The sequence below is a fragment of the Lucilia sericata genome, unplaced genomic scaffold, assembly GCF_015586225.1.
Source record: "Lucilia sericata isolate MDLA Ls3-8-SP2 unplaced genomic scaffold, ASM1558622v1 Contig000515F_arrow, whole genome shotgun sequence".
Lineage (NCBI taxonomy): Eukaryota > Metazoa > Arthropoda > Insecta > Diptera > Calliphoridae > Lucilia > Lucilia sericata.
This window is the reverse complement of record NW_023994528.1, coordinates 124,623-185,570: the sequence shown is the minus strand read 5'-3', so window position 1 is coordinate 185,570 and position 60,948 is coordinate 124,623. Positions and strand designations below refer to the sequence as shown.

At 29.3% G+C, this 60,948-nt stretch overlaps 1 protein-coding gene across 2 annotated transcripts; it reads right to left on the bottom strand.

The window, feature by feature from the left end:
* Positions 1–1,085: 1,085 nt before the first annotated feature.
* LOC119605739 (axin) lies at positions 1,086–56,394 on the bottom strand. 2 transcript variants are annotated; one of them, XM_037959018.1, is made up of 14 exons: positions 54,985–55,450; positions 54,054–54,100; positions 47,429–47,735; positions 9,997–10,575; positions 9,699–9,931; positions 8,913–9,638; positions 6,777–6,911; positions 6,281–6,377; positions 6,080–6,214; positions 5,764–6,019; positions 5,554–5,698; positions 5,149–5,481; positions 4,952–5,085; positions 1,086–1,696 (listed from the first exon to the last, which is right to left on the bottom strand). In XM_037959018.1, exons 4-13 carry the CDS (start codon positions 10,087–10,089, stop codon positions 4,959–4,961), a joined length of 2,280 nt encoding a protein of 759 aa, XP_037814946.1. In that variant the 5' UTR covers positions 10,090–10,575; positions 47,429–47,735; positions 54,054–54,100; positions 54,985–55,450; the 3' UTR covers positions 1,086–1,696; positions 4,952–4,958. The 2 variants fall into 2 exon arrangements, with proteins under 2 accessions (XP_037814946.1, XP_037814947.1); XM_037959019.1 differs by lacking the exon at positions 54,054–54,100 and having other exon boundaries at positions 54,985–56,394.
* Between the last annotated feature and the right edge of the window lie 4,554 nt (positions 56,395–60,948).

The following is a 60,948-nucleotide window of genomic DNA, read 5'->3' as shown; positions in this document are numbered from 1 at the left end:
ACGTAAAAAATATTTTGTGTTGTTGTTGTTGTTGCATGTGTAAATACAATATAAATTATAAATAATAATTTTAATAATAATAATCATAATATTAATTTGTTTATACGTCTATATAGATTGTTTGTCATAAATTAAATAAGTTTTGTAATGTTAAATAATCTGAATAAGTAGTACATAATTATAATAATAATAATTTAAGAATAATAATAATAGTAATTGTAAGCTTCACACCTATAGTATGTTTATTAATTATGACATTATTATTTTTTTATTATTTTTATCATTATCGTCATCATCATATAAATTTTTTTATTTATTTATTAATTTCTTTTGCTTGTTGCTTTTTCTGAATTTATTTTTAAATGTATTTGTTTTGTACAGACTTAAATGTAATTTAAATATTTTGTTTTTTCTTTCTTCTTGCTGCTACTATTGTTTAAACTAACATAGTATGTTTTATGTAATTAATTATGTTTTAATGTTGGTTTTTCTTTAATTTTTAATTCGCCTATAAACCAGGTCTACGAATAAATAGTGGATAAAAGAATGTAATTTGCATTGGAAATTATATTTTGTATTTTGTTAAACTGTGATGATTTAATTATAAAAACTTCGATATAATACAGAAATTAATTAAGTCTGGATACTCACAGATACAGGTTTGTGATTAAGGTTGGGGTTTTTATAAGAAGTTTAAGTGATGGATACTGTGTAAGAGATTTAGATGAATGTCTGCCAGTTTGTTTATAATAATTTCGATAATGTTTATGAGTTGGTTGGTATAATGTATTAAATATAATTTATTGTATATGTTGTTTTTGTTGTAATTAGAGTTTATTATTTTATTTTATGTTTTTTATTGTATATATTTTGCTTAAAAAAATATTGTAGTCGGATTTTGTCCTATAGTAAGTAGAAAATATATATATTTTACAATTACTACCAATTAAAAAGAAACAACTAAAAATAAGCAAACTTTTTTAAAATAATTAAGATTAAATTTTGATTTTAAGAGAATTATGCAAATTATAAACAAACTGATATTTATTTATAAAAAAAATATAGAAAAAATTAAGAGTAAAAAATTAAAAATCACACTTTCTTGTATTTATTGCAGGCAGTCCTTAAGTTAACATTTTAAATTATTATTATTTTTACTGTTATATTAATAATAAAGAATAGAATACTCAACTGCTTCGAAAAAATCATTTAATTATACAATTATAACAATAAAGAAAGGAAAATACTAAAAATAAATAGATTCTTAATTCTTTTGATTGCAAAAAAAAAAAAAACGATGTAGAATAAAAAAATATATATTTGTATGTAGTTATTTTTTAAATAAACATTGATCAATTAGATTTCGTTTTATTCGTTGATAAAAATGTTTCGTTTTACTTTTTTTCTTGTTTATTTGCATAATATAAAAAATTATATTAAATATTTTACATTTTGTTTTACTATCCATTAACTAAATACATTTCTTTATACATTATATAAAACATACAAAAAACTTTAAATTATTTTGTGTTTAAAGTAAATTCAATAAATTCTCAAAGTATTATTGTTTTTATAAGCGCAAAATATCTTAGCTACGAGAAAGCTATTCTGTTAAAATATTGTCCAAATTAAAAAATAAGAATAATAATACAGAATTTGTCAATCTAATTAAAGTATAAATTTTTCCGGTTTGGGTCTAAAAAATAAAAAAAGATAAATAACTTTAGAAATAAAGCAAATCAGTAGAAGAGTATAACAGACAAAAAAAGCACAATTTTTGTTCATAAAAAGTAAAAAAAATAGCTGGATGTGTATACGATACACCCATTGAATTTCTGAATACATACAGAACAAAATAATGATAACAAAAGATTTTAAACAAATAAAAACCTTAGGAAAAATGGTATTAGTTCCACAAATAGTTCTAGAAAGCATTATTTTATATTGTACTCGTTCTAGGTTGGAGTTGAGACCAATGGTTTTTATTCGAAACTGTTGACTTCGGAACTGGTTCTGAGGTAGCGTTATGGTGTCGACATTCGGTACAATTGAATTAGGAATCTGATTAATTCCTTAGAGTTCTGTTGCATACATGGATAAGTATATGAATACGTTTACTACATACATATAGTGAGGAAATAAATTATTGGCACAGCACTTTTAACTTATGATTGTTTTATTAATAAAGAAATATTTTTACTGGATAGAGAGCCCAGTTTTCCATTCACAGTTTAGAATTTCCATTATATTACTATTTATATATTTTTTAAACGTTTTTATATTTTTATTAATTTTGTGAACATTTATTTGAAAATAGAAAAGGCGATGGAAGAAACGGAAGCACAGTCCAAGGAACGCTTAATTTCAAAAGATGCCAGAGAGTCCATGAATCAGAATGATAAGGCAAACGACTCGAAATATAGAAATGGAGTGGAAACTTTATTTTCTCTATCATTGAAAGTTGTATGTGATTGTATGCCTCAGTTATTTGGTAATAATGTAAAATGTTGTTGCCTACGATGCCAAAGTCAGGTAGTTTGTTAACCAAACAATCAAAAGTTGGAAACAACATAAAAACCGTTAGTGTATCAACCGATTCAGATCCCAGCCTAAACATGTTTAGATGAAACAGGAAATTTGAAAAAATTTTTGAAATTTAAAAACTATTTGATAATGGCGAAATCTTTTGTATTTAATTGCGATTCCATATTGTTTTATAACTTTTTCATTTTGGTATTAAAATCACCAATTTTTGATTATTCCTGTTCCAATATTTTGCTTTTTTTCTACATGTGTTTACTTCGTTTAATTTTACTTTTTTTTTAATTTTTGGCCGCTTTTTGCTTGGCTGTCATACTATTTCCACAAATGTTCAGTGTCGTACGTATTACAACATGAGAAACATTTTATGAAAGCCTTATACACACAATATGAGACGCATGATTTCAGTTATTATCGCCACTATAAAGGAGAACGAGACTGGTAAATGAAACTATTCGAGATTTTGTGTGAATTTCTTAATAATTACATTCCAGATTTTTTGCATAATAATATCTTCATTCCTAAAGCGGAAATAATCCGCTGATACGGATATAATCTACAATGTTTTACATATTTTAAAAAGAGTTTGTTTTTTTCTAACTCAGTATTGGTATTGTTTGGCGGCATTCTTAAACTTTCATCCGAGAACAGCACTTGTTCTCAAAATTTATTTGGTATCTTTTACGCACTTCTTATGGTTTATAAGATTATATGAAATATAAAAATATTATTTAAATACCAATAACAACATGACAATTGTACTAACACGATTGCAGTGCTCTCTAAACCGTAATTACAGAAACATCGTTTCCAAGCTCTTCTTTAATCTCTGCAGCAATCTGTATTATAAACATTTGCGGAATCAGCCTCCTTTTTTTATAATTTGGTTATTTAAATACCTTCGACCAATTAAATGTTTTGAATTTTCAAATATTAATGGTTCCCTGACACTCCGAATAAAATCTATTTATCATATCAAGTTAATTCTGACATTTCTTTAATATACATATATGTACGTCTGGGTTATCCAAGTAAAGAATAATTTTACCTGGGATTCTGCTGATTCTCTCGGTTTTTAGACATTAATTAATTCTGTGAATCCAGTGATAACTGTTCAATTTAGAAAGTATTATAAAATTTTATGTTGGTAAGTGCGCCAATAATTTTGTTCAGGAAAATTGGGTACTTTTTTGAATCTCCCTTTATCAAATATGATAAACATTTTGTAATGCAACAGTGAATTTTGTGAAGAACTTATAACTCTATGTAGTAAAAATGTCTCATTAAAAATCTATGCAATAATGTCATTCAAGCAATCATGAAGTTTAATGTACATACTGTGCCAATAATTTACTACAGTAGTGTATGTTTTTTTTATTTTTTTTTAAATTAATTTCAAGAGGTTGTTTCGGAACTAGTTTGCGTTCCATTAAATTGGTGTAGTATGAATGTGTAACTAGTGTCAATGAACTAGTTCCTTGAAAACTCTTTAGAAGTATTTTAGAATCACAACAATGTACCGAGGACAAGATTTCAGAAGTAATAGCGACATCGCTAGTTCAACTTTTCTTGTTTAAGAATTTGAAGTGGTTCTGTTTGCATTCGTTCTAGAACAAATTTTTGTACAACAAGTTCTGAAATTTATTCTGGGAAGTAACATAATTGTGGATAAAATTATACTAATTAATATCATAATGAGCGATATCTCGAAAAAACATTAGGTCGATTTTAAAAATTTTATTAAAGAAATTTTTGGAAAATATAGAGTTTTACATTCAGAAGTTTTTCTTCTTTTGTGATGAAATTCTATAAAATTGCAAAATTTTTTATTGTTGCCTGAATATTTTGCCATCAAAAACTCACTTTCATGGAAATGAGAGATAGCTAGAAGAAAAAAATCAATTAAGAATAATGTAATTAACTATAATTATTCTTTTATATACATTATGCCAAACGAATCACTTATTGGAAATAAGTTGTAATATCATTAGGTGATATGAGGATTCGACGAAAAGCCTAAATGTGCAAAAAATGGAAATACTAACAGATTTTAACCGTTTTGAACCTTTAAATTTTATAAACAATTTATGAGATAAAAGTAAACAAACTTATAAGCAATATTTTGTTTATAAATTTTTCCCAAGTAATAAAATTTATACGAAATAAATAAAAACCAAAATAAATCCCATTAATTAATTAAAGAAATATTCTCGGTCATAAGTATTAAAATGATAAACAAATGTATTTAGTTTTATTACACAATTTGCATTTTTTTGTTATATGTTTTTCTGAATTTTGTAAGCTTATTTATCGCATTAATAAGTTTTTTTTTTATAGTTTTGTATTGTTGCTTCTATTGCATCGTTTTTGTCTATTACATAGAGATGATGTATAAAAACTTAAAACTTACACTATTATTAATCGGATGGTTTAACGAGACCCATCACTTTGCCCTCAAACAAGGGAAGGATATCGTTGTCATTGACAATTTCTTCTTGAATCACTGGACTGTCAGGATCTTCACAGTGTGTTTTAAAGAAAAACCTAGAAAATTGAATTAAAGTAATTAGTTTTAATTTTATCCGTTGCATCACTATTGTAATTTACCTAAAATGACCCTTTTTGGGTAAATAGTCCTTAAATTGCTTTAGTGTGGGTTGGGTGCCGGGTATTTTAGTTCTATAGGGATATTCTTCATCACAAAATGAAAATACAACTGTAGTCGTCTCTTGGGGTTTAGCGGGTAGTGGAGGCGGGAGTGATTGATGGTGTAGACTACTACTGCCACTGCTGCTGTTACTAAATGAGGCTGATGGTTGTTGTTGTTGCATTGGTGGCAGCATATGTTGTTGGGTATATCGACGAGACCGTCTAGTCTCATCTTCCAGTCTTCTTTTTGTCTCTTCTAATTTTGAGGCTGTACTCGTGCCAGAACGTGAACTGCAATTCATTTCAAAATAAGGTTTTGTTATTATTCTTATAATAATATATATGATGTTATTTCCCACTTACCTATTGTCTTTGTACTTCATTAGAGTATCAGCTGAGAATAGGCTTATACCACTATCTGTATTCATGGAAGGCCATTTATTTGTAAGCTTCCTGGCTGAGGAACTATGATCTGGCATTGATTTTGAGTGTTTCATCGAATGACCACCTGAAACAGTAAATTATCAAAATTATTATCGTTGATATCACAAATATTGTTTAATGAAAACTTACTCATACTCATGGCACCATCACTCAACATGCCTGAGTCATGCGTTATGGTACGCCTTCTGGATGGTAAAGGTGGGCAGGGTGACATTGTACCAGGAGAACGATGTGGAGTCTGATCATTCCAAACGCGGGAAACATGCTGATCAAGTATATCCTGATCATTGTCTTCGTCGATAGCAAATTTTTCACGTATGGCTTGTGCAAACGCACGATCACTGGCAATTCTTTCATTGGTCGGCAAAGATTCCTCAGGGAAATGCTGAAACATAAAATATGAATTTAATTTTGCAATTCTTTGAGTGTGAATATACATAAATACCTCTATTCGGGCTCTTTCTTCGAGGTCTTGTTTACGTTTAACCTCCTCTAGTTTGGGTATTAGTAACGCTATTAATTCATTTTCTTTTAAGGGACGATGTTCGTTCGAATGAAGACGCTGAGTGCGAGGTATTACCTTAATAAGAAATGATAGATTTCAATAACATGTGGATTACGAAAATAATGTTTTTATGCAACAAACCTGAAAGGAATTTGTTTCCTTATTAGCCAAGGCACTCTGTCGTATAGCTTTAGTTTCAGTAGAGCTATGTCTTCGTTGAATGTATGGGCGTCCATCCCTAAAATATAGAATAATAAGAACAAATATGGTTGTTTATTATTTTACAAAAATGTTTAGTAGGAGTAGACATTTAAAACCACTACCGTTTGAATGTGGATTCTGTTTTAGATTAAGCCTTTAACACATAAAATCATTTGCTGTAAATGTGATTTAAAAACGAAGTAGTTTTTTCTGTACATTTCATTTCATAACACTAACTACAACTAATCGTTTTGATTCCTATTTCTTTCAGAGTCTTATTTCCACATTCTTTTGAGTCTTACTTCCACAGGCAAACTGTAGTCATACTTAATCAGAAGAACAACGGAATATTTTTTGACATACTACAAATGACACTCACAGCAATTGAATTTTTATGTTAAAGACCTTATGGTAGGGTAGTTAGTTATTTACTTACATAGAACAGCTTGAAAGAGACATTGTATCAGAATCAGTTCTACCGCCCGAACTGACACTGGCCCTTTCAGAATCTACACGGGAATTCGGTACATAGGAGGTATTCGTTTTCCCTGTATACACATAACCATGAGCACTACACTCACATGCATTGATTTGTGTGCATTTTTTAGGGATTTTTTGATTTCGATATTTGTTTTAATATTTTGTACATTTAATAACATTTTGAGTCGGGTGTTTCATTCATTCCATGCATCAAAATTAATACAAAAATTTAGAGAAATTCAAATAAATTTATAAAATAAAAAAAATAAATAAATTAAATTAAAAATAAAATAACACAATACAAATAAAATTATAGATTAAGATAAAACAAGCACACATTTAATTTGTTGTAAACGTTTGGCGTTACGGATAATTAAGGCGTGGAATAATTTAATTATTTGTTTAATTTTATTTATTTGTTTATTAAATTTAGTGTATGGATGTGCATTGTTTGCAGGTTGCATTGTTGTAGGTTGTGGTGGATGGCAATGGATTTTGTGGTTGGACGTGTGCAGATGCGGATTAAAATGAAAATAAAAGAAAAATAAAAATTTATACAAATTAATACAAAATAAAAATACAAATAATATAAAAGTTAAATACAGTACATATAAAAAAACATTTACAAATGTATCTTAAGAAAATACCTATTGAATGTAAAAAACATAAATAAATTAAAAATAATACATATATATTAAAACAAATATTTATTTAATAATGTGAATAAAAAGCCTATTCCGCAAAAGGATTTGCTAAGGAATTCACTTGAATAAATATAAAACATTTTTACTTCTGGTTACTGAAATTAAACTATTGCCAAGCAAAAATAATGGTACTGCTCCTAAAAATAAGATAAGAACTTGTTCAAAGTTGTCAAAAATTGACAACATCCCTCCAATGACAAGCTAATGCAAAATACTTAAGTATTTTACTTTTTTCTCACTCTTTTACTGGGTGTAGATTTAATTAAATTAAAATTGAATATAATTTGAACTTTCTAGTCTGGTACTAGGCTCTTCAGACGCAGATATTTGAACGATCGACTAATAACAATCAAATAAAATACTCCATATTTAATGAAGAACTCTGTCATTTCATACTAGACCAAAAATTGCCAACAAAGCGGCAGCTGTATTAATCGAAAGTTCTTTCCCAGTAAAGAACTATAGGCCACAGTCGAACTGCTACAACTAAACTATCCCTCCTTCTTTCTATCTTTACTTTCATTATCTTTGCAGGTATCACAAAAGGGACCAACAGGACCCAATTGTAAGTCTTTGCAACCTGAACACCTTAACCTAGAACTTTCGTAGAAGATACATACAGAACGTTTGCAAACTATTAAATTTTTTATCAAAATTCTCGTTGCATTAATGTCTGTTGACGAGACCGTCAAAAAAGACGGACAGACGTTACATTCCCATGACAATTTGATATTCGCTTCGCAACGACTGAAGTCTTTCTAGAATAAAGATTGTCAAATCAGCGATAAGTGTTTCAGCTAAATGAACTATTGGCCATAGTCGAACTGATACAACGGAATGATAGGTTACATTAAATCGCAGTTCCATAGGTAGGTTCGTTGTAACTGTTTCTGTTTGGTAAAGGAGTCCACATAAGTCCTTATGGAAGCCATATTTGTTCATAGAAGAATCGTAGTAGATAAATCCAAAATTGCTTCTATAAACCCTATCCTTTCCTACAAAACTTCACTTTTCATTAGCCGACAGATTTATGGATTAGTTTTATTGAAGTTACACAATTTTCGAATCTTGGCTTCATATTAGAGGTATGAGGGTCTGTAATATTAATTAAATTCTTCAAATATGATTCACGGTATTAATTTAATGTCCCAGTGTTAGATATACATATTTTGTGGCAAGTCATCTAAATATATTCACTTTACAAACAAAATAAACTTAGGGATACAATAAATAACAATAAAAAATAAAAATAAATAATACTTTAAAGACACTAAATGTTTTTAAAATTATATACGAACAGATACATGTATACATACATAAATATATATATTTTACTTATTTACAAACAAACAAACATATTTACAAATTAAAATCGTGAAAAAACTTACCCAGGTGGTCGAATTTCCAGTCTTCTCTTTTGTGTTGCCAATAATAAATCGCGCGTTAAGCGCATACCCATAGGCATATCAGCTGATACACGTCCGCCTTCAACGCGTAGTTTTTCGAAATCGTCACTTAATGACAATTCCGAATCTTCATGTAGGGTGGGTAAGGTTGAGCTGCGAGGTAGGGTGTCTGTCGCACTAACGGAACCGCTAGAGCTGGCTGAAGTTGAGGGACCATACACGCTGCCACTAGCACTGCAACTACCAGCAGTTGAAGCACCAATAGCGGCACTAGTACTCGCAGGCAAATTTATAATTGGACCCAATGTACTGCTAACTTTACCGCTACTAGTGGAAGCGCCTGCAAATGGCAACGCACATGCTCCACCACCTCCTCCTACTGCTAATGCTGTCGCACCGCCACCACCGTTATTACTACCGCAGCTAGCACCACTACTACTACTGCTGCCAGTACTACAGCTAGCGAGGCCCGTCGTAGGGCCGCCACTACTGCTGAAACGTTCGTGGGCAGCAGACATTTGTTGTATATATAGGATGTACATTTCCGAACATAAAAATGATGGATAAATATTATCCCGTATTGTATTTTCAACATGTTTTTGCATTTCATCGAATATATTTGGACTGAGAGGTATTTCATTTTTGAGTCCAGCCTTAATATTACGTCTCAAATCTTCCGATACAGACAGTGTGCTTTTGCGCAAAAATCTGTTTGGAATCCAAAAATCAATAATAACAAAAACATAACAATTTCGTTTGCTCACTCACCTGTAAATAGCCTGGATAATTTGTTTAATTTTTTCTGGATCGGTTTGTTGTTTCAAACCCTCGCAGGCAAAGTAAAAATTTAAATGATCATTATATGCAGGCGCTTCCTCTTCCACGTACTTTTTAAATAATTCCACACCATCGCGATCTTCTAGTAGATGATTGAGTGTACGGGCCCAATTCAAATAGGATGGTGGTGAATTACGCATATGTTCTCCCACCCCTTCGGTCATCTGTTGATGGAAATAAAATTAAAGGTTTATATATTATTAAGTCAATTGTATTTCGATTTACAAACCTTTCTAACACGACTTTCTTCTCCGGGTACAGGTGGTCTTGGCCCACTACACTCATTATCATCATATTTTCGGTAACCCGATGTATGGCTCATGCCACTTGAACGAAATGTTAATGGCTTTTTGAATTTTCCTTTTTCAAATGATTAATCGTTTTTGTTTTTTCGTTTAAATTATGTTTTTGTTGTTGTTGTATTTATAATTTAAATTATAATTTTAAATCTAAATTAGTTTCTTCGCTTGTATTTCGTTAGTACTTCTCTTCTGCTTTTACTCTTTATAGAATTATCCTTTATTTCTTAACTTAACTGCCTCTTATTTCTTCATCTACGTCTTAATTATTAAATGTGTGATGTTAATTATTTATTAAGTAATTATATTTAAATAATTTCGTGTATGTTTAAATACTATTTATTTAATGTATATTGTATATTTATGTAGTTGTAGTTATTTATAAATTAATTTAGTAATTTTAAGTCGTTAATTAGACATTACATACAATTACAATTCGCTAAAGCCCTTTATATTTAAAATATTAAGGGCATGGAAGATTTTCAAATCGGAAGGCAATAATACAAGGCCTGAAAATATATAGAATAAAAAAAATTTATTAGTTATTGAATTCACATTGTGAAAAATGTATAAATGTAGTATTAAATAAAATTTATAAAACATTATTTATTTCATTTAATTCTATGTTAAAGACACATCCTATATTCATAAAGGTATTAATCATTTATTTCAGGTTTATTAGCATTTATGAATATGGGGGAAAATGTTTTAAATTAAAAAGTATTTTTTTTTTTTACATTTATAAAAAGTTTATTACAAATAACTTTATATCAAAAGGTGAAAATGCTATTGAATAGTTCAAGTTCATGAACTAGTAAAATACGTAAAAGTTGAAGAGTATGATTGAGTAGAGTAATTAATACTTGTTCTACTTTAACTTCACCCTAAATGAAGACAAGCAGATATAATTTGCCTTAAAGGACAAGGTTTATATTAAAACTTTGTTTTATTGTTAAACAAGTTTATAAAGTTAAATATTCAAAATAATTTTGTAGCCAACATAATGTTGTGGGGATTTTATAAAATTTTAACTTGTATATAATATTTTGCGAGGCTTAACATAAGAGTTCAATTCCTAACGGGTTTTCAACAATTGTATTTGGATAGGTTGTCAGAACACACCTAGGCCGCTATCAGGCCTAGTATGTAATGTTTACATTTGTCGAAGGACTTTATATGGTGCCCTATTAAAGGCATTATAGTCTTCAAAAATTCAGATTCCTGGAGTTAGTTTCTTAGAATTTTCCATTAGTGTTCTGGTATAATATCGCTCTCAAGATATTTAGATCTACTTTCGGTGAAAGCTATTAATGACAGAGGGAGAGTTTCAGAGTTTCACTGCCCTCATCCCATAGTTCTGCTATTTTGGATGTAGGTATTATTTCAAGTCGCGTCTGGGATTCACCTGCCCATGTTTCACATTCGTCAGGTTAACTTCTTTAAGTTAGGGCGGCTACCAAATCCTCCCTATCCTCTGTCTCTTTCTTTACGATGTCGGTCCGGGACTGTGGTTTTGGTCACCTAGGCTATATGGTACAATCATGTTCTGTCAGTCCGAATGTTCTTGGTTGAAACAAAATCCAGGATGCGTTTGACTCATATTGAGCGGCATCCTGGTCTGCGTCTGACTCCAGAGGAGTGGCAGTGTCCTTTTTCACACCTGTGGTAGAGGTATAAGCTACCAAACCTATCACCTACTCTGACCAACAGGGAAAGGCGTTTGCGGCGAAAACATACCTACCACATACAGAAGTACGAATCTATGCTAAATACTACTGTTTTGGAGGTCAGGCCAGCCACGAATAAGACAGAACTAAACCAGAGCAGGTATGTGATCACGTCTAAACATGTGCCCCATTCCAGCACTGGACCGAACACGATCACTGTCTCGGAGAATCTTGACGTACAAGTCTGTTAGCACTATAATTAAGGGACCGTCCGCAATATCCTCTACTCGAGGTACAGCGACAGTTACCAAAGGTCCAGCAAGCAGGCCCAGTATAAAGCGGCAAAGGTCAAGTGAAACGTAGGTGTCTGAGGGTAAGCGGTTGAAACCATCAACTAGCTTAACATTAGCACCTGAGCTGCAAGTAGTCATCATAGACCGTAGTCAACCCGATGGGAAAATGACCACGGACAGATGGCTGCTTCTGCAGGAGAAGATCTTGTGGCCACTAGCTGACGAACTCGCACGCAGTGAGGATGATTCCTTTACTGCGTTCGATGGCGCCAAATGGTCAAATGGTGTCAATATCATCGGATGTGGTAATGAGAAAGCCCTAGGCTTTCTCAAAAACTGTATCCGAGAAGTTATTTTTGACTTCCATTTAGACTGCTATTATATACAATTTACTATCGAAAGATTTCCCCATGTAGTGTTCTAATTTATTTAGTGCAGTTTCCACACCCTGCTTAATTTGTTTATCCTGCCTAGAATTTCAGCTGAAACTGTTAATAAATGTTAGACATTTTTAAACTCACAAACTAATGAGAAAAGTATACAATTCTTGATTTAAAGTTAATGTAAAAAATTTGTTCAACTTGAAACGGTGTTCAATCGGTGTTCAGATTTAAAAATTCGGATACTATAGATAAGTTAAATGTTTCATATTAAATGCAAGACTTTTTGTCTAACCTTGATAATGTCGTTAGCAATTTTACTTCTAACTGTACTTATGTAAGTAATTTGTAAATATATGCATAAGCTCTTCTTTAGTAAATTGCTCCTTTAGTTGTATGAATACAAAAGATTTTTGATTGATTGCTTGTAATAAACTTTAATTTTATTGTCAAACACAACTAAAATAAAAATACAAAAATACTTGTTTGCATCTTGAAGAAAGTAATTACTCAAATTAAAAGAAGATTATTGGAGACAGTAAAATGATGATGATTTCTTTTTATTTTGATTATTTTCTTTGTTTAAGGTATCCTTCATTGAGGAAGGGATGAAGAATAGAAGAATACAGTAAGTGCGGCCATTTTGAAACCAATTTTGATTGGTGGATGAAATCGACCAATACAATATATTCGGGATATACGTACTATTATCATACAATAGCGGCAAAAACATACAAACAAACACACATACATACGACTAGTACAACAAAAAAGAAGGACAATTATTCAACCATTATGTACAAAATTGAAAAATAAAAAAAGGCATATAAAACACATTGAACTCATCCACAGGCAAATGGGGAATAGAATGAAAATATCGTACAACAACTTTCGGTATGTTTCAGTAGTTTAGTTGACGCACTGACTATTATTCTTTCATTTTTTATATTATCAATTCTAACAACAAAACAAAGGAATGAAATATTCATATGTTAGCATATAGTCAATGAAAATAGTCAGGGACTGAAATTTTACCATTAACAGAGTTTTTGAAGGTAAAATATTTAGCAAACAAGTCCATAGATAGTGATATTAATGTTCATATTTAATGTAGTTAACTCCAATAACCTAAAAAATTATAGATTTCAAGCATTTTCCATAAACGATCTGCACTTTGCAGACAAATTCTACATGGATAGACAGTTTCCGCCGCTAACATACGTAATCAGCTCGTTTATTGCTAAGGTACGTTCACACCTATCAAATATTTGACGAATGAGTCAAATATTTTTGTAAAAATTATTGAAATTTTGAGCTTTTTCCATTTTAGGCGAATGAGTCAAATATTTTGTAAAAACTTTTGAAATTTTGAGCTTTTTCCATTTTAGGCAACGATATGAATTACTGTACATCAAGAACTAAAATGAACTCAAACAAATTTTACCGATGATGACAGAAACAACATTTAGCAAAAGACAAAACAAAAAAATAGCAACCATCACATCATCGTCATCATCACCCATCAACAAAACAACTGCTACAAAAATAGAACAACGTTACTGTGGAAGCTCTAATAAAAAACATTACAAGTTTTTGCTTTGCACAGTGGCGCCTATAGAGGGAATTATGAACATTTTTTTTTTTTTACCGAAAACCGGTAATATGCGTTTGGTCGGACAGTTACAAAATCTTTTATATTTCTCACCTTATACATGTTCGCCCTATCAACAAACGGTAGCCAATACAGTGTTATTTAAGAAAACACGCTTTTCTTGTAATTTTCAATCAAAAATCTCAACCACAAAATCCATATTCTAAAGTCTGACAAATACTATAAATTTCATTTGTTTCTATCAATTTGGAGAAAACCTTAAGAGAGCAAATTTTACGACGAATTAAAATACATGTGGACAACGACCTACATAAAAGGGTGTGAATAATTCATGGTTGAGTAAAAAGTATTAAAAAACTTCTAAGGATGTTGTAAAAAAATTAAGATAAAAAAACTAAAATTTTAAAAAGCATTAAAGCAACGTAAGAAATTGTAAAAAGCACTATAACCCAGCAAAAAAAGAACTTCCAAAGAAGCGAAAAAGAAGTAGAATTTACTCCATGGAAGTACTGAAAAAGATCTGAAGAAGTGATGATTATAACACAGGCATGTTATAGGAGGGATGTCCTTTTAATTTGATTCCAAATTCACTACTTATGAAGTCATTCTCAAGCTGTAATTTTAATGCTCTTTTTGAGGAAGTTATTCGGAAGTGAAATTGTAGTATTATAGAATACAACTAATTTGACTTAAATATCTTTTATTTTTTTTATCTCATAAAAATGTAAGAACAAAAAATATATCTTCAATATTGAAAAAATATAATTATTTTCGCATCTTCGGAAGTCTTTAAACATCACTTCCTCAGAAGGCAAAAAAAATCAATTAATGCTACTTTTGAAGTGGTGATAAATGTTATTATTTTGGAAGTATTTTGTTTTATTTTCGCTGGGAAATGGCTGTTTTATTTTTCCTGAAATTTTTAAAAAAATCTCCGGGTGTATGAAGCTACAAAAAATAGCTGAAAAACACCGAAATGGCAACTCTGGTAGACACGATAGGGCCTAAACGAGAAAAGTAAAAGAGTTGAAATTTTTTAAGAATCGGTTTATATTTGGCCTCAATATTAGAAACCCATTAGAAAATGACATACTATATAAACAAGTTTTGTAAAAACCAAAATATCTCTACCATATTTAATGAGAATCGGTTTATAATTGACCCTGCCTCCCATGTGAGGTCGCGAGAGAAAATGACTAATTCTATAAATAAATCTGTCTTAAAAATACAAGCATAGTTGTAAAATTCGACATTAATAAGTTTTATAGGAACCAAAATTTTTCTTCAAGGTTTATTGAAGATCGATTAATAAGTGACCCTATCCCTTATATAAGATCCATAGGTCAAAAAAAGGAATTAAGATGAAATTCGATAAAATTTTTTTGCAAAAAATTATTCACTATTTGAAATTCCATAGGGCAAGCTCCATAATTTATTGAAGTCCTCATTGAAATCCTAAGACTTAAGAACATATATAGGACCTCTTTCCGAAATTAATGTTATAAAAGATTCGACATAACCGAATATAACACTCTAACATTTTTTTTAGCAAGCTCCACAGTATATTGATATTTTGTAGACAATATATGATGTATTTGTTAACAACAGAAAGTAATATACAAGTAAGTACATACGAATAGAAGTCTGCCATTGTGGCTTTAACGAAAAAATCTGTTCAAATAGTCAAAGTAAGTGATAAAGTGTGAGGAAATAGTACTTGTTAAAAAACGACAAGTAGGCAGAAATTTCAACATACGCGCGCAACTGTTTTTTTAGGAATTCAATGAATAGTGAACAATAGACGAAAGGGTGTCCGTGGGAGTAGGGGGACGACTTTGGCAAAGAGGACATATTTTTGCAAGTTAAACAAAAACATGGCAGTAATAAAGGGACTGACTACAAATGGAAATGTCATTTACATACTGCTCCATATTTTCGATGGCGAAAAGAACAAAGAAAATCGCAAATTAAATGTTGTAAAACATAGATATTACAACTTCATATGTACATTGTACATAATACACATACAAGTAGTGGAAGTAATATTAATGTACAGTGTTGAACAAAACAATTTCAAAAAAGTTAAGAGTATATCGAGGGACTATATTCAATAGTCTCTATCTAAAATAATACAAGTTTTCAGGAGAGCAAAAAAACTGTTTATTTCGCTAGTTCGTGAAGATTTTTTAATTTTTTCTTTTACAATATATTTTTACGACCATATTCTAAACCATTATATAAAAAGAATTTTAATTTTTGCATTATTTACAAAATTATTCACAAATTTATATCAGATAGAGCTTATTTTTCTACGAAAATGTTCATTCAACCAACAGATAGAGAGTTTTTCATGGAAACATAAAATTTTTATTTGAATTAAAATCAATAAATATTATATTTTATACAATTTAATGGAGGAAAAGAAACCAAATTGTTGAAAAAGCAACAGATTATAATGTTTTGGGCCAAAATCAATGTTATATGGTTAAACACGACAATAAAATTGATTTAATTAGTATCATAATGAGCGATATCTCAAAAACTATTAGACCGATTTTAAATATTTTGACGGATTTGTGTTCAGCATGTCCAAATTATTAAGAAGACTTGTTTTGCAACATAAAATTATCCAAAGGGATCGAGTTTGAAGCAATTTTTGGATAAGATAGAGAGTTTTGCATTCAGAATTTTTCTTTTTTTAAGATAGAGAAATTTAAAAAAGCTATAAAATTGCCAAAAAATATTTTTTTTCTTTGAAATTTATATCACTGATGCGCGATAGTTTGCTGAATATTTTGCCATCAAAATCTCATTTTCATAAAAATGAGAGATAGCGACTATTGAATATAGTCCCTCGATATGAACAATATTTGTAAGTTTGGAACAAAAAAAAAAAAAACAGAAATCTGCAAATGATTAGAAAAAAATTAACGTTTATTCTTAAAATTTAATTATTTGTACTATTTAGTACATGAAATTATATATTGTTTTGCCGACACTGTATATGTAAATATATACATTAAAAGGAATTGCTAACATTACATTTTATGTATGATTATATTCTTTTGAGTTACTTTGTTACTTGTAAATTTGATTTTTGTCATCAAAGAAAAATGACAACAATTGAAAATACTTTTGTAATCATTTTTTAATAAGTGCACTTATGAATTATAAACGGAATTACACTTTCATTATTTTGAGATTGTTTATCCTTTCAGATATAGAGACAGATATTTATAAAATTAATTATGACATTTTGTTTATCTTACTCTCGGAAAATTTTATTTTGTTCTTAACGTTGTATACACGTTTTTCAAAACGAGCACACATTTGATAACGTTCGGTCTGAATCCGTGTTCTTCTTAAATTGATAATTTTCAATGCTGATTTCGATCAATTCTACAAAGCCACTTTTTTTCTAAAAGTGTAATAACTTCTTAATCTTATATTTTCGGTAAAAATAAACATTTGCTACAGCTGTTATTTATGCAATAGCAAAGACTTTGTAGCATTATAATTTTAGAATCCAGAACTCGTTTACTGAGAAGCACAATTACCAAGGTAAATAAAGCATAAATATCGACTTGTACATTTGAAAATATACAATAAGGGTCATACATTGTTTGCCATACTAAAAAAACGAGCCCTTACAACATTTTTAATATTATTAAACTAAAAAAATAATAAAAATAAAAAATGGAGCGTAATCCTAAAAAAAAACATCCCCTAAAGAACAAAATTATTTTTTAATAACTTACAAATTTAATAAACTCATATTTATATTTTGTACATGAAGCGTAAAAGTATTGAAAAGAATGGTAATGGAAATCATAACAATGAAATTAAATAATCCTCATCATATTAACAAACTGTTTGTATGTTTGTACTATTATATGTTCGTTTGTGTGTTGGGCTGTCAGTAAGTAAATAAAATATCGTATACAATTTCATTAATAATACCATATTTCATAATTTTTCCTTTTATTTGGGATTGAAATATATTTATTTAATTATTTGTTATGTATTCGTTTTTGTTGTAGATTAAGAGTACCCGAATAGTACCAAATAATAATTATGATACAGGGATAAAGGCACAACCTTTTTATTTTTGGTTAATTTGAAATTTGAAATTATTTTTGAGAATTTTTGTTTAATTCATTGGGCCTTGTTCAGAACAATTTATCAAAGGTTTATTAGATATATTTTCATCTGAAAAATCCAACTGCGTTCAATAATAAATTGTAAAAACAGACTCTCCTTTATGTTGACGACCACTGCAAACGTTAAAAGGATCAAGATATAAGCCTAGAGAATTACGAACACTTTTTAGGCCAAGTGCCTCTGTACAACTAATAGATGTCTTCGAGAAATACAGGGCTGATATCACCGCCACACAGTGGGCCATTCTACGAGATGGCGGTAAAAAATTCATAACTATAGATAGGATTGGAATTTTTAAACCAAGTTCTTTTGTTTAGTAGCTGAGACCGTAAAACTTAAAAATGGACCCAATACAAAAAAGCGATTGAGGGTTAAATTTAACTTTTCGATTTTAGTTAAATTTTAGTATAAAGGGAAAGGTTTAACATTTTTTGTTTCTTATAGATTGTGTTATATTTATAGTTTTTAGTTTAAAACTAATATTTTAAAATAATTTCATACCCACCATCAAAAAGATGGGGGGTATATTGTTTTTATTATTCCGTTTGTAATACATCGAAATATTGGTCATAGACCCACAAAAATATATATGTATATACTGGGACCTTATTAAATTCTAAGACGACCCAGCCATGTCCGTTCGTCTGTCTGTTTAAAACACGATAGAGTCCGAACGGAAACATCTATAGGTTGAAATTTCCACAAATATTCTCTATATGTAAGGTTTGTTTGGTATTGAAAATGGGCAATATCGGTCCATGTTTTGGCATAGCCCCCCGAAAAACGGTGTAAACAGACATAGCTGGTTTAAAAACAGCAGTATGTCAATTAAATTCCACATAAACAAGTTTTATATGAACCAAAATCTCCCCACCAAATTTTTTGAGAATCGGTTCATAATTGACCCTACCCCCCATATAAGGTTCCTCTCAGAAAACGACGCTCTTAACTTGCTTCAAAATATAAATATCAATATTACACATTCTGATGCAATTTTCACGAAAGCTATGCAATATAATTACATGAAAATCATCACACATTTTTGTGTTGATTGCCAAAATCAATCCACAATTTCTTATACCTCCCATACAAAAGTACATATTTTCGGAAAATGAGATTATTGTTAATAACTTCCGTCAGAATGTTGATATCTTCACAAAATTCATATAGAGAAAAAATTTTCTGGATCGGTCCATAATTGGCCATAGCTCCCATACAAGGCCCTCTCCCGAAAATCACCTAAACGCGCATAACTCATTACTAAATTAAGATATCCATATAAAATTTGGTACAAGTATTGCTCTTATATACAGAAATATTACTGTGAATTTTTTTCCGATCGGTCCATAATTGGTCATAGCTCCCATACAAGGTCCTCTTACGAAAATTTTTTAAACGCACATTACTCATTACCGAATAAAGATACAGATACAAAATTTTGCACAAATATTATAATATCGATAAAGCATATCTTAGGACGCTTTAAAAATATAAAAGAAAATGGCGTTTGTAATGTTCAATAAATCTTGCAATTGTAACAGATTTAAGCTGTTTAAATCTTGGGGTTTTTCTATTTAAGACATGAGTAATCTTATTTCTACAAATATTTGATCAATTAAAAAAGTATTAATATAAAAGTAGTATTTAAGATTCGGCTTAACTTGTTTTCGACTCTTACTTGTTTTCAATATTCACAAGGGATTAAATATAGGGCAATTTTGTGTCAAGTGACACAACTTTTAAAATCGATGTCTTCCGATTTGGATGAATTTTCACCACGGTTAGTACTATTGGATAGGAGACCCGACACAAATGTTCAGCTCTATCGGTCAAGAACTGCCGAACTTAGAGGGGGTCAAAATTGGACATTTTCGTGATACAGAGTTTTAATCAAATGAGTGTAACTTTTCACCTATTTGTGTCTGGCCTACTATCCAATAGTACTAACCTAGGTGCAAATTTCATCCAAATCGATTTTTTGAGTTGGGTCACTTGACACGGAATTGCCCATAATTATTTTCAAATGTTTTTATGTGCAACTCTGACCTCTATTTGTGTTCCGCCCATTTTAGTTTTAAATATTTATATTGATATTAAAGGTACTTGTACAGAATGTGGTAACTGTAGATGATATAATTTCCCAGATAAATGAATTTTAGTATATTATTCATATGGGATATGACACGCCCACTATATTTGGTACTTCTATGTCCTAAATATTCATATTCATACGAATATACTCACACAAATTGGAAAACAAAATGTTACTTTTAGTTCCTTCCAGTCTATAGGAATTTATTGTGCAAATTTCACGAAAATCGGTCTATCAGTTTAGTTGATTATAGATTTTAAACAAAAATACAAACACACACACACATGTCACAATAATTTTATTCATAAATTTTATACAAAATATCCGACTTTGGTTAAGAAAAATTGATCTGGTGTACACGGGCGAGTCCGGGCGGATATATAATGGGGTATACATGTGTAGGAGAGGGTTCTCTTTTGTTCAATAGGAGTTACGGTCTATTAACTGCCGGATTTTGGAAAATTTTGCCCTTTTGAATGTTGTAAAATACATAAAGTCTTATTTTCGTTAAAAGTGACGATTTGGAAGTCAAATAATTTTACAAAATTTATTTAAAATAAAAAAGTTATAATCATTTAAAAATTAAATATTATTTAAGAAAATTGCAAATTAAACAGAATGCTGTGATAGTTCATGTTTGATCACTCTGTTGGCTGTGATAAAGTTGAAATACAGTTGTAATTTTTTGGCTCCCGAGGTTTAATAGTGTTTACTTTCAAACAAGTAAATCGGTGACTATAAAAAAAATATTTTTGGCCGCCATTCCAATAAATCAGCCAAGCGCAGAAAGAGAGATGCTAAGAAACTGTTATTGTAGTGGTGAGAAAATACTAAAAAAACACTTAGAAAAAATATTGCCTAATTACGCTTGTTATGGGCAAATTTCATAACAAGTAGAATGGTAAATTTTACAAATAAAACATATTCAAAGAAAAGAAAAATATATATTTCTTCACAAAGATAGTGTTTTTTATTTAAAACGTGTAAAAAAAGTATTTAAAATACTGTTTTTATGTGTTTTCATTCTTATGCATTAGTGAAATTTTTTTGGAGTGTACGAGTTTTTGCAAGACAGCGTGCAAAAGGCTGGCTACAATCCTTATCAAAGCTAAATTCTTCTATATTAAGATAGGATCACACGACTGCTGCAAATACCCAATTCATTAGGCATTTCGATATGTCAGGCCTTGTGTAAGCTGGTTGTTAATGGCACTATTTCAATAATACTATACATTTTCAAAAATATATGTCTTAAATTAGTCCCAATTTAAAACTGTTTGATATTTTTGAAGGGCGGAGCTAGTTGGAATTTGGTAGCTTTGCCACCTTTAAAAGTAATTTTATTTGTGTCATACCACTCATGTCTTATTTATAATGGCTGACTACTAAATTTGATTAAAACAGAACAGATACACAGTTTTATATAACAAAATATTTTAAGGATATTTCAAGATATTTCTCGATGTAAATTATAGAGTTTTTTAACTATTTACGAACATATTTAGAAAATAAATTTTTTTGATTTTTAACTATTTGCTATTTTCTATTTTTCTTTCCCAAGTTGACATGTTAATCTTTCCTTAAACTATCCTCGTTATCACAATCTTTATCTTTTTACCCCAATTTTTAAAACTTTTGTTTCCGGATCCAAATCTATACGTTCAAATTTTGTACAAAATCGTTTCCAAAAATTCTCCTTTAATGTTCGATATTTTACAAATACAAATATTATATTACACCTATTTTAACAAGTACAAAATTTATGAAATATATTTTGTATCAATCGCTCTTATGGCTCACCTGGACAGGTCTTAAATAAACATTTTAAAATATTAATCCTATTTAAAATATATAACGAAGTGACACTTTTTTTAGTGTTGTCTAATCATACATAATCAACGAATCTTTGAAACACTTATTACATTGCAATAGTTTTTATTTATGTTTTATATACAAACAAATCTTTCAAAACAATAAAATATCTACTTCAAATGAGATCTTTTATGTTCAAAAACAATACAATCCATTCATTCCCTTTCATAATAATACAAAAATATAAATAATAAAAAAATACCTACTTTGATAGATTAGGGCTACAAAAACAATGAATACTTTAGAATTTTCTTCTACAGTTTTCACTTAATGTGTACAAAGAATTTTTTTACTTATAGCATCATATGATAGATGCTATTTAGATATTAATTTCATGTTATCTTATAATACGTGATTTGTTATTAATACAAAAATTTGGAAATGTTGCATTATAATAAAATTACATACATATAGACCAGGAAAATTAATCGAAAAAATTAGCAAACCAAATCACCATTAGTCCTATGATCGCTAAGCGAGATATTAGAATTCAAAGAAAATTTAATTCCTATTACCATAACACAAGCTTCAAGGCAGAAGTCCGAGCAATAACGGAATGTGTAAATTGAATTAAAATAAATTTGGCGCCCACAGCCCTAAATTTATTTGCCGACAGCCAGAAGGCAATTAGGGCGATATCAGGTGATAGAATTAAATCTAAGACCGTATTGGATTGTAAGTAAGCTTTAACTGAATACTCTTCTAGAGGTAAGGTTTACATCATATGGGTACCAGGTAGGGTTGCCAGATTCCGTTTCGCAAAAAGCTGGACATTGGGTTTTAAAAAGCTGGACAAAACAAAAAAAAGCTGGATATAAAAAAATACTGAGAAAATGTTAATTTTGGTTTGGGTAAATAAGTACACAGTGATACACCAAAAAAATGCAGAGGTTCTCATATAACAATTCTGTTTTGTTATAGTCCATAGTGTAAGAATATTTTTTAGTTTTTCCCGATCACTTCGTTAACTTAGTTTTTAAAAGCAAAAGATGTGAAAAGCGCAATTTTTGAAGTTTTAAATTTTAAAAATCATAAGTACGTAAGCTGTGCGTAAAGAAATTGACTATAATAGGTCTTTTCGCGTACTTTCCTCTAAGAAATATCCAGTAACTTTATGATAGAAAGTAATTTTTAATTTATTCTCAATCAAAAAAATATCCAAAAAAGTATGCGAAAACCAATTTTTTAAAAAAATTTGCAAGTTTTTGTTTATAAACAAAGATTTTGCTGAAATCTCAATCGCTAAAAAAAACAATAAAAAGCTAATAATTGAAACTTTGATTAGATTAAACTTTGACTAGATTGACAATATTTGTTATTATTTTTCACAACAAATAAACTCTTTTAAAAACTAATTTATGATAAATAAAATTAAAATAAATCTAATTACAAATATTTTTTTAATATTCGTGTGTTATTAATTTATATATTTCTTTAAAAAAATGTAAAATTTACCAAATTTTCGATTTCTTTGGTTTGTTTACATATTCAAAAATCAAACATATGTTGTGAATATACGTTGAATATTTTTTACTGGGGAAAAAATATCCAAGAAAATCAAAAAATTCTCTATCAACGAAAAATTCTCTATCGCACTCTTACTGTCTCGTTGCAAGTTTTCAAAAGTACACGAACGGAATCCAATAACAATTGTTGCAAATTATCGAGTACGCGAACAGACCTAATATTTATATTTTGTCATTGATGATAGAAGTGGGAAATCATAACTTAGTTGACAAAGATAACATAAAAATTATTGCAGTGTACTAAAAAATTTTATTTAGCTGGACAAATTAAATTTTAGCTTGAAACTGGACAAGCATCAAAAAAGCTGGACAATCCAGCCAGGCTGGCAACCCTAGTACCAGGCCACTCGGGAGTAGTCGGCAACAAAAAGGCGATGGGGTGCCCCTGATGAGAACAAGACGAGAAATCTCCTCAAAATGAACAAGTCTGAAGTTAGTATGATGGTACATATTCTGAGTGGACACAAAGGATTACGAACACATCTATGGAGAAGGGCCGTGCGGATTATGACGAATGTAGAGCATGTGGAGAGGACAGTGAAACTTTGAAGCATTTACTTTGCCACTGTCACGCATTCGTCGAAGTTAAATCCAAGTATCTTGGAAGTGATGCTTTTCCGGAAATAACATTCCTGACTAACACTGATTGGAAGATTTTTGGGAATTACATCCAGGAAACTGAGTTCCTGAACACTGAAAAATAATTCATTCAGTGAATATATTTTTTTTATGAAAAGGAGCGCACAACAGGCTCCTTCACATCCTCCTATCAACCTAACATAACCCTCCTTTTTGTTGACCCAGGTCTGCATTGCAGATCCTCAGTTTGACATATAGCGCACTCCAAATGAAGATTTATATTCTTAAATATAACACCTTAGAACGACACAATATGTATACTTAAATGAAAGGTGAAGATCATAACATTTTTATGGAAATATTTGTTTTATTTTTTGGATCAAAAAAGACAAATTATATTAACATTTGAAAATATCAGTGCAATAGAAATATCATGCACTATCGCTCGAAAACAACTAATAATATGGAAAAATAGACTAAAATGTAGGTAATTTATTTGTCTCACAATATCTCACTTAACGTTCATGGGTACTAATGGCGACTATTAGCCCCTTAATTAGGATCACAAGGCCCTGTGCCAAATTTCATTAAGCTATCTAAAATTCTCCAGTTTCATTATTTTTTCCACTAATTTTCCTGGGCTATAATATTTTTAACATTTCTCAATAAATAAATTGTAGAGTTTTTTTCATCAGAAAATGTAAAAGTGATATTTGCACTAAAATAATAAGGTTGAAAATATGATATTTTGACAATGGGAAAGTAAATATAGTTGGCTATACAAAAACTTTCATCGGAAGAATGTTGGTCTATTCAACAATCGTTAAGGCGGCTGATAATACTATTAGCGAAAGGCCAGGAGTGCATTAAACAAAGCATTCATTACTTAGAACAAATAAGTTGAACATTTTAATACTCGAAAAGCTATCACAGTTCTGTTCTGGATGACCTGATTGTCACATGTATCATTTAAACCCATAATACCGAGTTCATCTATCCGTATTGCTATCCACGTTAAGAATGTATTGATTTCCCTAATTAAAATGTAAGTTTAAATAATTTTATGTAACGAATTATACATACCCAGCATTTAAACGATTGGAGTCGATAAAACTGATTATAATACTAGGCCAGAATTATTGCACTTTTATCATTATATTTTAATAGAACAATGAACCATAAAATCAGTAGATTATTTGTAGCAAATTAATTGTTGTTTTTTTATATCTTTTAATTTCAATCTTTTAGTCAATGAACTCAACACAATGAACAATTATTGTAATTTGTAGAGATTATTTTGTCTATTTTATACAAAGGATGATTTTTATATTTTTAATGTTGGTGACGATGATGATGAAATGATTACGATCATAAAGACGATTATAATGATGAATGTAATGAATATAGATAAATCCGAAACCGAAATAAACATACCAAACAATAATGTGTATTGGAACAATGACACAAACAGACACCACCACAACTATTTCAAGAACATACTAAAACGTATACAAATAAATACAACAACATACGATTATCGGTGGTGACAATTCTTCAACGGCACGAGAAGAAGGAACCTTTGATGAAAATAATAAAATGCAATTGGATTGTGGTACGTGCTATTCTCGTTTTTGTCTTTGTTGTTTGTAAAATGACGACGACGATGTCAACATCAACACCAAACAATGAGGATGAACCACAAAACTGTTGGACCCGTAGACGTGTAATAGTTAGTTATCACGATGTCAATGAGCAACAAGCTATTCAAAGCTGAAAAGTCAAACTAAATCAGACAAAAAGGATATGAAAGGAAATTGCCGGGGTTGCAATACAAAATGAGCGATTTCAAAATTGAGACATACAATGTTTATGTATGAGAACGTTTTACATACCGTAATTTATGTACTAGTAAATACAGTGATTCACATTCGTAATACAGCTTTCGAGATTTTTCATTCAAAATCGAGAAATGAACTTGGAAATGCTGAGATCTGTGATCTTTCTAATGAACAGGCTTGGGGGTAATGATTACACAATGTTATTCATTACATGATCAATTACAATTACTTTTAATGTGTAATTGAGCAATAACCAATTACAATTACTTGTAATTGAAGTTTTGTCAATTATGATTACTTGTAATTGTAATATTACAAATTATATGTAATCATAAGGGAAAAACCCCATAATTACAAGTATGTAATTGTAATTGACAAAAGTTCAATTACAATTAGAAGTATTTGTAATTCGTAAAGTTTCAATTACAATTACTTCAAATGTAATTTCAATTGAAAATTTAATTAAGTACTATCTTTTCTAAATCAGAACTTCAGCCTGTGGACACTTGTAAAAAAAAAAATAAAGAGCACAGGAAGGGTGTCTGAGAACATGTCCGACTTTAAGAGTCAGTGAATACCCAAGGGAAGCAACTATAAAATCATTAATGGAAGGATTTCCGAAAAACGTAGATAAATTTATAAATTGTAAAAAGTAATTTTTAATTTTTTTTTTTTTTTTTTAATTTATAATTGTAAAAGTAATATGTTTAATGAATTTGAACAATATTTGAATACATTTAATAATGAAAGTTTTTAGATGTCGCATTTTCACTGTGTGTTACTGTATATTTGTTTGAATGTTAATAAGAGATATTTGTTGCTTTCTTATTATTTTGTTTGTAACTGGTGTAATCATTGTAAACAGGGTGATTTTTTGAAATTTTATTTATATTATGGAAAATGTTTTTCTTAATACATAATATTTATTTGCAATGTATTATAAAATTTAAATCAATTTTCTGGAATAGATATTGTCGGCAGATATGGTAAAGAAACTTGATTATAACATCTATAGTAGATCAGAGGATTTAATATATTGTGTCCCGCATGAGAGTAATTCTTTTAAAGGTGCTGATTCACAGGCCGCTTAAGTAAAATACTTATAAAACTTCTGTTAAATAAACTTTTTTAATCGTATCTAAAACGTTTTGGAGAAAATAAATATTGTGTCAAATATTAACACAACACCCTGTTTCTATTAATATTATTATTGTTATTTATTTGAAATATATTCACATAACAATGCATTTAAAGTTATATACATTATTTAAGCACTCACAAAAGGATGCTCTTTTGTTAGAAACATCTATTAAGCGTAAAAGAGACGGAAATAAATAAATTATATTCTGAAGTAAAACGCCATTATAAACAACCCTCCTTTATGTATGCGCAAGTCCAACGTTTATGTACATACATATGTATATGTATGTATATCAAACCATATCCCTGTACATAATTATATACTATGTACATAAGGATATACAGAAATAGACGTACATTAGGTATTGTTGTATGTATGAAAGTAAAACGTATGATCGTTGTTGTGTTTTGTTGAATTTGTTGTGGTTTAAAGCTGTTGTTATTCCTTGTAATACAATCCCCTACATAAATTTGTAATAGTATTTGTATATATACATGTGCACAGAAAATTAGGTGTGTATTTTAATTTAGGTTAGGTTTTATAGGAAACTCACAATTGAGCTAAATTGGGAAGTCTTGTTATTCCTGTGATCATTGAGAAAATTAATTGATACTTCTAAAAATTTTTATTAGATTCGTCAGTGACACATTGTTGGTATAGTTCAAATAGAAGGTTCCGATTCTTATTCTTTGTCTCAACAACTTTAACAGTTAAGAGGATGTATACATCATCACATGATCAGAAAACCAGATTCCTGAAGGAAATTCCTAAGAATTTTCGGATGTTATATCCGAAATAATATCATTCCTAAATATTTGGATCTTATTTCATGAAATGGCAAAGAAATTGTTCCTCCAGAGTTTTACTGTTCTCTCTACATATTATACATTCTTCTGAATCCGCACGTCCAATTTTGTACAGTTGTGTTCGCAATAATGCGTGTCCAATCAAAATACGTAAAATCATTCTAATCTCAGACTTACTCATTTTGACGGGACTTCTTATCCTGCTGCCCTTAGAGTCCGAAAAGCCTTGTGGGATTTACTCGCTCATATTTTTAATTCGGCCCTCATTGTGTCGAATGGTTTTGTGTTCGTCAATTTAACATCTTCCTCTCCCTTTAAAGTAAATTCGTTCTTTCGTTGCCGACTACTCCCGAGCGACTAAAATTATCTCTGTGAGAATGTTCGGTCAATCCAATATGGTCTTAAATTTAACCTTATCATCTGATATAGCTCTAATTACTTTCGGTAAATGTGTTAACTGGCCATATTTATTCTAATTCAATTTACGCATTCCGTTATTGCTCGGACTTCTTCGTGTGGCAACAGATTCCTATGGGTATTTGCTCGAATGTTAATCTTTACCCCATGAAATTCTATCTCGGATCGGAGTTTCAAAGTTATATTCTGTGTCTGGTATGCGATCGGACACGTCCGATGTTTGTGTATATCCATCCAATATGTCCTATAGCCGCCATTGGTCAGTTCGTCTAAACTTTTTGAAATTCTGTAAGGCCCAGTCTTAATAAATAACTTACCATATCGTTTATAGTACATAAAAAAATTAAAAATTTTAGCATATATTCCTTTGAATATGAGACTCCTACTTGTTTTCTTTAAATAAAATACGTAACTTAAAAAACCAACACTATTTTTCTGATCACATGAGCATATTGGTATAAGAGGGTATGGTATATATAATGTATGTATTGCATGATTATAAAGTACTTGTACTTGTGTAGTAGTTGTAGCTAAATGAATGGGCTTTCCTGACATTGAGGTAATTGTTGAGAAGCTGCAGTCATTTCACTGCAATTTTTTGTTGTTATTGCTTGAATTTAATGAACTTTTAAAATGATTTTAATGAGTTTGAAAAACTTTTACTCATTCATTCATCCAATCCCTCATTTTTTTAAATCTGTTGTGTTCGTTATTTTTTTTTTAAAGAAGTAAATTTTTTTCCATTTCCTTGCATATACATATACTAACATTCATATATAGAAACAATTACATAGAAAATAGTCCTTTAATTATTAACACAAACATAAACAAAAGTTATTTATACTTTATATATATACAATTGTACATGTATAGTATCAGTGTATATGTATATATTTTACCATGTAATGAGGTTAAAAGTTAGCAAGCGCCATGATACTCTTGTGGATTTTGAATTGAATCAAGTGCATGCGAAAAAGTTCACTGTGTCTATCCGCAGTCTAGACAAATACGAATGAAAAAGTTCTTTTGACCTTCATTACTATTGTTTTTACAATTTATGCATTCTGCAATTGCTTAACATTATAAACTGCAGAAAAAGGAATATAATTAAAAAGTGAAAGTCATGAACTTTTATACTTGAATGTTGCAAAAAGGACCTGTTGTTGTTAATGACAGTGGCAAAAAATAGCAGTTGTAAAATCAAATTATCTTAAAATAACTTGGGAAAATGAAAGCAGGATAAAAGTGTTGTCAAGCAATTGTATACAAAAGTCATTTTAAAGCTATTTCTAGATATGGATTACTTTGATTATATTTTCAAAGGAAGCACAAAAAAAATAAGATTTATTTGATGAATTATGAAAAAATATGGAAGTCCGTACTCATTTTTTCATTATATAAGTATACGGATGGGGGAGATATTTTATTTCTTTTTATTTTATTATTTTATTCTCAGCATCCAAAATAAAGCAAGATCGGGCTTTGATGTAGCATTAATATTCTATGTCGAACCTATATACCATCATAAAAATTTTCTATCGATATTAATATGAGCATAGATTTTTCGAAGAGGGTCTTTTATGAGGAAATCTTTAGAATTCGAGTAGTGACACATTTTTAATAACAAATATTTTTAGTTGTACATATTTCTTTTAAGACATTAATACCATTATATTATATATTTAAAAGTATTATACAGGCTAATTATGAACAATAATTCCCCGGGAGTTTATTACTTTTTGAATGCTTTATGTGTAGGATAGGGAACTAACGCCCATGGAGTTTTTTATTCAGAATAGACCTGGTATTGATCAACATGAAACCTGTCTCTAGCTTTATAAATATCAGTTACAGTACAGTGCCTCTCCTAGAATTTTATAGTGAATTTGTAAATTTCAGAAATAGGCCCATATTTTGACGTTAATATGAACATCTGGATGATTTTAGGAATATGCGTCAATTGTGGATCAAACTCTACAGAATTTAAGAGTCTGATTTTATTACGATTTCATAATTTTCGAATAGAAGTGTAGGGTAAACCACGAACCGAATCTCATAACGTTTCGTAGAGATTTCCTTTCCTTTGTAATAAGCGTTAAAGTATTTTTAGAATTTTGCGCAAAATTGCATGCTATAGTAATGTCACTTGTATGGGTGGGAAATCGCAGACCAAATTCAATATCTATATCTGACACCATCGTGCTTTCAATTTGTATTCATTAAATAACGTCCATTGCCCGGTTTTCTTCTCTTTTATAATTGTAGTTTTCTTAACTCATTAAATTATGTTGTTTAATTTTTAAACATTGCTTTTAGATCATAGATGTTATTTATCTCTTCTAAATAAAATTTTCAAAATTTTTACATCCTACTCCAGTTTTTCGATAACGGCGGGCCCAAATATTTCTCGATTTTCTTAATTTATTCGTTAAACAAATGTACACATCAAATAGTGAAAGAATTATTATGCATTTCAATTGTTGTATATTATTATGAATTGAATACTTTACTGAAAATACTTTATTGTAATCAACTCATATTTGAATTTACATATATGTTTGTTAATTTTTAAACTATGAAAAAATAATTTTCATTCCTTAACTAAATTTATACAAAATAGTCAAAATATTTGTGTGACCGTTATATTTATCATAGGTTATGGGTCCAGTCCTTAACCTCGCGAAAAAGAATTGAAAACAAAACAACATAAAAATAAACGAATTAGAAAAATAAGTTTAAGAAATTAGTTATTCTGGTTTCAAAATAGATAACTTTGACACATGGAAAATTCAAGTGGAAGCCTTACTGATAGAATGAATGAATGATGAATGGAAATACGTAAATGGAAGTTTTCCTAAAACCAGTAAGTCCTCCAGAAACTGTAAGTTTGTGGGAATCCGAAGATGTAAAAGCCAAAACTGACTTAATTCTATTAATTTCAACCAATGAGTTGAAACAGATCAAGAACTGCAGGACATCCAAATGTGTGTGGGATAAGTTACATGGTATTTATCAATCAAAAGAACGCGCAAGAAAGGTAATGCTACTAAAGAATCTGATATTACTCAAAATAAAAAATGGTGATGACATAAGAGATCATATAAGAAAATGTTTTGATACCGTAGATAAAATAAATGAAATGGAATTAGAAATTTTTGCTGACTTCTTAACGATTTAAAGCTGGAAAAAGAACAGTTTTTTAAACCAAATGTAGTTCGACGAAATAAAAATGAGAAATTAAAATTTACCTGTCACAATTGTGGAAAAGTAGGACACAAAGTATATGAGTCTAAAAATCAAAATAAGCAAAGGTATGTACAGAAAAACCAAGAAAGTAAATGGTGGGGTGATTAGTTAGTTAGTTTTTAGATTGACAAATCAAAATTCCATACAATTAAGTCACCGGATACAGATGTTCTAAATTTAGCAAATAACGAATCAGCATAAATTGAAGGTAATGGAATTGTAAAAAAATACATTATTCGTTCCGGACCTAAGATCAAACTTATTATCAATAGCAAAAACCGTGACCATGGTTTTGAAGCGAAATTTACCGAAAATGAAGCGATTATACACCTAAATGAAAATGATTTAAAAGTTTTATCATATGAAAATGAAAAATTTCAAACATCGCAAACATCCAAAGGAGGACCTGGAAGGCCAAAGAAAATAAAAACTGGTAAAAGATACCAATTTGATTTTGTAGCAGCATATTTGAACGGTAGTATTGAAGAACAAATTTATATGAAAATACCAAATTAAATTGAAAAATTTTTATTAGTAAAAGAAACAGTTAATTATAAAGGCAAAAGTTAATTATAAAAAAAGCTCTATATGGACTTAAGCAGTTTGGAAGACAATGGTACAAAAATTTAGATGAAAAATTAAAACTATTAAAATTTTAACCATTGAATTCAGATAATTGCATCTATATGTTAAAACATGAGAAAGTCATCACATTATTGGCTATATATGTGGACGATTTAATAGTAGCAACAAATAATATACAAAAATGGGAGGAACTGAAATCAGAATTATCAAAATCGTTCGAAATTATAAACATTGGCCAATTAAATGTTTGTTTGGCAATCGAATTTAAAGGAGATGAAAAATCTAAGGAAATAACTATTTCACAACGTAAATATATACAAAATATTTTGAAAACATTTAATATGGAAGACTGTAAACCTGCAAAAACACCATTTAATACGGGAATAAAACTATCAAAAGAAATGTGTGCAACTGAAGAAGACATATCAGAAGTTGAAAAGATACCGTATCAAAATCTGGTGGAATCCTTATGTATTTAGCAGTTTCATCGAGACATGATATCGCTCATATAGTGAGTGTACTTAGCCAATACAATACTAACTACGGTAAAGAACATTGGATAGGTGCTAAAAGAAAGGTACTCCAAATATTGGCCTACATTACAGAAGTACCAATGAGCAATTAACTGGCTATGCCAATGCAGACTGGGGTGCTAATATATACGACAAATTAGCTAATGCTGCTATAAGTTGGGAATCGAGAAAACAAAGAACAGTAGCAATGCCCACAACTGTCGCTCTCAGAATCCACAAAAGAAGCAATACATTTTTAGAAGAAATTTTGGGTAAACAAAATACAATTCTAATTTACAACGACAATCAAGAAACTGGACTATTAAGCAGGAACCCAATATTTCACAATAGAACAAAACATATTGTTATGAGACACCATTTTGTTTGTGAAAATGTAAATAGCGGAAATATTAAAATAGAATATATACCTACTACCGAAACTGTTGCCAACTTTTTTCCCAAAAATATCGCTAAAGTCGACTGAAAAATAGCTAAAAATAGCTAAATTCAAGACATTTTGAAAAATTTAGCGATAAATCGTCAAAATAATATTTATTATACGATTCTGATAAGAAATAGCTAAAAAAAACTAGCTAAATTTTTCAGATTTTTTATATTATTCTAAAAAGTCAGCGATTTATCGCTAAAATCTATATACGTACGTAGGAATGGGATAGTGATACAAACACATCTTATAACAAACACATAAGAGAATCTTTTTTTATGTTAAATATTTTCACTTTGGGTTAGGAAAAATGTCAAGTTGAGGTTAATTTCGATATGCGATTGCTTTAGAAATGTTGTAAAGATAAATTGAATTTCGAAATGCTGGCCTTTATGGATCGACCCTTTATTTTCGGCATAAGAGTATTATTTATTTTTCCATTACAATACAATTACAAATTATATTCTAACCTATTTTACCGAGCATGGTGACGATAACCATACGACCGTTGTAGTGTAGCAGACCACGATCTCTGCTGGGAATCGAATCTACAACCCCCAGACTGACAGGCTAGCACACTACCAACTAGCCTACCGGGGCACCCAAGATTATTATTATACACTCCTTTTGTGGGAAGTTTATCTGCAATATCGATATGCGGCCCTATACGCCTTAGAAATGATGTAAATTTTTTGGACTTTATGGATCGATCCTTTCGTCACTTATTTCCAATGCTCACTAATTTTTAGAATTATGGTAAATTTTATTATCATATCACTCATTTACTAAAAGACTAGAATAATTAAATATTCGTTTTTTAATTGAGTACAACAAAATATACCCCTTTTAAAGTTTTTCGTATAACTTTACCTGTACGCACAAATATTTGCACCTAATTATGTTCTTCAGAACATTCAAAATAAGTATAATACACACAGCTAAAACTCAAATAATTTACATTGAATGCATATTTTTATATACATATGTACATATATGTAAATATCGTCATTCGTAGCAACTTTTAAGCGATATTATCAAAATATAAATGAATAAGAAATGCCTTAAAATCTAAAGAAAAATCGCTGGATTTCCGCTAATAGCTAAATCATTTTTTTCCCCACAAAATGGGATTAAAACTCGCTAGATTTGACGAGAAAATAGCTAAATTGGCAACAGTGACTACCGATATGCCTGCCGATATTTTAACACAGACTTGGGATAAATGCATTAAATATGTTAAAGCATCAATAATTTTTTCACCATTAAAAAAAAATAATGTTAATACAAGTTTATTGCATTAACATTAACATGGGTAAATTTAATGCATTAAATTTGCTTTAACATTAAATATTTTTGAATTTAATTCATTAATTTTACATTAACATTAAATATTTTTGAAATTAATGCATTAATTTTACATTTACATTAAATATTTTTTAATTTAATGCATTAATTTTCCATTAACATTAAATAATAGGTAATAAAATTAATGCATTAATTTTCTATTAACATTAATGTATATAATAATTTATAAAAATAAAAATACAGCGCCAAAGACCTCGATCTAACTAAATTCAAGTAAAATACAATGTGTTAAAGTCCTTTCTAATTAGTCCTATACTCGATAATACATATCAGAAGAATAGTATCACTTCCCATGTATTCTTTTTTTGTTTATTTTGTCACACTGTGCAATCCTATACAACCTTAAATGTAAATATTCATACTCACAAGTTTGAATGGAATTATTAGAAAGGACTTTAAATTTTAATTGTATTTACTTAGATCTTTGGCGCTGTATTTTTATTTATGTTTATCAATTTTTATATATATTAATGTTAATGGAAAATTAATGCATTAATTTTATTACATAATTAATGTTAATGTAAAATTAATGCATTAATTTCAGAAATATTTAATGTTAACGCAAAATTAATGCATTAATTTCAAAAATATTTAATGTTAATGCAAATTTAATGCATTAAATTTTACAAATTTACAAAAAATTTTACAAAATTACAAAATGTTAATGCAATATTTTTTACATTAAATTAATATTTTTTTAATTTAATGTTAACGTAAAATTAATGGAAATCGCCCAGGTCTGTTTTAACAAAGGGTTTACCCAGTTCAAAACATAACAAATGTATTTCTAAAATAGGTTCAGTTATTATTAGTTAATGATTATTGTAAAGTAATAATTCAGGGAAAGTGTTGTATATCACTATGAATTTAATACTTTAGTATGTCCGTTATATTTATCATATCAATTAAAATATTCAAAAACTGCGATTTTTTTGGCTATTTTTTGGGGAAAAAATGAATTTTTTTATTTTTAAGTTATCTAACCCAGCAAAAACTTTGTAATGGGTTGTACTTCCATAAATACTTTCTTTTCAATGACTATTACTTATCGTCTGCATTACTTAGAAGTACTCTGGTAATGTCTTTCTTATAATCTGATATTGAAATACTTTATTTTCGGTTTTGTCACTTTGTTTGCACATTTTATTTGATTGCGACTCAAGAATTGTCTTTTACAAAAAAGAAAACAAAATTAAATTTGTATGTAAAAATTATTATTTGACGCGCAATAAAATCGCTATGCAGTGGTGCAGTGAGTAGAACATTTGACTAACAAACCAAAGTCCCTGGTTCGTATTCTAGCTGGCTCTTTTTATTATCAAAAAATTGAACAACTTACGAAACAACTTCATTGTAAGAGAAATTACAAGTACTTCTTCAACTCCCCATTTGTAAACGAGCGTGGAAGTACTTGCCCCCAATGACATCACCGTGTTAAAATAATGACTTAAAATGCTAATGAAGAAGTAGTGAAAACAGTTTTTATTACCTTTTTAACTCATTACCAGGGCAAGGATTTCTATGCAAATGCATGTTTGTAGTCAGTAACTCAAAATAACTTTTAACTATTTTTCTTTTCGAATCAAAGAATTTACTACAAAATGGCATCGATTTGTTGTTGCATATTTTGTTATAAACGCATAAATTGCATATTTTGCTTTAAACTGCATATATTTTGCATATTTCTAAAATTTTGCATATTTTGCATTTTTTTATTTTTCTAGCAAAAATTGTGTTTTGATTTCTTTGTATTACATATTTTTATAATAAATTTGACTTGACTTCCATACACATCTGTCTAACCCTAACCCTCATACAAAATATCCTTCAGAACATCCATAATTCACTTAAAAACACATTACGCGATAAAATTCTAAATAAATAGAGGTTTTACAAACATACCTCGACCTTATATGCTGGGTAGGGTCAATTATTAACCACTACTTCTCAAATTTTGGTAGAGAGACAAATAATTATTGTAATTAATTATTTGAGGTTTTATGTTAGCCGGTTAAAAATCGAATAACTGAAAATTATTAGGTTAAAAGAATAAATAAAAATAAGCGATACTGGATCTTTCTTTATTAATTTCATTGCTTTTTTACAATATTTTTTTTCCTATAACAAACAAAATTATAATTTTAAAAGAGTTCAATTCTATGTCAATTTTTTTTAATTTTTTTTTTCAAATATTAGAAATTATTTCTTCTCATGTGAAATCCTTTTCTAAATTATGTTAATTAAGTTTATGTTTTAGGATTTTTTTAACTAGTTCCAGAATTTATACGTTCCAATGAACTATTGAACAACTATTGCCGAAGAACTTATTAGAAATACTTAAGAAACACAACAATATTCCTGAAAAGTGGTTGTAGAAGTAAAGACGATGTCATTATTTCTTAGATTTTTGTTCAAAGGGCCTGAAGTGTTTCCTTCTGAATTCATATATGAAGAATATACATATAATAAATTTTACTCTTAAAAAGTGGGTTTTTATTAATCGGTTAATTGATAAATATGATTCGTTATTCGAAATTTGGCATTTTTCATTTATTTGAGCGATTAATCAACAATAATCCATCGATATTTTTAAAACATTTTTCGACCCTCCATAGGACCGCCACATTTAAAAAACTAAAAATAGATCGGGGAAATTTAAGAATAAAAACAATGTAAACCTAAAGCAAAAGAGAACCCTTAAACGTATTTTTTGTAGATCTTCTCAAGAAGTAGTTATATTTTCAATTTCACCTCATTCCAATCATAATGGACCTACAACTCTCAATTACTTCGAAAACACCCCAGCTACAAACATGCGATATATCCAATAGTTCCAGAGATACCGAATTATTTCCAAAAATAAATGTTTCTAAACCATTGTGCAACGTACACAATTCTACAGACCAACGAAATTAAGGTTTGTAAAAACTTTTAAAATTAATTCCACTTTTTTTTATATATTTTTTGCTGTTAAAACCGAATCTGGGGGCTAATTCTCTCATTCGTATACGTACGAATTTATATTCTATCGTACGAGTTTTTTTACTTTTTAGATTCTCTTATTCGATAACGAATAAAACGTATCGAAATTTCTCTTTGATGACATTCGATAACGAGCAATCGATCGAATGAAACCTTTCGAGTTTTTTCGAAGTATAGTTTTTGTGAAAAAATTTATGAAAAAGAACATGAATTTTATTAAATCTGGGGAAAAAAATTGGGTCAAAAAAGAGTATATACCAAATTTTATCAAACTATCTTGAAAATTGCGACCTGCAGCGTGCGCACAAAGTTGACATGGACACACAGACGGATGGACGGACATAGCTAAATCAACTCAGAGCCGATTGGTATACTTTAAGGAAGGTGTAGAACCAATATTTTTGGGAGTTATAAATATCAGCACATACGCATAATACCCACCCATTATGTATAAATATGATCCAATATTTCAATTTCTCGCGATTCTCTAATGAAACGTCCATTTGAAACCCCTTTATTTATCCAAATTCAGAAAATACAAATTTTTAATTTTGTCCACCTAGATTTTTATTTGGAACTACAGTGCAACGATGGGAACAAATCGCTGCTAAATTAAATGTTTGTGACCCATTAATAAAAAATGCCTATAATCCAAAATGGGTCCAATCAATACAGCCAATATCTATTATATTTTGCATAAAATACTCCCCTCTGCAATTAAACTCCATAATTATATTTTAATTTAATTTAATTTATTTTTTTAAATTTTGCTTTAAATTTTTGATTTTTAATGAAACATATCGAGGGACTATTCATCTGTCATTTTCATGAAAATAAGATTTTTAAATTTCTCTATCAAAAAATTTTTAAATTTCTCTATCATAAAAAATTTTAATTTAATTTATTTTTTTAAATTTTGCTTTAAATTTTTGATTTTTAAAGAGCAATTTTTAAATTTCTCTATCTTAAAAAAAGAAAAATTCTGAATGCAAAACTCTCTATCTTATCCAAAAATGGCTTCAAACTCAATTAATTTGGACAATTTGCTGTTGCAAAACAAGTGTTTTTACTAATTTGGACATGCTGAACACAAATCCAAAATATTTAAAATCGGTTTAATAGTTCTCGAGATATTGTTCATTATGATACTAATTTGAATAATTTTATTACCGTGTTCAACCATAGCATTGATTTTGGACCAAAACCTTATAATCTGTTGCTTTTTCAATAATTTAGTTTCTATTACTTCATTAAATTGCATAAAATATAATATTTATTGATATTAAATCAAATAAAAAATGTATATTTCTATGAAAAACTCTCTATCTGAAGGTTGTAAAAAATTTTCGTAGAAAATATAGCTCTATCTGATATAAATTTGTGAATAATTTTGCAAATAATGCAAAATTTTAAATTCTTTTTATATAACGATTTAGAATATGGTCGTAAAAATATATTGTAGAAGAAAAAATTCAAAAATCTTCATGAACTAGCGAAATAAACAGTTTTTTTACTCTCCTGAAAACTTGTGTTATTTTAGATAGAGACTATTGAATATAGTCCCTCGATATGAGTTTTGTTAACATTTCGTTCAGTATTGTAAAACATAATATGAAAGTTTTTTACAACACTGAAGCAATAACTCGGTTCTTTTCGTATCGAGTAACATCATGAGAAAATTACGCACTATCGAAATTAATTTCGATTAGAATTTTATTTCGATCACGACTGCGAGAATTAACGTCAAATGGAAGACTGTAAAATATTATTCAATTATTTTGAGGGTAAGAGCCCCGCGCATCGCCGCCAAAGTTTGTAAATGCGTTTATATGGAAAAAATGGCACTTTTTGGAGTTTTTTCACAAACTGAGGCCTTAAGTATTAATTATAGCACAATTTTATATCAAAATCGTAATGTCTACAAAATTGTCTTTCCAAAAAGATGGAAAAACTGAAAATTGGTTAAAAAATAGTTGAGTTATTAAAATTTCCCCCGAGAATTTTGTGACTCTGAAGACATATAAAAGTAAATATAAGAAAATTTGTTTTAGTTTTGAAAAATTTTACAAACAAATATTATGTTTATCTTTATAAGATTCATAAATGTGCTAGTACGAATTTTTGTTCAAATTGGATAACGCTTACTTGGTTTGGTCTGTGGTCAAAAAAGGGCCATTATTTTAGCAGCATCTCCAAAACTCCATTTTCAAACTTTAAAAAATTTTGTTAAATGGATTAATTAAAATTAAAGTTTTCTATAAAGGATATATATAAGAATTAAACACAGAAATGAGCTTAATACCTGTCATAGTTTTACCGTACCTGCGATGTGAATTTGAAGGATTTCGGGAAAAGGGCAATTTTTGCCAATAATTAAGTAAAAATTATATTATTACCAATTGTTGCGATTATTATTTCCGAGTCCATGAAAAGTTATTTTTCTGATCAAATTTCCGAAACTAAAAATCATTAACCCTCTAAACACCGGGGTCAAAATCAAAATTTTGAATATTGCAATAATTAATACTTAAAGCATCATTTTGTGAAGAAACTCCAAAAAGTGCCATTTTTCCATATAAACGCATTTACCAACTTTGGCGGCGATGCGCGGGCTCTTACCCTCAAAATAATTGAATTATATTTTACAGTCTTCCATTTGACGTTAAAATACAACATAATTTCACTATTAGAAGTTGATCCGAGCGAAAAGCCTATTTTCGACCCACCCTAGTATACATATATGATTCGGCAACGGCGAATATTGAACTCTTACTTGTTTTTCTGAATTTTTATATTTTTCCTTACGATTTTGGAGATAATTTAATAAAATTTGACAAAAATGTTTTGCTGTGTTCTTCAGAAGATGTGTATAAAAATTTAATAAGTGTCAGTCCACGATTTCTCCTCGGAAAACATATTCAACAGCATTTAATATGTTGTAAAGGTAGTAATCGTGATAAAATTTGGAGAATGTTTTTTTGTATTCAAAAATTATATAGTAAAGAATAGCGAACATCGAGCTTTATTTGATCCTAGCCCCCATATAAGGTCCCCTTCAGAAATTATTTTATTGCTCGTAAATGTCTTGAACGTATCAGTACAGCTTGGAAATTTTATATAGACACTACACTAATTTTTATGAGTACACAGAACGAAAAGCCGGTAGAAAATTGATTTGCCAACTATCCGTACATACATACGTTGACAACGTATGATATTGAAAAATTATAAATAAACACTTTGTTGTCAATTTGGTACCTGGCAGGTATAATTTTAAAACTTTTTTCCCTCTGTGTATCGGTCCATATTTGACAATAGGTCCTATATAAAGACTCTTAAGAAAATTACTTTAACTCTTATGAATGTTTTTTAAATATCAGAATAATGATTGCACCTAAACAAGTTTTATGGAACCTAAAATCTATTTACAAGATTTTATGAGGATAGGGCATTGTTTGACCCACCCCAAAAATTTAAAACGCATAACTGACTTTAAATAGCTGTATAGCGATGAAATTCGACTTAAACTAGTTTTAGAGGAACTAAAATTTCTCTACAAACTGCTATGCTAAGCTAAGACCAATTATGGACCGATCCGAGAAAATTCCGTATAACGATTTATATATACAAAATACACATTTATGCCGAATTTTATCCCGATAGCTTTATAATTCAATGAAATACACATTTGTGTCGAATTTTATCCCGATAGCTTTATAATTCAATGAAATATATGCGTTTAAATGATTTTCAGAAGTGGACCTTATATGGGATCTATGACCAATTCTGAACCGATACAGATCTACGTTGGTAGTATGATTTCTGTTCATATTATATTTACATGTACAAAATTTTATGTTGATACCGATATATGAGGGAGTTATTAATGATAAACTAATTTCCGGGAATTTATACCCAATTGTTATGATTTTGAACATACTTGATCATTGACAGAAAAAAATAATGTTTCAAAAAATTCTTGAAAATATCTTTTTAGTTCCTGAGAAAACCACTTAAAATTTTAAATTTTTACTGATAACAATTTACGTCGTGAACCGATTTTGCTGATTTTTAATACCAAACTGCTTAGGACAATAATAAATACTTCTGGTGAATTTGGTTGATTTTCTTTGCTTAGGTTAATTTTACTTTTTTTAGAGTTAATTAAAATATCGAACTAAAATATATAGAATCTGTGCATTCTATCAGTATTATTTATTCGACCTACTTAATCAATAAATCTAAAAAGAAATTATATTTAAACAATTTCTAAATTTCCAAACATAACTTTTTATTTTCTTTTGAGACAAATTTTCTTTAAGAATCCATTTCATTTTAAATCCCGATGAATTGAAATAAATAACATTAATTTGATATTGAATGAATATAAATTTCTAATTTCTTCTTTGGAAATCGTATGTCCTTTAATCCTTAAGGTCCTTTTATAAGGACATAAGAGCTGATTATGATAAATGAGTACACAGAGTTAATACAAATGGTCCACAGTTTCTTGTATATATAGACTTTTTCATGTGTGAAAATGGCTGTTGCGCAGTGTTATTTGTTCTTTATTTGTATGTAGGTATACCCAGTGTACTTTGCTACCATAAAAGCAATATAAATAAAAAACCCACTTAACGATTTTGCAAGTTTTTAGTTGGTGCAGTTTGTTTGGTATTCAAAATCAATATCGGTCCACGATTTCGCATAGCCCCCATATAAGACCCTATTCAGAAAATGACTTTAATGCTCATATCTGAACTTAAGAAGCATATATTGCAATAAAATTCGAAATAAGGTTTTATAGGAACTAAAATCATTTTCTTAAATTTTATGAGGATGGGTCCATAATTGACCCTACCCCCCATATAAGGTCCCCATCAGAAAATTACTTTAACGCTCATTACTAACTCAAAAATGTGAGTACAGCGGTAAAATTCTACATAAACAAGTTTGGTGCGAGCCAAAAGCTCTCTATCTAATTTTATTAGGATCGGTCCTTAATTGACCCTATCCCTCATATAAGCTTCCCTTCAGAAAATTACTTTAACGCTCATTACTAGCTTAAAACTGCGAGTACAGCGATGAAATTAGACATAAACAAATTTCGTATAAGCCAAAACCTCTCTACTAAATTTTATGAGGATTAGTCTATAATTGACCCTACCCCCTTATAAAGTCCCCTTCAGAAAATGACTTTAACGCTTATTACTAACTCAAAAATGTGAGTACAGAGGTAAATTCAACATAAACAAGTTTTGTCCGAGCCAAAAGCTCTCTATCAACTTTTATAAGGATCGGTCTTTAATTGACCCTATCCCCCATATAAGCTCCCCTTCAGAAAATTACTTTAAAGCTCATTACTAGCCTAAAACAGCGAGTACAACTGAAATTAGACATAAGCTAGTTTCGTATGAAGAAAAACCTCCCTACTAAATTTTATGAGGATCAGTCTATAATTGACCATACCCCCCCTAAAGTCCCCTTCAGAAAATAACTTTCAAGCTCATTACTGACTCAAAAATGCGATTACAGCAGCGAAAATCTACATAAACAAGTTTTGTGCTAGCCAAATACTTTTTATCAAATTTTATAGGGATCGATCTATAATTGATCTCACCCTCCATATAAGGACCCCCTCAGAAAGCGACTGTAATGCTCGTTACTGGCTGAAACGCTCAAATACGACTACAGCGATGAAATTTCACATAAACTAGTTTTGTTAGAGCCCCTACCCTTCACCCCTATTAAGGTCCCTATGAACAAATATCGTTCTAAATTTTAGAAGCATCGTTTTATAATTGACTCCACCCCGTATAAGGGCGCCTTTAACGCTCATTTATGGCATTAAAATACGAGTAGATATATGTATGAAATTCAACATAAACAAGTTTTATGGGAACTGAAATCTTCCTACCGACTTCGATGAAGATGGATCGATAAATCACCACTTCAGTAATATTACTTTAACTCTTATTAGTTGCTTAAAATTACGACTTAGGCGATGAAATTCGAATAAATTCTTACGAAACATAATTTATAAAATTCGGTAATAATTAACCTTATATCATATTCACTCCAGAAAATGACTTTAACGATCATCTATGGCTCAAAAGGTCGTCCAAAGTACGGGAGGTTTATAGGGAACTGAAAGGTGTCAACTAAAGATGGAGCGAAAAAAAGAGAGACAGAGAGAGAGAGAGAGGAAGAGAGAGAGAGAGTAGAGAGAGAGAGAGAGAGAGAGAGAGAGAGATAGTATAGAGAGATAGAGATAGATAGAGATGATATATATATATATATATATCTATATATATATATATATATATATATATATATATTAGCATCATACAAACACATACAAATATTTAAAATAATCGTTTGAAATTCTAAGTAATTTAAATTTGGAAGTCCTTTTATAAGGACATAAGATCTGATTACAAAAAACGGAGTATGCTGAAGTACTATAAATGGACTCTAGTTTCACATGCATATCAACTTTTTATATGTGAAAGCTTTTTTTCAAAATTGTTACAGGGTGATATCTATTTCGTTTAATATCTTAAAAATTAAGTGATGACGAATTCTTATTCACAAGACTTTAAAAAATAAGACCAAAAATTTCGCGGTCAAGAGTAGTTCCATGTTGTAGAAATATACACTTAAAGTTAAAATTTCTCAAAAGACTGATTGAAACTAACTAGTTTCTTACAACTTTTGGATATTATAAGGGCGGCTTACAAATGAGAAAGTCAATTCTACTAATGTAGATTGTGTTCACTTGTTGGATGGTTACACCGGTCTACAATGAAATCCTCCTTTAAAAATCTATATTGTAGAAATAAGATATTGCCTCACTGAATTTACTCCTGCTTTTGATTTCACGTCACAATTTCGAGCAATTCAGTATTTTGCTTAATCCTTATGGGACCGCACTTAAATCTCAAAAAATTGTTTTAATAATGTTTTTTAATAAGCTTTTAATAGTATTGTACTTACAATATTCGAAAGTATAAGACTACAAATTATTAAGACCATAGGTAGCTCCATCTGACAGTTATAAATAAGCGTTTCAAGTTCAAAAACTTTGAAAAAAAATTATGAATTTACAACTTTTTTAAATTTTTTTTTGCAAGAAAATATCGAAAACTCAAATATATAATTAATAAGCCTTGTAAATACACATCCTTTGATGTATATATCACCAAGGAAATCTTCACTAGAAGTATCAAAATTAGCAAGGAGTCTTAATAAAGGGGACCTACAAAACCTACACGTGTCGCATTTGTAGACCCAGCAAGTTTAACTGATAATGAACTGATTTATATTTAAGGAGTGGGATCGAAAAATTCTTAACGCACGTTTTTCATTAAAACTTAACCCAAGTATTATTATTATTTTTTTTTGATCAAGTTACCTTTGTAAAACCTGTCAGTTATTATTTTTTATGTCAATTATATTATTTTGTTGTTAATCTGATTAAAATGAGTGACAAAAAGTCGACCAAGCATTCAAAGGTCTGTCGTCAAACTGTTTCCAATGTTATTAAACAGTACCAGAAGAACTTGTCCGTTGATAGAAAACCTGGGTCAGGTAGAAGGAATAGTCCACATGATGTTTCTAAAACCAAAAAATAGAAAGCATTTTCAAAAGAGATCCCAACACATCCGGTAGGAAAGTAGCCCGGTTAGCTCAGTGCTCGGACTATTTGGTACGAAAAGTTAAAGCTAATGCAGGTTTAAAAACATACAAGGCTCAAAAAGTTCCTGACAGAAAGTGATGAAACAAAATTTCATCACTAGTGATTAAAACTATAAAATATATTTTATTTTTTTTTTTTTGTAAATTGTTATAATAATTGTAATCAAATAATAAATTAAAACTGTAAGTTTAGCGGTTTCGTTTTTATTAACACTCCTTAGAAATAATTGGTTTGCATTAAACAAATTTAATCAAGTCCTTTCGTGGACTGAATATGCGAGGTTTCTTTCACAACAAAAATCGATGAAGTACACCCAAGCCGCTAATTTAAATTAACATTAACTGTTAATTTAAATTAACAGTAACATTAAACATCAACCGGTAGCTGACATTGATGCTTATACAAAAATCAATAAGCCGTTCGAAAAAAGTACTTTTTGCATTAAAAAAGTATAAACAAGTTCATTCATGTAAATATATAAATTCTTTACAAAATTTAAATTAACCAACAGGTTTTCATTTTCACGGTTGTTTGGATTAATAAATCATTTAAATATAGAAATGAAAAAGGCAGTTAACTGTAGATAAGCAGGATTATGTAAACTGCAAAAGAAATTTCATCAAAATTTCTCTTTCGCCGAAAACGCGGGGTTTCTTGTGTTACAAGATATTTTAAGTTTCTTCACGGATTTAGAAATCAGAAACTGAGGAATTATTAATGACATATATAACGTTTAAGTAGCATGGAGAGATATGTCTGAATTTCATCAGCAAACATATTTTTTATTTTAGTTTTGCACCGTTGTTCAAGTTTGGAGATGTTTTTTGAAATTATTTTATATAGGAACCGCAATATTTAGTATTTGATTAGAAACCCATGTCTATTCATGAGAAAAACGGAACTTTGTTTCTAAAAACCCGTTAGCAATTGTTCAAAACTGATTTTCTGAAGGATGCTTTATATCCCCCATATAAATATGGGCCGATCATCGAAAAATTTGGTGGAATTGTGAATTTATGTTTATATATAGTTATTTATGCTGAATTTCATCGTGATATTAATAAGGCCGTATCTAATCAGCTGTATCACTAAAGATTACAGCAAACTCATTTATACCGATTTTTGCATTGTTTGGACTTATTTGACCCTAGCCCACATGCAAATCCTCCTTAAGCAAGCGACTTTAATTCCATAATTCTCTTAATTACATCAATATCACGATGAAATGCAGCATTTATATAAATCTAAATTCTTCCACCAAATTGTATGAGGATCAGTCCATATTTGGCCCTATCACCCATATAAAGCATCTTTCGGAAAATCAGTTTTGAAAAAAATTTGTATTAAGAAAAATATCAATAACGTCGTTAATTGCTAACTGATTTTTAAAAAGAATATTGCGTTTTACTCATGAATAAACATGGGTTTCTAAGCGGTTAATAAATAGTACGGTTCCTATATAAAATACATTCAAAAAACATATCCAAACTTGGACAACGGTGCAGAACTAAAATCAAAATCATGTTTGCCGATGAAATGCACACATATTTTTCTAGGTTGCTTAAACACCATATATGTCATTATAAAGGCCTCAGCTTCTGCTATCTAAATCCGTTCAGAAACTTAAAATCGGTTGAGATTCAACTAAGTTACTGGCTTTTAATTGCTTAATGATATGAAAACCGGGTTTTTACCCGTATCTCAAGATTTTGGAGGTGTTTGGGATATTTCAAAAACAGATTCTTGTTCTATTCGGATCCACCTTTCAAAAAAATAGTATCACTTCCCAGGTATTTATTTTTGTCGCATAGTGATATCTATGTAAATTAATGTTTTGTAACTCATGGCAAACGTTTTTCAACATTTAGCATATGCACTACATATTTTGAATGTTTCAAAAGTTGGGTCACTTGACATGAAATCTCCCATATGTAAATATGTAGTTCCACATTAGCAACTTAACATACAAATGTATAAAAGCATCAATGGAATTTTTATTTGCGTTTGCCGCAATTTATTTGACAACCAATATGAATATTTTGTTCACTTGATTAAACAACAAACAAGAATTGTATTATTGAATTTGAAAGAAATGCATACAGATTTATATTAAATTGAAAGAATATCAGATTTTCTTCACTTACCATAAGAACATAAAATAGGAAATGCCAAACAAACACAACTGGAAAAACAAATGGGTAACAATTCTTGAGGTGTGAATAATTTAATTTCGTTATCACTTTTTAAAGAGATTTATCGTAGCTTAATAATTTATTTTATTTTAAATTGATTTAATTCACTCTACTATTTTTGAAATTGCTTAATTTTAAGTTATTTTTTTTTCTTATTTTATTTTAATTAATGTTTATATATTATGTTTAAAAAGTTTAATTGTTCAAACACTGGTGCAGTTTTTAATTACATTTTATCATTAACACGAATTTTTCAAATCTGCAAATAAAAAAAACAAAATTATTATTAATTATTTGGTTGATACTTGAAAAATATATTAGAAAAACTATATAGATATTTAACTTGTGATGAAATATGATAATGTACTCAAACTATATACGTATTTAATTATCCTTTTCACAATTCTGTGTGCATTCTCAATTTTTTTATTTGTAGCTTAATAAATCTCATACCCATAGTGCAATATTGATAAAATGTATATACTCAAACCTTATTTTCTTCGAATTTATTTTACGCGGTTTCAACATTTTTTTTTGCAAAAATTATTTTAAGAAAATTTTTGTACATGCAAAAAAGTTCTCAACAAAGTACTACTCCTGATTTTTTACCAATTCCGGTTCGGATATACGAAGTATTTTCAAATCCTTTGTAAGTGAAGAAATATTATTTTTTACTTTTAATAAATTTTATATATTTTCATTATTGGAATTCGTATTGTTTTGTTGTTTGTTTCTATAAATCCATGGTCCATCCCGATCTCAGTTGTGTCAGAACAAGTCTTGTTTTCCGCGACAGATTTTACCTATTTCTGTTATAGGTGGTAAGCGAACTCCAAGAGCGATATTTATGCGGTAAAGTGAAAACGCGGTACTGATGAATGTCCTTCAAAGCTGTTGTATACGAATTACGATATGCATTGAGATCCTTCCTGACATGCCCGGTGACATCCCAATAGGAACTGTTCAGTCAGCATGGCATTGTTTCTTGACTGGGAGGACCTTCATTTTCTCTTGTAGGTGGTGCTTAGACCGTAGGGCAGCATTTAAGAAGCTTTGAATATTTCTCTTCTATTGAGCCAACAGGGTTCAATTGTCCATACCTCAAATGCTGACGGATAGCTCTTTGAGTACTTTGTTTCTATTTTGCAATCTGTGCGTGGAATGAGCAGAGGAGGTGACATGCTGTCAAAGATGACCCTCGATGTCAAAAGTCAATTTCAGTATAAAGTTGGTAATGTCGAATCCATCACGTCAATAACTGATTAACAATTATAGTCGAAGTTGATTTATAGTATACGCACAATTGGGACGAACGACGAATTTTTCGCAACGAATATTCGTCGTCAGAAATAGAACACACTTGGGTATATGAAAATGTACAAAATCATTGCGTATGACGAAATTCGTCGTACGTAACGAACTATGCGATAGGTTTATTTCTATTTCTTACGCAGACGAACGACGAATTAATTGGGGAAAATTTGCTGAAATTTGGCGGTTTTGAGTACAGCTAATGACAATACAATATTATGTTCGAATATTCGAAATTATATTCGAAAATTGGAAGTTATGTTCGAAAAATTTTTTATGCTCTTAAAATAATCTCTGGGTCATAAAAACTAAAAATAAAATTTTCGAAAATTCGAACTTATGTTCGAAAGAATTTTAAAGACATTAAAACCAGTTCTCGTGTCCCGAATTATCTGAAATTTGGCAGTCTGGAGTACACTTGATGACACTACAATGCTATGTTGGAAAATTTAAAATTAAGTTCGAAAATTCGAAGTAATGTTCGAAAAAATTTTGAAGCTGTTAAAATAATCTCAAAATTGGGGATATTCACAAAAATATAATTTTAATTCTTTTCGAGGCCAATTTCTTACATTTTCTAATTTCGAAATAATGTTCGAATAAATTTTAAAGCCGTTAAAATTATCTCAAAATCGTGGAGATTCACAAAAATATACTTTTTGTTCCTTTTTCTTACTTTTTCCAATTTCGAACAAACAAATTTTGAAACGAATTCGCAGTACGAATAATTTGATTGTGTTCCATTCGACGAATTTACGCAACAAATTTTTGTCGACTAGTTCGTCGTGCTATACGAAATTCGTTGTTCGTTCCAATTGTGCGTATACCATTATTCCTATTCCCCAGCTTCGCACTTTGGTCCTAAATCAAAATCTATGTGGACAAAATTATAAAAAGTTGTTAGCTTTTTCAGAAGCTAACAATAAAAAAGCGTTTCCAAATCTTCGATTATGTTTTCGTTCAAAAATTTTAATATATTTGTGCTTAACTAAATAACATATCACATGGGAATCCATAATTCATAACTTATATAAATACATATTGGAATAAGTTTTAACTTAATGTAAATTTTATATACATTGTCCTGTTTTAGTCCTTTCAACTTGCGCCTCAGATATATGTACATACATATAATAATTTTTTTATTTTATGATATTTTATATAGCTTAAAGAAACGCCAACGCCCACCTAAATAGGAGTTATTTCAATTTTAAAGAAACGAAAATTAAGGAAATTTATTACTAGACTAGCTGTTAAACCTGTCCCTGTCAGTCAAGAAAAATTACATCTGCTTGGCAGAAAAATAACCAAAAAAATGTATTTACTAAATCAAAGGATAATAAATGAGAATACAATACAAATAAATTTAATAATTAATTAACGAAATAGTACAAACATTTTTAGGTTAATATTTTTTCTTTAATAGCCCAGCAAAATTAGTCGAAAAAATTTGAAAACTTGGCAAATTTAGTTAGCTTTATGAAAGTTGGCAGAGAGCTTCGTATTGGGGTCTCAATTAAGGAGGTAAAAGTCACCATTAATCCCATTTCTGTTGACAATTAAATTTGATATATTTTAGCATATTTTCAAGCTATAGTGCATTATATTTCCATTACACTAACCTTTTTAAGTCTTAATTTACTATGTGATCGCATCGATAACAATTTTGTCATAATTTTTGCGTTATTTATAAGCTGTTAATATATGCTTTTACGCTTTTATATGTTTTATTTCAGAATAACTCTACGGTCCAATGTGTGTCTATACATAATTTCAGATAGTGTCACAGGTCATAAATATGAAAAAAACTTGAAAAAATTAGTGGTCACAATCTACATATTTAGACTAATATTCCCACCAAATTTAATTAAGATCAAACTTCACCTTTAAACATTTTGTAGCCATTTTTGAATTTTCAAAAGAGTAAAGACATTGTGGTATACATGGGTTAATATTGAAAACAAAATAAGACGGTTGACTACATTGGAGCTATTAGAAGCCATAATCTGATTTAGTGGAAGTAGTTCCCTGACTTTATAGGTTATGTCCCCAATATTTTTTCAAATTATATTCATAATTATTACCTGTGACTCTATCGAAATAATCCGATAGACGAACACTGCACTATGGACCAGAGATGGATGCAAAATTAGTTTTTAATAATTTATCAAAAGCGTTATGTGTGTAACTGGGTGCCATCGTTGCCTCGTCCTCGCCCTAACAGCGGATATCAAAAATGAAGTTCAGTGTTAATCTTCTTGGTCCGTACAACATGCGTGTCAGTTTCCATATTCCTAAGTCATTGAGAGTTTTCGAAATTGGCTAAAATGTAAAAAACAATTTTTTCCAGTTAAATCTCCTTCCATATACCAACAATTAATATTAAATATTTTAAGGCAAGTCCCACTGTAAGTAAAATATACTTGGCATGTCTTTCATTGGTCTTTGGAGGACTTCAAAATTAGCTCAAAAATGTAAAAAAATACAATTTTGCGCGTCACTTTTCCTCTCAATTCTACGCATGTACTTTATAAATCTTAGATCCGGCTAAGTCAGGCTACCCTCCATTATTATGACCAGGGCAAGTATTGCAAGTTTATCCTATTAACATTAACATGGGTACATTTAATGCATTAAATTTGCATTAACAATAAATATTTTTGAATTTAATGCATTAATTTTACATTAACATTAAATATTTTTGATTATGCATAAAATTAATGCATTAACTTTATAACTTATTTAATGCTAATGTAAAATTAATGCACTAAATTCAGAAATATTTAATGTAAGTGCAAAATAAATGCATTAATTTCAAAAATATTTAATATTAATGTAAAATTAATGCATTAAATTCAAAAATAATTAATGTTAATGCAAATTTAATGCATTAAATTTTACAAATTTAATGTTAATGCAATATTTTTTACATAAAATTATTTTTTTTTAATTTAATGTTAATGCAAAATTAATGGAATTCGCCCAGGTCTGGTCTGTAGTCAGTTACTTAAAATAACTTTTAACTAGTTTTCTTTTGGAATCAAAATGGCATCGATTTGTTGTTGAATATTTTATTATAAATGCATAAATTGCTTATATTTGCATATTTCTAACATTTTTATAGCATATTTTGCTATACAAATATTTGTTTTCTTGGTATTACATATTTTTACAATAAATTTGCGGAATTACCAGTTTTTAAGGCAAAAAGTCCATTTTTGAAGTAAAGAATTTTCCAAAAGCAATGATGGCAAATATTAGCTAACACTTTGGAATAGAAGTGTGCCAAATATTAGAATCAGGTAGATGTTGTTTGTTTGGACTGTTATCATCATATATTTGACGCTTAAGTTATAAAGAAAAACAAGTGTGATAAACAAAAAGTATTCCGCTTATTTCATACCAAAGATTTTCATAAGAAGATCAAAAAGTTGCTTATATTTCGAACAGCTATTTATGGAGTAAATTCAGTTATTATTTTCTTGTAACTCATAGCGAAATGTAATTAAACTTTTGTTGTTGTTATTATAATGTAGACATATAATATTATTATTATCAATTATATAATTTTTAATAAATCAATTAAAATAGAAAATATAGCACTTTGTATACAATGCCAAAAAAGTTGCTTAGGTTTCGAACAATACTGTAAATATTTTAATAAATATAAACAAATGTTTATAGCCTTGAAAGTTTAAAGTCCTTTAGAAAGGAAAAGGGTTCAGAAATTTTAAAACTGAGTATATAGTTTATCTATATACAATCTATAGTTTCACTCCTATTTGGTTTTGTTCAAGTCCAAAAAATAATATCCAATATATATGTATATGTTCGTTCAAGTACAATAATGTTAATTTATGTTGTGCTAAGTTTTTTGAATCGTACTATTGTCTTGTGCTTAAATGTATGTACATATGTAGAACAACACGATTTGTACCAGTTGTGGTTCCTAATGTCCAATAAAAAAATTAAAAATTATAAGATGGGCGAATATAGACAGACGTCTTACTTGTTATGATTACGTTAGCTTTAAAACGTATGTCATGTACATATTACCTTTTCCAGATCATTCAGTTTCAAATGTTATATCAGTCAAACGGACTCTGAGAAAGAAGTAAGTGAAAAAATAATGAAAACTTTTCAAAAATATCAAAAATGTACTTTCATAAAAATAGCAAAAAATCTTAAGGTATATAGTCACACTTTTTCAGAAGCCATTAAACAGTATAAAGAGGACTTCTACATTGAAATGCAGCAGATATTAATAAGGAAAAATAAGTCGAACAACTGTTTCGAGGATTACCAACGACTTTCTTTATATAATAAGCTCGTAAAGTTAAATGCGCTTGTTCTTTTGATCTTATAAATAAACACAGGAAAGGTGTCACAGCGTCAGTTAAACACCTGGGCCAAAGGGAAATCAAGCATAAAATCTTTAAAGAGAGGATTTCCGAAAAATTTTATTAATACATAAATATCAAGTGATATGTCAATATTTAAATATAATGCATTTGTACAATATTTGAATAAATTTGCATATTAAATGGTTAAAGTTTTATTAAGCTTTATTTGGCTCACTCCTTACATGCATTTGTATGATGAATATGAATATCGTTAGAAGTACTTTTACAAAATATTCTGTCTTGTTAACAAATCATTAAAGTTATCACGGTTTTTTAAACATAGTTTGAAAAAATTTTAAAAATACATTTGTCAATATTATTAATCCAAAGTTTAAGAAAACGATATCACTTAGCTAGGCCTACAAATCTCCTCAAAAACTTCATTTGTTTTAATCAACTCTAAAAGGATATCTTTATGTAATTACGTTAAGGTAAGTTTTTCAACATTTTCGAATTGTGAACTTAGTGTTTACAAGATTGCAAAAAATTATTAAAAATCTTAATGGGTTTAGAAGATAATGAATTGCAAATGTCCTAATAAAATGAACATAATTTTATATGAAAATGCTAAGCATTTTGTAAACAAGAATTTTATATAGATTAAGTACATATTTCAAAATTTTCATCGTGGCTTATCATAAACGACTCGCATTTAATTCAGTTTTCATCAAATTGTAGAAGAAATGTTATCATAATATGAATCGTACTATTGTCTTGTGCTTAAATCTAGAACAACACGATTTGTACCAGTTGTGGTTCCTAATGTCCAATAAAAAAATTCAAAATTATAAGATGGGCGAATAAGACGTCTTACTTGTTATGAATACGTTTACGCTTTAAAACGTATGTCAGATACATATTACCTTTTCCAGATCATTCAGTTTCAAATGTTGTATCGGCCAAATGGACTCTGAGAAAGAAGTACGTGAAAAAATAATTAAAACTTTTCAAAAATATCAAAAATGTACTCATAAAAATAGCAAACAAATCTTAAGGTTTATCGTTACACTATTTCAGAAGCCATTAAACAGTATAAAGAGGACTTGTACATTGAAAGAAAAAAGTGTAGCAGATAAATAAGTCGAACAACTTTTTCAAAGACTACCAAAGATTTCCATTATATAATAAGCTCGTAAAGTTAAATGCGCTTATTCTTTTGATCTTATAAATAAACACAGGAAAGGTGTCACAGCGATAGATATTAAGTATTTCAAAATTATCATCGTGGCATATCATAAACGACTCGCATTTAATTCAGTTTTCATTAAATTGTAGAAAAAATGTTATTAAAATATGGTGCTACATGATTCAAAGGACTATTTTTGGTTTGTCACAAGTAGAAAAAAATTTTTACCTTGACTGCCATTCCTTATAAATCTAAAAATATTTAAATCATAAATTTCGCGAAACCTTATGAATCAAAGTATCATTAATTCAAATTTGTACAAATTATATTATTTAATATCCCAAAAAATGAGTTAAAAATTTAATATACAACATGAGTTCATCGATCTCTTCAATTTGGCTTCAAAGAAAAATTTACTTGCAATAAAAAACAATAATCAAAATGTTACTTTTTATCTAAATAATCTGAATTCCTTAACATTGTAAATTGTTGAGTATATCTACAATAAAATAATTTAAATTTGTTCCAACTTAAATAATATTTTAAAAGTGAACGGATTAAATAAATTAAATATACCTAAATTAATATGTACATGTAAAATACTATGGCTGTATGTAAGTACTGTATGTTTGAATATAACAATATTAAATACAAATTTATAATTTTACCTTTGAAGTTACGTGTTGTGGACAAACAAACGTAAAAGTACTATAACTGGTGCCACTACCACCACTGTCATTAAGATGTTGAGAAGAGCAGCAAATAACAAAAACAAAGTAAATTTGACATTTGCAATGTTAAGAAGAAGACGACGACAACGAAAGGTTTTTTGTTGAGTGGGTGTGGACGGGTTAAAAATGGCTTTCTTTGATGTTGCGACAAAGATGTTGAGTGCTTTTTTATTTGCAACAGGATCAGAGACTGAGACAGTTAATGATGGAAGCGCCGACAGTAGTAGTGGTGGTAGGAGTGGTGTTGATGACGATGAAACACAACAAGGGAGGGAGCTGATTTTCATTTTGATTTAATGCTCATAGATTTAGTTTTTTTAAAAGAAAATTAATTGCAAAATAAAATCACGTTTTTGTTTCATATATTTCATTTAAATTAAATATAACAATAAAAACAAAAGGAAGTAAATTTACAAAATCAATCGACAAAGAACTTCCAAAAAAGTATTTTAATTTTTGGCAAGACTTTTTCTTTTTTTGGGGTTGACGGAGAGCTGGGTAATTTTGGAGTTGTGTGTAAAGGTATGTGTATAATTAATTGTTTGTTGTGTATGAAGCACTTTACTGTTTCCTTGATTTTAAGCTTTGCTAATAGTTTGTTCTTTTTTAATTTTTTTTAATTAGTCTTTCATACAAATTCAACCCTTTGTACTGCAATTTTCTAAATATTGTCCGGGCTGGTCCACAACAATTCTAGACACTCCGAGCAGAAAAATTTCTTTATGCCGACATTTTTCATTATCGTTCGGTTCGGTAAAGCGAAAAAAACCGTGAAAATTTTTCATTTACCAAGGACGCCCTGCTGTTTAATTTAGCAGGTGTATTTGTTATTGTATTAGCACCATTTAATCGGAGGGGATTATTAGTGATCTTTTCACACGATTCTTATTTGTTTTAGCTTTTCGAGGCGAAGAAATTTTCACAAAAATCCATTTATTTAATTGGTAATTAACAACGTTTTTTATGTTTCGTTTTTGTGTTTTCCACGAATTTTTGTGTATTCTCTTTTGTGATTGTATTCTTCCCTTTACTGATACTTCTGGTTTACTTGTCTTCTACAATATTTTTTCCGAGTTTGCAGGTATTTTTTGTTGTTGGTGTTGTTGTGCTAATGCTAACAGAATTCAATTATTTTTTCATTCTTTGCGGTTGGACGTTTGACTTTGATATGAATTTGTTTAAAGAAAACTTAATTTAAATGAACGGAATCACTGTTTAACAATTAAAATTTGATAAAATTAACTAAATTAAAAATTTATTTTCACTAAATACACGCACAAGATGAATTTATTTTTTCGTCTCTTTCAACTTTTGTTTCGCCTTAAATTTTTCCACTTTGACTTTTGTAAGTAAGGCTGAGCCCTGCGCCGACAAATATAAACGGCGGCGGCGGCTGATACAAAAAAATATAGGCGGCTTATTAAAATCGACTTTAGGCCGGCTAAGTTCTCAAATATGTTCAATTTTTAAATTTTCAACGATTTTAAATAAAAACGGAATCCGAGAGATAAAAAGTGGGATTTTGAAAGCAAATATATTGTTTATAACAACAAAACAGAACAAGAACAAAAGTTGTGTGAGAAATTATGCAGGGATAGAAAAATGTAAAGAAATTAAACAAAATTTTAGTTTGATTAATTCTTAAAAATTAAAAACAAGTCCTTTCACCAAGTTTTATAGAGATCGGCCTGTATTTTTCCAGGTATTTTTTTTGCCGCATAGTGTAATCTATATAATAACATTTTTAATAATCTAAATAACATTTTAATTTGTTTTTTAACTTTATGAAAAATTAGTAATACGCCATTAAATGCGCCTCTCAAAGACCTTTCACATGATATTAAAATGAATTATCAGTCCTTTACCAGAAATATAAATATGAAAAACTTTAAAAAAGTGTATTTTTATTATTTACCAAACTTTAATTTTCGGTGGGAACTTCAGTACTTTATTACGAGATGACAAAAGTTAATTTATTTTCAATAGCAGTCGGTGGTAACATGGAACCCAGCAGATCCATTTAGCCCCCTTCACACGAGCACACAAGTAATATGATCTGTCAAAATTTTGTGTAGAAGAGAACGGATGGGATCGTCTAAAAACAATATGTAATGAAACCATCACACATTGAGAAAAAAAAAAAACGGATGGAAAATTTGGCAGTCGTATGGATCCCTTCATTTCTTAAATGATTCAAAAAGCAAGCAAGTCGCATTAAATCAGGATGTATTTTTATGTAAACACATACAAAAAAAGTGAAACAGCTGTTTCCATCTTACTTTGTTATTGTTTTATACCAATCGTGTAAACACGAAAAATATAAATCACACGACTTTTATTATCTGTTTTGTCATACGGATGGATGGAATTTCATTTTACTTTTTCATTAGACTTGTCGTACGTAAAGTGTGATCATCTGAACGGCCCTTTAGCATTATTTTGCAGACAAAAGCACACTCCGATGCATTGTAAAATAAATAATTTCAATTGTGTGTCATTGCCAGTCAAGAGCATGCCTTCTCGCTTCTATTAGAGCAACGGTTCCCAAATGGGGGTCCGCGGACCCCTAGTGGTTCGTAGCAAAATCCTAGGGCGTCAGCGAAGACAGTTACATTTCAATACCCTCTCTCAATCGTTGACTCCTAGTTTAGACCGAAGTTGATTAAAACGCTTGATATCTAAGGCCTTTGTAAACATATCAGCTTCTTGATCTTTTGACCGTATAGACTAAATTTTTACATATCCCTTAGCAACACTATCACTAATGAAATGATGTTTTATTTCTACAGTGAATCAACTAAGTTTTTTGCCTACTTTTTTGTTTTTTGTTCATAAAAAAATTCGAAAAAACAGGTAAAAAGTACATTTATGTTTTCCAATTAAAAATAGAGATTGTGTAAAATGGGAAAACCAAGAATATTAAAATACAAATTTTGGTGCCTTTGTTGTTGCATTTTATTATTTTTCATCAGAATTTGCAGGTCAATAAAGTATTTTGCATTCTTAGAATTCGAGTAAATTTCGTTGGGTTTTTCAAATTATTTTTAAATTACTTTTTGGAATTTATTATTTTATTGTTAAAAGGACGCGTGTTAAGTATTTTTCAATTGCAATTTGGAAAAATCATATCCTCATTGTGTGAAACTGTGATGTTATTATCCTTAAAAATGTTTAAAGGAAAATAATGAGGCAATTTCCACATAAAAAATTAGTTTAGATTTCTAGAACAAGTGTAAATCAATGAAATATAATTATGGGATGTTTAATCAATTACATTAAAAAATATAAAATAGAGTAATTGATGAAATGATCCAAAGAATTATTAGAAAAAACGCACTAAGTGGTCTTTCAAAATCTTTAACTGCCAAAGGGAGGCGACTTGTATCCAAGGAAAACCATTGGACTCCTGATTTATCTTCTCCAAAATCCATATACGAACTAGGAGGAACACTAGGTTTAAATTTAGACCTCTAAACAGACCTTAGGTTGCTTGGAACCAATGTAAAGTGAACTGTCGTGTAGTATCGGAAAAATACTTAATTTATATATTTTAAAATAGAGGTGGTTATCATCACCTATAGTCAACAAAAGCATTATTTTTCAGCTAATACATACAGTTATATATATTTAGAACCCATATCAAGAATACCTATCCAGATCCAAATACGCCTACTGTATCTTATTCATAAAATAAAGCATTTAAAATATGAGGTTGAAAATCAAGATTTTAGCATGTAATAGTTCTATAGTGGTATATGGTGATGTCCCCATACTTAGAGTGACTAGGATGGTACTTAGTGTTAGATTTATTGAATAAGAATCAATATTCTACAATTCTAAATAAAATTTACACAGTACTCCCCAAATAGATGGGGTTTCTGTAATGTAGTTTTTGTTTATCAATACAAAATGGCCAAAAAACCACATTATTTTTGTTATAATATATAAACACTAAACATTTTTTCTAGGTCCAAATCTATCTATGTATCCAATTCAAAATTACTTATTATTTTCGAAATTTAATCAAAGAAACGATAGATTTCATGTTAAGTGAAATATTGATAAATTCTTATAGGTATATAGGTTAAGAAATGTCCAAAATTGTCGTTACACTACTAAAATATCTAAAAAATTATATTCTAATATATAGGAGTAATAAAAATATTAAATTTTATAAAATAATGCAGCAATATTAAAAAAATGAACAAAAAAGTATGGGAATTTCATTATTTGGGGAATAAACTAGTTTCATATTCTTTGTACCCATTAGATAACGTACGATTCTTTTAATATGTTGTCAATGTGTTTCAATTTGATTTTCTCGAAATCATCTCATATACGCCACACAAAAACATATATCAGGCCTACAACTGAGCATTGTGTACATTAAACTGCCAAGTAACTCACGATATGGTTCATTCACTTTCTCATTTATTTTGTTTAAAGGTAACAGCTGAAGTCCTTCTCTTTAAAACCATGCAATTGAAACCTCTCTGAAATATTAAATATTCTCAACGTGAGGGAATATTTATATATATATATATATATATATATATATATATATATATATATATATATATATATATATATATATATATATATATATATATATATATATATATATATATATATATATATATATATATATTTATATTTATATTTATATTTATATTTTTGACCTATGGATTTATGGACTAGGGATAGGACAATTTTCGGATGAACAATTATTTAGAACAGTAAGATATGTATAGGGGCCGACGAAATTAAATAAATTCCTCAAGGGGTCCGCGAGGTAAAAAACGGTGGAAACCGCCTGTGAAAGGCCTATTAAACGGTCTTCCGTTGAAGGCCTATTAGAAGATCTTTCGCTGAAGGTTTATAAAAAGACCTATAAACAATGATAGAAACCATTTGAAACGGTGATAAGGTATCAATACGTTTTTTTTTCTTTTATAAATCATTCATATAAATAGTGTGTTGGTACCGGATCCAAGCATGAATTAAATAACAAATACCAATATTTTTCCCAAACAACGTCTATATAAGACGACAGCTTAGCCAGGTTATATCCTTTAAGTCCGTGAGGATATTCTCTACAGTGCGATAAAAGGCGGCTTAACAATTGTTTCTTGTAAATATTCGGCCACCATAGTGTTTGGAGACAACAAGAGCTTCACTGAAAGGCACACCAAACAGACATCGCACTCTATGGGTGTATGGTAGTGATTCTGCCACAGATTTTGGCTCGCATGGAACTTATGTGTGTCGAATTTCATCGCTATACTCGTATTTTTAAGCCAGTAATGAGCATTAAAGTAATTTTCCGAAGGGGACCTTATATGGGGGGTAGGGTCAATTATGAACCGATCCTCATAAAATTTGATAGGGAGATTTTGGATCATATAATATATACTCGAACTTTTAAAACAGATATGCCAGATGAAGATGTTTTTCGGGGGTCCACTTGTATGGGGGCTATCCGAAAACGTGGACCGATATTGCCCATTTTCAATATCAAATAAACCTTATCTATAGAGAATATTTATGGAAAATTTCAACTCTCTCGTGTAAAATTTAAAAAATATTAGATAGGGCCGTTTGCGTTTTAGGTGACGATATGTATGTTTGACGACCTGGCATATTCTATTTTGTCAAACAGCAATGTATTTTTCGTATCTCGTGTTTGTAGCAAAAACTTTTTAGCTTGAAGTAAAAGCAGTGAGTCGAATTAAGAGCGTAAACACGAAAATATCTGAGGCGAAGCATATACATACATTGAACATTGAGCAAAGTTTTACACCGGCCAAATTTCAATGAGCTGCTCATTATTTGATAAATGAAAACTTGCTTAAATAAAAACAAATTATTATTATATTGTAAAATTCCATAAATTTACCGAAT

Coding starts and splice junctions, on each gene's coding strand:
- LOC119605739 (XM_037959019.1), bottom strand. CDS start 10,089: ATGAGCCATACATCGGGTTACCGAAAATATGATGATAATGAGTGTAGT. Junction 6,378..6,776: donor TCTCTTTCAAGCTGTTCTAT/GTAAGTAAATAA, acceptor TCTATATTTTAG/GGATGGACGCCCATACATTC. Junction 6,215..6,280: donor AGGAAACAAATTCCTTTCAG/GTTTGTTGCATA, acceptor TTTCTTATTAAG/GTAATACCTCGCACTCAGCG.